This window comes from Camellia sinensis, chromosome 9 (genome assembly GCF_055761805.1).
Source record: "Camellia sinensis isolate YWXY chromosome 9, ASM5576180v1, whole genome shotgun sequence".
Taxonomy (NCBI): Eukaryota; Viridiplantae; Streptophyta; class Magnoliopsida; order Ericales; family Theaceae; genus Camellia; species Camellia sinensis.
In genome coordinates this window covers 155,265,542-155,337,630 of record NC_138969.1, presented here as the reverse complement: position 1 = coordinate 155,337,630, position 72,089 = coordinate 155,265,542, and the positions used below count along the sequence as shown (strand labels likewise).

The 72,089-nt window shown below is 38.7% G+C and overlaps 2 protein-coding genes and 1 long non-coding RNA gene across 4 annotated transcripts; 1 reads left to right on the top strand and 2 right to left on the bottom strand.

Moving 5' to 3' along the window:
* Positions 1-19,264: 19,264 nt before the first annotated feature.
* On the bottom strand, positions 19,265-31,658 carry LOC145798813 (uncharacterized). 2 transcript variants are annotated; one of them, XR_014340459.1, is made up of 3 exons: positions 31,245-31,658; positions 20,364-26,123; positions 19,265-19,584 (listed from the first exon to the last, which is right to left on the bottom strand). It is a non-coding gene; the product is annotated as an uncharacterized LOC145798813 (long non-coding RNA). The 2 variants fall into 2 exon arrangements; XR_014340460.1 differs by having other exon boundaries at positions 24,733-26,123; positions 31,245-31,642.
* Positions 31,659-38,179: 6,521 nt separating this feature from the next.
* Positions 38,180-44,369, top strand: LOC114273789 (eukaryotic translation initiation factor 3 subunit D). Its single transcript, XM_028215600.2, has 2 exons — positions 38,180-40,198; positions 44,107-44,369. The coding sequence occupies exon 1, from the start codon at positions 38,471-38,473 to the stop codon at positions 40,184-40,186; it is 1,716 nt and encodes a 571-aa protein (XP_028071401.2). The 5' UTR covers positions 38,180-38,470; the 3' UTR covers positions 40,187-40,198; positions 44,107-44,369.
* Positions 44,370-64,904: 20,535 nt separating this feature from the next.
* LOC145799842 (uncharacterized) lies at positions 64,905-65,731 on the bottom strand. The gene is made up of 4 exons (XM_082889471.1): positions 65,671-65,731; positions 65,544-65,573; positions 65,204-65,454; positions 64,905-65,123 (listed from the first exon to the last, which is right to left on the bottom strand). Exons 1-4 carry the CDS (start codon positions 65,729-65,731, stop codon positions 64,905-64,907), a joined length of 561 nt encoding a protein of 186 aa, XP_082745597.1.
* Between the last annotated feature and the right edge of the window lie 6,358 nt (positions 65,732-72,089).

Below are 72,089 nucleotides of genomic sequence, written 5' to 3'. Positions count from 1 at the left end.
AGCTATGCTAAACATGCACAATATGGACATGCAATGCAAAGACAGAAGCTAGACAGTCCCAAAAGATGCACTTTCACAGTTATAAACATGGCCAAACAGCAAGCATAGGTGAAGGAAACATAGCATGCAAGAATAGGGGCCAAAAGAGGGGTAATGAAGCAAGTGATATAAGCAAAACTCAAACTGAAAAATTTCCTTCTACAACACTGAAGATGGACCAAAAATATGAACATTTACAGTATATGGCAGCCTCAAAATCAGTATACAAACATGCTAAAAATATGATGCAAAATGAGGCTCAAAAGGTGCTAAAACATGAAGTATACAAAATAATGACCAAACAGAAAAAAAGTGTGAATGAAACACAAAGTATAGGCCAAAAAAAGACCACTTTCAGTTCGGACCAAGGTCCAAAAACAGAAGCAAAGGAGGCTACCAATTTATACAAAAATGGGGCCAAATAAGGGATTGAACTACAAGTGCCACATGGAGACACCAAACAATGTTGAGCCCTTCTCCAATGTTGAAGAGGGGCTCAAAATAAGCCTCATATCAGTTTACAACATGCTCGAAAATAAATTGCTCATGGGTCAAAAATAGCATGCAAAACTATGACATACAAGATGATCAATGAAGCAAGTGTATTATGGAGGGCTCAAACAGGGTTGAGCCCTTAACGAGAAGTGAAGATGAGCTCAAAATATGGCCCTTTTCAGTTAGGGCCGAAGCTTGAAACCAAAAAGAAATGAGGCTTAGAAATAGATCAAGGAAAAGGGTCAAAAGGATCAAAGTGTAACTTACCCTTGAAGATTCAAGCTTTTGTTGCTTCTTGGATGGATTTGCAGCTTCTTTAACCTTCAAGAACCCTTCCTTGTTGCTGGAAATGAGATGGTGGTGGTAGAGCTTGGTGGTGTAGAAGGAATGATGGTTAGGGAGTTAGGGTTTTTTGAAGAATTGAGGAGGAAGAAGATGGAGTTGGCTATGGAAGCTTGAAGAGTAAATTTTCTAACCCTTAGAAGTGAGGCCACCAGCTGGTTATAAGGTCAAGAAAAGGGGTGTAAAAGGGGGGTGAATTGGAGAGCATAACTCTCTCCCAAAATATCCCCCGGATACAGAAAATATCTGGGGGATATTGCCCCACAGCTGGAAAGGGTACAGTGAGAAGAACACGGCCGGCCTCTCACTTTGGCTGGAGGTGGCCGGCCGGCCACACCCCCTAGCCGGCCGGCTAGGGGTCAAAAGGGTCAACAAGCTTTTCTGGCCGGCCAGATATTGGGGAGGTAGCCCTATGTGTGTACAACACAACCATGTAATTGAAATTTCAAGAAAGTGGGCCCAAGGGGTTCAACAATGGCTCGGAAAGAGGGGGTCAAAAGGGTCAAGTTGACTTACTGGCCGGCCATGAACTTTTAGGGGCCTCTCATGTGTGTACATCACAGATATGTGGTTCAAAGTTCAAGAAAAAAGGTCCAAGGGGTTCAACATTAGCCCGGAAGAAAGGGGTCAAAAGGGTCAGGTGACCTTAATGGCCGGCCACCAACTTTTAGTGGCCTCCCAGATGTGTAGATCACAGATATGTGGTTGAAAGTTGGCAACACTACCCCTAAGGTATTCAACATTAGCCCGGAAGTTGCAAAAACGGGCGTCGGGAGGCCCCGGAGGAGAGATAACTGGTTGTTGCAACAATTGCTGGCCTCCCACCCTTCAGTGACCTTCCCTGTGATAAAACAGAGGTACCTGCCAAAAATGAGCGAAAACCGTTGCAAAACGAATGTTCCGGAGCCAAAACACGCAGTTCGGGGTCCCGGAAATGGGCCGTTAAGCACCGAAAATGGTATTCGACCTCGAAGTGGGTTTCTCAGACCCCAGTGTCCCTCAAAACGGATGAAATAAGATGTATGCCAAAAATCAGAGCAATAGGAGATGGTTAAGCGGTCCCGAACCGAGGCACACGGCCTGACGGCTCCGAAAACCGGGAACCGGACTCCGAAATGGGCAAAATGGCCTACGGCCACCAAATGTAGCCTACGGACATTGAGAAATGGTCTACGAGACCTCTCCCTCCCTTCAGGAAAGGAAACAGAGAAAACCGAGTCTGGTTCGCAAACCGAGACAAGGCACAGAAAAGGGTTCGGAAGTCCGGAGGCAGGGCTTACGGCCGCGACTCTGAAACTTCTGAACGAGCACATTATGCAACATCACCAAGCGCTCAATCGGTGACGTCTGAGTCTTAAGGTCGGTCAAAAATGGGGTGTCTACAACTATAAGCTGAGAGTCACAAAAGACTATCACATCATCGGCTTCTACTGTTACTGCTAGTTTTAGTCCTGCAATCAGTGCTTCATACTCTGCTTCATTGTTTGAGGCTTTGAACCCCAAACGAATGAATTATTCTAGTATCTGTCCATCTGGAGATACCAGTACTACTCCTGCCCCCGCTCTTTGTCGGTTTGAACTCCCATCAACAAATAGTCGAAAGGAGTCGCTGATGTAAATGCTGCAGGGCCTAAGTTTTTCTTCTTTCCTTTGTTCCGTTGCCCTCGGCTGGGCTCCTCCTTGCTCACTTGGACATCGTTCACCTTGGCTCAACGGAGCACGATGTACGATGGATTCTGGCGTGAACTTGGCCATGAAGTCGGCCAAAACTTGGCCTTTGATTGCTGTTCTGGGTCTGAACTCCAGGTCATACTAGCCCAAGGCCACTACCCATCTGGCTATTCTGCCTGTCAGGTCTCCTTGCTGCAACAGGAACTTCAAAGGGTTTTCAGTTAGCACCACAATTTTATGGGCTTGAAAGTAATCGTTCAGTTTCTTTGAAGCCATTACTAAAGCCAATGCCAATTTCTCTAGGGGTAAATACCTGGTTTCTGCATCAGCCAGGGTTTTGCTTACATAGTAAACAGTCCTTTGTTCCCCCTTTTCTTCTCGGATTACCACTGCACTTACCGTATGTTCCGAAACTGCTAAGTACAGGAACAGCTCCTCTTCAAGTTCTGGATTTGAGAGAACTAGAGCCGTGGTTAAATACTTCTTTAAGTCGGCTAAGGCGACTTCGCACTCCTCGGTCCATAAGAAGTCTTTGGCTTTCTTCACTAAGTTGAAGAAAGGTTTGTACTTGTCTGAGCTTCTGCTTATGAACCTGTTCAGGGCTGCAGCCCTTCCGGTCAGCATTTGCACCTGTTTTGCCGACATCGGGCTCTTCAACTCTAGGATGGCCTTGATCTGATCTAGGATGGCCTCAATGCCCCTCCTGGTCACCAGGTACCCCAGGAACTTACCAGATCCAACTCCAAATGCACACTTCGATGCATTGAGTCGGAGCCGATATGTTTTAAGTATGTCAAAGACTGCTTTTAGGTCGGCCAGATGACCTGCAGGTTCCTTGGTCTTCACGACCATGTCATCGATGTAGACTTCCACTGTTCGGCCAATCAGGTGTCTGAACATCTTGGTTACCAAGCTTTGGTAAGTTGCTCCTGCGTTTTTCAACCCAAAATGCATCACTCTGTAGCAATATAGCCCTTTTGGGGTGATAAACGCAGTATTCTCTTCATCTGGGGGGTACATGGCTATCTGATGGTACCCCATGTAGGCATCTAGGAAGTTCATCCTTGCATGCCTTGAAGTGGCATCCACCAGTTGGTCGATCTTGGGTAAAGGAAAACTGTCTTTGGGACAGGCCTTGTTTAGGCTGGTAAAGTCCACGCAGACCTTCTATTTACCATTCTTTTTCTTTACCACCACTGTATTTGATAGCCATGTCGGGTAATTTACCTCTCGAATGGCTCTGGCTTCCAGAAGTCTGTCTACTTCCTCTTCTACTGCTTCAACATGCATCAATGTCGGTCTTCTTGCTTATTAGATTACAGGTTTGGCCGACCTGTCTACGTTCAGTTTGTGGCAAATGACCTCGGGGTCAATGCCAGGCATTTCGTAAGGCGTCCAGGCAAACACCTCAATGTTTGCTCTCAAGAAAGCCTTTAACTCTTTTTCCTCTTCTTCGGCTAAGCCCGAGCCGAGAAAGAAAAAGCGTTCTTCATCCCCCTGCTGGACAAGGATTTTCTTCAGTGCTTCTTCACTCTTCTCGGCTGGCTCCTTGCCGACGTCCTCTAAGACCTCCACGTCCTCGTCTTCGATCTCTGCCCTCTCTGGTTCTCGAATGCTGTATGTGGATTTCATTGTTGCCATGGTGCAGTTCTTTGCCTGCAGCTGATCTCCTCTGACCTCCTCTATCCCATGCTCTGTTGGGAGCTGCAATAGTTGATACAATGTTGAGGAAACAACCCTCATTGCATGCAACCATGGCCTTCCCAGGATAGCATTGTAAGGGAAGGGTGTGTCGATTATGGTGAACTCTATCTTTATCTTCCTGGTGCCAGCCTGCACCTCCAAGCTTGCTGCTCCCAGTGGCCATGTCGGCATTCCATTGAACCCGATCATTGGGCCATTGGATTGCTCCATATCGTCTGGGTGAAGGCCAAGCTCCTTGTAACACCTGACATACATGATGTCACAAGAGCTGCCTTGGTCAATCAGGATGTGCTTCACTTGGCACTCCCCAACCTGGAAGGATACTACCAAGGCATCGTTATGTGGATGCTGTACAATCTCAAGGTTGGCTTCAGTAAAGGGCACTATTGGTCCCTAGCACTCCTCGGCTCGATGTCGTTTCTCCCCGACCTGGTACACGTGCTGCAAGTGCTTTACCTTCTGGGTCTCCCCCCGTATTTCGTTTTTGTTGACCTTCGAGTGAATTACATTAATTACTCGAGGTACTCTTGCCTGCGGTTATTGTGCTGGGGGGTGGAGCTGCTAGTGCTTGAGGCAATCTTGCCTTCTCTTCCCTTGTCCTGGCCTCATCTATAAGGTCCCTCAAGTGGCCTTGCCTTACCAGGTCTTCTAGGTGTGACTTCAGGGCTCTGTAACCCTGAGTCAGGTGCCCATCCTCATTATGGTAAGCACAATGCTTACCAAGGCTTCTTCCCATAAATTCTTTTAGCACCCTAGCTAGTGCTCTGAAATAGGGCTAGGATCAGATTTTATCCTGGACTTTGTGAATTGGGATTCGGAACACAGTTGTGACTGCCTGTGCAGCCCTCAGTCCTATCGCTTGTTTGTTGGATCCGTTGTTATCTTGGCCTCGCTTCGGTGAGCCGTTTCCTTTCTCTTGCTTTGTCTCCTTAGTTCCTGACGTGTCTTCCTCTGCTTTGGCATACTTCTCAATTCTGGCCATGAGCTCTTCCATGCTTTTTGGCAATGTCTGTGCATTGCCAAAGACTTTCGTAGTGGACAGTCATCTTTTAGGCCGTTCTTGAAAGATACGACCGCCACCTCTTGATTGCACTCGGGTATTTAGTTGAACACTTCATAGTACCTTTTAGCGTAGGCCCTAAGGCCTTCATCCTTACTGATTCTCAGAGCCATCAAGGCGTCTACCCTTAATGGCTGTAGTTTGTTTGTCACGAACCTGGCCACGAACATCTCAGCCAGGCCTTCCTAGGTCTTCACACTTCCCTTTGGCAGTTTGTGAAACCAATTTGGTGCAATCTCCCCGAAGGATGAGGGGAACACCTTGCAGAGCAACGGCTCGTTCCCAGTGTATAGTGCCATCGAGTTCAGGTATAATTCGACGTGAAAGTTGTGGTCCGACTTTCCGTTGTATATTTGGAACCTCAGCATACTGAATCTTTTTGGGGCCTCAAATTTGTCCAACTTTACCGAGAATGGTGTTCTCGGCTTAACAGGGGAAGTTACCGTGGCATCTTGTTGCTTCCTCTTGAGGTAATCTCTCAAGTCCTCTTTTGTCCGCCCAGGAGCTCGGCTATCTCCTGATTTCAATTCTTTTTGGTGCACTACTTTCAGCTTCATTGTAAGCCCTCTTCGACCTTTCTCCATTAGTTGTGTCGAAGTACAGCGCCTGCCTTTGAACATGCCGATGTTCTTTGAGGTCTGCCTCCTTGGTACGATGTGTCCTTCGAGATTCTTCCCTCCTCGACTCTCCTCGCCCGACCTCCCTTGAAGGCCGGTGAGAGTGTCTTTCGCTCCTGGTGTGCTGGGGAGCTATAGGGATTGTTTTCTGCCCTCTCTTCTGGGCATTGGCCGCTGGAATCGGCGTGTTCTGCAGTGGGAACGGTGGCTGCATGACGTTGTTTTGCATCATAAAATTGACGACCGATTACGGGTCAACCAATTTGTTTGCCATCTATTTTACCTCTTCGTTCCTTCGTAGGCATCTATCTTTCCATACCTAGAGGGCGTTCTCATTGTAACACCTGCTTCGGTCCGACTTCTTTGGTACGTCGCCTTCCTGGCCGACGTCTTCCTTACCGTGATTTTGGTCCTGAGTCTCCTCGTTGCAACCATCTTCCTCCATATTAGGGTCAACGTGTTTACCGTTTCCAATAGGGATTTCGTCCCCAACCTTTTCCTTCTGTCTGTCGTTGGCCATATATTCTCCTTTTTTTCCCACAGACGGCGCCAAATTGTATGAGTGAATTTCTGACCACACTGCCAACTCAGTATTCAGCTGGAGAGCACTAGCAGAATAGATGACGCCTGATTGACCTGCAACAGAAAGAAGAGATTCTGGCGGTGGTTCGTCCACCCGAAGGCACTCCGATGATCAAGTCAGTTATCTCTCAAAGATAGATCAAGTGCTTAACTTACTGTTCAGAATATAAAATGCGTACCTTAGACCCATGGGGGTGTCTTTCTTTTATAATCAACACAAACTCAGTCCCAGTAGAAGCCTAGCTTCAATGGACTTCAGCTCAGTGCATAGCTTGGACTCTTTAATAGATAAAGATAAACTCCCTAAGAGCTTTATCCTTATCCAGGCTAAAGTCCTTCCTCATTCTAGGACTCTTGTCCCTTATCCGCTTATCCCGGATTCCGATATCTTCGGAGATAACCTCGACCTAGCCGAGATCACCTCGGCATCACAACCAGGACACGTGGTACCTCGGCTGACACGTCGGCGTCACCTTGGCCACATGTTTGGTACTCAGAAAATATATCCCCACACTCATCAATTGAAGGTTTTGGGTAAGAAATTAAAGCTCAAATCTTGTAGATAACTTATCTAGAATTTGAAATTAAAAGGTAATTAGATTCAATTCCATGCAATGGAAAATAAATTAGCAAGAAAATGAGTTAGGTCCATGATTATGGAAATTAATTTGGAAAATTAATTATTTTGGATTTATTGATGTAGTCTTGAATAAATTAAGGCTCATTGTTGCATGCATGGACAAGCTCTACAAGATCAATACATCAATTAAACATGCATTGTAGAATCTTCATATCACAGTTGAAATTAAGAAAGTTATGAATCAATCTCATGGATTTTGTAAGAAATTGAATTAGATTCAAAATTATTGGAGTCAATTTGGAAATAACCATTTTGGGTTTGAATTTATTTATCTTATATGAAATTGAGTTTCAATTGCACATGCATCATGAATTTGTAAGGATTTTGGAAGTTTAATTCATGTTTTAAAAATTTGTGGGTTTGATATGGAGAAAATGAGTTAAAACTAAATTTGGGCAATTGGAGCATGATTTTGAATGAATGATTCTTAATTTAGAGTGTTTACTAAATTATATAATGGTTCTCCATATTTTTGTACCAAAAATACAAGTTTTGAGGCCTTGAATATCAAATTTGAACTTCAATTACAATTCTAGAAATTTCAGAATTTATGTTGTCCGCTCGAGCGAGGGAAGTCTTGCTCGAGCGTGAAAATCGAGCTCCCAGAAGTGTTTTAAAATTTTACAGTCCGTTCGAGCGACCAAAGTGGCGCTCGAGCGAGGACCCTATTTTTAGCAATTTTTGACTAACTCTTTTAAATGCATAATTGCATCCTTATGACATTTTACGTATTCTTAGGCATCAATTGGACTCACATAATCATGGAATAAACTAGAAACACGCAGAGAGAGTTAAATTAAAATGAAATGAATATTGAACGGTGCTTCTATTGTGTTTTTGTTATGTAATTTATATAGGTGGGCATCTAAGGCCTTATATCGACTTAATCCACTGTAAGTAACAATGTTGTAAAGCTATGTTCAATTATTATTATTTTCTGAATGATTAATTGTACTGCTTTCTGAAATGATACTGTTTACTGAATGAATGTTTGTCCTATTTTATGAACTGTACTCGTGGCATCCATAGCAACTTACTGTTACTGTTACTGCTACTGCACTGTTACTGTTACTGTTACTGCTATTGTTACAGAGATCTCTATTAGTTCCAATGTTTGGAACCAATACTGTTTACTGTTTCGATGGCCATCAATTGACTGTTCGATCTATTAAAACCTACCGTACCGTTTTGCTATTGGATGTACCACGTATGACTACTATGATCTCTAAATGACTGATATGACATGAAATATGAGACACTGATTGAATAACTGATCTACAGATGCAATCGACTGTTTTAACTACTGAAAGAACATTCTTTCATAACCCTTTTACACAGTTGTTATTCACTGGGCTTTAGCTCACAGTTTATTGTATCTATGTAGGTGGTCAGGCACCGGAGCAAAGTTAGGGGCGTCAGCTTAATTTCGTTTTGTCAAGCTAACCTACTGTGCCTCACCACGAGGTTCCAGACCGTTATTGTCAAGGCTTTGTTTTGGGTGGTCTAAATCCACTTCTTTTGAATGAATGCCATATGGAGTCAAGTGAATATTTCATAAGCTATTTTGGCTTTGGGATTTAACTCCCCAACATGTCTTTCATTTTGTACTTAGACATGTTTTGGACTTCAATTTTTTACTTATATAGTGAATATGGACTTGGACTTATGTCTGTATTGGTATATATATATATAAGTTGTTTGTGCATTTAAGTCCTCACAGCTCTTTGGACATCATGTTTTAATATTTACAGGCTTCCACCGGCCCCTCCTATTGTATAATTGTTATTACTGTTAAGCAGACCTTTGGTAATCACGGATTACTGGCCGGTTACAATGCTAAACCCTTAGGGGCGGGTTTAGGTCGTGACAGCCATGGGCCGAGAAATAAAAAGATATACCACGACTTGAAACAAAATTTTTGGTGGTCGGGAATGAAAAAAAACACTCATGATTTTGTGGCTAGATGCTTACATTGTCAATAAGTTAAAGCTAAACACTAATAACCTGTTGGATTGCTACAACCGATTCTAATACCAGAATGGAAATGAGAGCACATTACTATGGACATCATTGTGAAATTGCCTCGCTTTTCTTGAGGTATGGATTCTATATGGGTTATCGTTAATCGTTTGACTAAATCTGCTCATTTCTTACCTGTGAAAGCTCTTTATAATGCGAATAAGTTGGTTAACATTTATGTAAATGAGATTGTGAGATTACACGGTGTGCCAGTATCTATTATTTCTGACAGAGATCCTAAGTTCACCTCAAGATTTTGGCAAAGTCTACAACAAGCTTTGGGAACTGAGTTAAGACTGAGCAGTGCATATCACCCACAAACAGGCGGCCAATCAGAAAGAGTGATATAGACCTTAGAAGATATGCTCAGAATGTGTCTTAGATTTCCAAGGCAATTAGGAGACCTACTTACCGTTGGCCGAATTTACGTATAACAACAGCTACCATTCGAGTATCAGCATGGCTCCTTATGAAGCTTTGTATGGTAGGAAATGTTGTTCTCCGATTTGTTGGGCCGAAGTAGGTGATAGACTATTGCTGGGACCAAAACTTATGCAAGAAATGATGGAAAATGTAAAATTAATTCAACAAAGATTGAAGACTACACAAAACCGCCAAAAGAGTTATGCAAATGTCCGAAGAAAAGATCAAGAATATGAAATTGGAGATCATGTCTTTATGAAAGTAACTCCAATGAAAGAGAAAACTTGGTTTGGTGTGAAAGGGAAGCTGACACCGAGATGTGTTGGGCTGTATCAAATCATTGAAAAGATCAATCCAGGGACGTATCGGGTAGTCTTACCGCCAATCATTTTACCATATGCACAATGTTTTTCATGTCTCAATGCTTTGGGACTATCTACAAGATCCACTCCATATGATTGAACCGACTCATGTGCTTCTGAAAGATGACTATACATACGAAGAGACATTCAGATTGTAAATCGCAGAATTAAGAGATTAAGGAACAAAGAAATACCATTGGTAAAAATTGATTGGCAGAACCACGGAGGAACCTATGCAACTTAGGAGACGGAAGAACATATGATGAAAAGATACCCTGACTTGTTCCCATTAGACCCGATATTCTTTCAGAATTAAGGTAATTCGAGTTTGAAGGACAAAACTCTTTAAGGGGGGAAGACTGTAACAACCTCGACCTATGATTAACTGTTAAACCATGATTAAGGATGCCTAATAAGTAATTAAGAGGAAATTCTACATTAATTGCATGTGTGTCACATTATTTTTGTTTCTATTTGTTTATCGTAGAAATATCTGTTCGTGTTTTCGTTTTGTTTTACGAATTGGCGGCCTTATCGGCATCTGATCATGAAATTGACTTGATTTTTGTGTTACATGAGATTTTTAGGAATTTATTGTGGGTTTAATTGAAATTCGATTTAGAACAAATTAATTAGAATTAATAACACCCATTTGCCTAGTTTAAGCTAAGCCTATTAAGCCTTCAAAATTGAGCCCATATAAGGTATATGAGACTTCAAGACTACACTTTACAATCTCATTTTCTTCTTCCTTGAGCTTCCAACGTGAGAAAGAGATAGAGTGAGTTAGAGTGAGAAAGAGTTGAATTCAAGAAGGAATTGCTTAGGAATTTAAGGGCAATTGGAGAATTGAGCTAGAATTCACTAAGAATTCAAGGAATTCACTAAGAATTCAAGGAATTAAGAACTTTAGGTAAGATTTTCATTCCTTAAGCTTATGTTTGACTCACCTATACAAGAATTCAAGAAAAATTAGAGATGTAGAACAATGATTAAGCTAAGAATGAAGAAAAATGAGCCATTCATGCATGCATGCACTTTCATCACATTTTTGGGTTGAATTTCAAGTAATTCTCACATGTATGTACCAAGTCTATCAAACTGCCTTATTTTATCATGATTTGGAAGCTATGAAGTCAAGAACATCTATGCATGTCGTTGTTTTCAACATTTCAAGTTTGAGTTTGAGCAATTCACATGCTTTTGGGCCTTGATTTCAAGAAATTGCTTTCATTTCAAGAAGTTTTATAAGTTATATATATATTTTCTTACCTTTAGGCTCAAAAAGATGTGTTTTGAACGGTTTAAGTTGGGTTTTGAAGCTTAGAGGTGAATATGGAAATTCCCAAATTCGACCTCACCGCTCAAGCGATAGATCCTGCGCTTGAGCGACCACCTTTGTTTTTGTACCTCCGCTCGAGTGACCAAAAGTTGACTCGAGCGTAAATTGCATGCCACCAGAAGTTTACATGTTTTGCAGACCGCTCGAGCGACTGTTTTACGGAAAAATCAAGCAACCAATACTTTTGTAAAGTTTGCAGACTGCTCGAGCGACCACTCACATTTTTGGACCTCCGCTTAAGCGGAGGAAGTTGCGCTCGAGCGAGACCCTTGTTTTTAGCAAATTTGACTAAGTGTTGAACAACATGTTTTTGCATTCTCATTGCATCCTAGGCATTCCTAGGCCAAGATTAAGACATAATAAAAAGGATAAAGGCTAGAAACACACTATGAACGAAATGGAATAAGTTATGCACGATCCAAGTGTATGTTTCAGTATATGTATCTGTTATGTTTGTGTAGGTCACGCGCCATGAGCTGTTGATCCATTGGTTTGCTATCAAGCTATTTGTGAAGCTATCTATGAGTAATAACTTAGTAAAGCTATGTTCAATATGAAATACTTTCGGAACGTTATGATATGATATGAACTGTTTTTGAGTGATAGAAAAGAATGTGTGGTGATTATATGAATGATGATCCACTTCTTTAAAATGTTTATGGGGTATCCATAGCTAAGGCCCTCGCTCAGGAGAAATAATACTATGGCTTATGGTTATGAGGCCCTCGCCCGGAGGAAACAATACCATGGTCCATGTATGAGATATGTTACCCGGTACCGAAGGTTCCAATATGGAACTTAATATGCATGACCAATGAAATATGTTTAATGCTAACAGATACACCATGCACGATATGAATATGCTTATGGCTCTATTTTTTATACGAATATGCTTATGCTTTTGTTCAATAAGAGATTTGAAAGTTATATCTGTGACGGACATCATTTATTAAACCCTTTTACTCTGTTATTATTCACTGGACTCCAGCTCACTGTATTATATGTATGTAGGTAACTAGGCACATGACCAGGCTCATAGTTGAGGACTTGGAGTCTTAGTCGTGTCAGCCAGTTGTTGTGCCTCCCGAGGAGGTTCCCTTTTGTAGCTCACATGTGTTTGGGACTTTGTTTTCTTTTAAAGTTAAACAAGTTTTATGTTTATATGTATATCTGTAATGAATGTGGCATGGACCATTGTATGTATGGCACGGACTACTGTATGACTGGCGTCACGCCTATGTATATAAAGTTTTTGGAATTCTTGTCTCATGTATATCTACACAACTCAGTAGGTTATATATTTTCTATATTTGTTTCCGTAGCCCCTTACATTTTATGATATTCAAGTTAGAGGCCTTTGGTAATCCGAGGATTACTGGTTGGTTGCGGCGCTAAACCTATAGAGGCGGGTTTGGGTCGTGACAGAGTGGTATCAGAGCATGTGTCATACCGCACACACAAGTCCATATGAGCTATAGGATGTTCTCGAAAAGAATTAAGGACATTTCATCTACATGTGAGAGTGTGTGTGTAAATTTCTATAAATGAGACAATTGAATCTGAGCATGAACACAAGAAATTAAAACGAATGAACTGGGATTGAATGTTCCGAACGCTGTGAAAAGAACTATTTACCTATGTTTATATTTGTTTTGTTTACCTATAGCAATGGAAAATGCAATAAGTGATAATGCAGTGGGATCTTCGGAGGCTCGATTGAGCCGAATGGAACAGATGCTCGCAGCCCTAACTGAAACAATGGTATAGCTACAAAGACAACAATCTCTGCCTCCACTGCCCCCTCTGGTCCAAGCTAAACTGGATAACAATGACATCATAAACCTAACTCAGAAGTTCATGAAGATAAAACCGCCAACTTTCTTCAGTGGTATTGAACCATTGAAAACGGAGACATAGTTACTCGAGATGGAAAAATTATTTGAAGTATTTCCTTACTCTGAGACTTAGAAGGTTCTCTTGGCCACCTATACCTTGAAAGATGAAACCCGAAGATGATGGTTACTAATCTGAAATAGCAATGGGACCATGACATGGGCACAATTCAATGAAATTTTCTATAATAAATACTTTCCTCAATGCTTTTGGGATGGAAAGGTTTTTGAATTCCAAGAACTTAGGCAAACGAAGATGTCTGTCGCCAACAACAAGGCGAAGTTCACGGAGTTGGCTAGATTTGCTCCTCATATGGTTGACACAGATTACAAGAAGGCTCAGAAATTTGAAGGGGGATTAGACCTGGATGTGTTTGACTGAGTAGGTGTACTGAAATTACCTACATATGTAGAAGTACTTGATAGAGCATTGATGGAGGAGGCCATTTTAGCGGCAAAGAAACAAGCTACAACTCCAACAACTGAATGGAGAGGTAAAAGATCTGGGTTCAATTTCAAGAAAGGTCGGTTATTTTTAAAGAAGCAAAACACGAAATCCTTCAGTAGCTCTAGTCAGAGTAATGGATCTATTCCAAACTGTCCTGATTGTGGAAGAAAGCATAGAGGAGTGTGTTACCGTGCATATGGTGCCTGTTACCGGTGTGGCAAAGTTGGCCATATGATAAAAGATTGTCCACTTTGGTTTGAGAATGCCTATCGCCCCGCAGCAAGTTCAGCCGGGGTTTGCGTCGGTGGCAAGGTCAGATGCAAGAACTAATACTAGGGGTAACACTGGAAATGAAACGTTTAGGCAATGAAGAGTGTTCACACTAGTGCCCGGAGATATATAGAACACCGAGTCTGTGGTGTCAGGTATAATTTCCATTTGTTCCAAAATGCATATGTCTTGATAGATTCTGGTTCTACACACTCATTTGTGTCGCATGCCTTTTCTCGAAAATTAACTAGACCCTCAGAATCCATGAATTATTTATTTTTTGTATCCATGTCATCGGGGGGTTCTTTGGTATGTGCATATGCGAATCCAGCATGTGATATTGTGATTGGTGATATGACGTTGTAGGTTGAGTTATTGCCTTTGGGAATTGATCATTTTGATTGCATATTGGGTATGGACTGGTTAATGAAGTATTGTGCGACTATTGATTGTGTGAATAAATCTATTGTATTCCGTCCACCTGGTTTACCTGAGTCTGTATGTACTGGGAATGGGGTAGTTCCTCCCCATACTTGATTTCTACAATGAAAGTTGTTAAATTGCTTAGGAAGAGATGTAGCGGGTATATGTGTTGTGTTTTGACTGTGACTTCTGATTGTCCTACTGTAGAGAACATCTCTGTAGTAAATGAATTTCCTAATGTATTTCCAAATGAATTTTTCAGAGATTTAATTGATAGGGAAATTGAGTTTACTATTGATGTTGTACCCAGAACACAATCGATTTCCAAAACTCCATATAGAATGTCGACTTCTGAATTGAAAGAGTTGAAAACTCGACTTCAGGAACTGTTAGACAAGAAGTTTATTTGTCCGAGCACGTCACCATGGGGTGCTCCAGTTTTGTTTGTCAAAAAGAAAGATGGATCTTTGAGGCTGTGTATAGACTATCGGGAATTGAACAAAGTGACTATCAAGAACAAAAACCCACTATCCCGAATAGATGATCTCTTTGACCAACTTCAGGGAGCACAAGTGTTCTCGAAGATAGACCTTAGATCTGAATATCACCAATTAAAAGTTAAGGTAGAAGACATAGAGAAAACCACATTCAAAACGAGATATGGGCACTACGAGTTTTTGGTAATGCCATTTGGGGTAACAAATACACCTGCAACGTTTATGGATCTAATGAATCGGGTTTTCAAACAATTTCTTGATGAATTTATCGTTGTATTTATTGATGATATGCTGACTTACTCCAAAAGTAGGGAAGAACATGAAAGTCATCTGAGAACTACCTTACAGATTCTGAGAGAGAAGAAGTTGTATGCAAAACTTTCTAAATGTGAGTTTTGGCTTGACAGTGTAGCATTTCTGGGACATGTAATCAACAAAGACGGCATATCAGTGGACCCACAGAAAGTTGAGGCCATTGTAGATTGGCCAAGGCCTACCAATGTGTTAGAAATCAGAAGCTTTCTGGGGCTTGCAAGTTACTACCACCAATTTGTGAAAGACTTTTCAAAACTCGCCATGCCATTAACACAGTTGACACAGAAAAACATGCCATTTGATTGGAGATTAGTGGAAGTTAGCCTTCTAGGAATTGAAGACTAGATTGGTAACTGTACCTATCCTGACATTGCTTAACAGAATCGTTGGGTTTTACATTTACAGTGATGCTTCTTATAAAGGCTTAAGATGTGAGTTAATGCAAAATGGGAAGGTAATTGTGTATGCTTCTCGGCAACTCCGGCTGCATGAAAAGAACTATCCAACACATGACCTTGAATTAGCAGCTGTGGTGTTTGCACTGAAAATTTGACGGCACTATCTGTATGGTGTGACTTGTGAGGTATATACGGATCATAAAAGCCTAAAGTATTTCTTCACCCAAAAAGAATTGTACATGAAACAAAGGAGATGGCTTGAATTGATCAAGGATTATGATTTACAGATCTTGTACCATCCGGGAAAAGCCAATACTGTTGCAGATGCCTTGAGCCGAAAAACTACTGGAAATTTGTCATGTTTGCTCACTAGCCAGAAAGAATTGTTATGTGAGCTAGAGAGGAATGAAATTGATTTAGTTCTGCATGAACAAGGTGGAATTCTATGAGCTATTTCTGCCCAGCCTACAATAATTGAAGAGGTGAAAGAAAACAACTAGAAAATGAGTTTTTTACGGAAGATTGCCAATGAAATGGATTCAAGATCGAGGCCCGGGTTTGTATTTGAGAACAATGTGTTGAAGTTCCAGAATAGACTTTGTGTACCAGATTGTTCAGATTTGAGGAAACGTGTTATAATTGAAGCTCACAATTCTAAATTTGCTATGTATCTAGGGAATACAAAGATATACCATGACTTGAAACAAGATTTTTGGTGGCCGAGAATTAAAAAACTCATTTCTTACCTGTGAAATCTCTTTATAATGCGAATAAGTTGGCGAACATTTATGTAAATGAGATTGTGAGATTACACGGTGTGCCAGTATCTATTGTTTCTAATAGAGATTCTAAGTTCACCTCAAGATTCTGGCAAAGTCTACAACAAGCTTTGGGAACTAAGTTAAGACTGAGCAGTGCATATCACCCACAGACAGACGGCCAATCAGAAAGAGCGATACAGACCTTAGAAGATATGCTCAGAATGTGTGTCTCAGATTTCCAAGGCAATTGGGAGACCTACTTACCGTTGGCCGAATTTACGTATAACAACAGCTACCATTTGAGTATCAGCATGGCTCCTTATGAAGCTTTGTATGGTATGAAATGTCATTCTCCGATTTGTTAGGCCAAGGTAGGCGATAGACCATTACTGGGACCAAAACTTATGTAAGAAACGATGAAAAATGTGAAATTAATTTAACAAAGATTGAAGACTACACAAAACCGCCAAAAGAGTTATGTAGATGTCCGAAGAAGAGATCAAGAATATGAAATTAGAGATCATGTCTTTATTAAAGTAACTCCAATGAAAGGGAAAACTCGGTTTAGTGTGAAAGGGAAGCTGACACCGAGATGTGTTGGGCCGTATCAAATCATTGAAAAGATCAATCCAGTGACGTATCAAGTAGCCTTACCGCCAGTCATGGAACATATGCACAATGTTTTTCATGTCTCAATGCTTTAGGACTATCTACAAGATCCACTCCATGTGATTGAACCGACTCATGTGTTTCTGAAAGATGACTATACGTACGAAGAGAGGCCAATTCAGATTGTAAATCGCAGAATTAAGAGATTGAGGAACAAAGAAATACCATTGGCAAAAGTTGATTGGCAGAACCACGGAGGGACCTATGCAACTTGGGAGACGGAAGAACATGTGATGAAAAGCTACCCTGACTTGTTCCCGTTCGACCCAATATTCTTTCAGAATTAAGGTAATTCGAGTTTGGAGGACCAAACTCTTTAAGAGGGGAAAACTGTAACAACCCCGGCCTATGATTAACTGTTAAACCATGATTAAGGATGCCTAATAAGTAATTAAGAGGAAATTCTACATTATTGCATGTGTGTCGCATTATTTGTGTTTCTATTTGTTTATCGTAGAAATATCTATTCGTGTTTCCGTTTTTTTTTACGAATTGATGGCCTTATCGGCATCTGATCATGAAATTGACTTGATTTTTGTGTTACATGGAATTTTTAGGAATTTATGGTGGGTTTAATTGAAATTTGATTTGGAATGAATTAATTAGAATTAATAACACTCATTTGCTTAGTTTAAGCCAAGCCTATTAAGCCTTCATAATTAAGCCCATATAAGGCATATGAGACTTTAAGACTACACTTTACATTCTCATTTTCTTCTTCCGTGAGCTTCCAACGTGAGAGAGAGAGTGAGTGAGTGAGTTAGAGTGAGAGAGAGTTGAATTCAAGAAGGTAATGAAGGAATTGCTTAGGAATTAGGAATTAAAGGGCAATTGGAGAATTGAGCTAGAATTCACTAAGAATTCAAGGAATTGAGAACTTTAGGTAAGATTTTCATTCCTTAAGCTTATGTTTGACTCACCTATACAAGAATTCAAAAAAAATTAGAGATGTAGAATAATGATTGGGCTAAGAATGAAGAAAATTGAGTCATTCATGCATGCATGCACTTTCATCACATTTTTGGGTTGAATTTCAAGTAATTCTCACATGCATGTACCAAGTCTATCTTAGTTTTGAGAATTCATCTTGTTTTCTATCAAACTGCCTCATTCGATCATGATTTGGAAGCTTTGAGGTCAAGAACTTCTATGCATGTCGTGTTTTCAACATTTCAAGTTTGAGTTTGAACAATTCACATGTTTTTGGGCCTTGATTTCATGAAATTGCTTTCATTTCAAGAAGTTTTATAAGTTATATATATATATATATATATATATATATATATATGTTTTCTTAACTTTAGGCTAAAAAAGATGCGTTTTGAAAGGTCTAAGTTGGGTTTTGAAGCTTAGAGGTGAATCTGGAAATTCCAAAATTCAACCTCACCGCTCGAGCGACAGATCCTACACTCGAGCGACCACCTTTGTTTTTGTACCTCCGCTCGAGCGACCAAAAGTTGGCTCAAGCGTAAATTGCATGCTCCCAAAAGTTTACATGTTTTGTGCGTCGATCAGAAAAATCAAATGACCAATACTTTTGTAAAGTTTGCAAACCGCTCGAGCGACTGATGTTGCGCTCAAGCGACCACTCACAATTTTGGACCTCCGCTCAAGCAAAGGAAGTTGCGCTCGAGCAAGGCCCCTGTTTTTAGCAAATTTGACTAAGTGTTGAACATGTTTTTGCATCCTTAGTGCATCCTAGGCATTCTTAGGCCAAGATTAAGATATAATAATGAGGATAAAGGCTAGAAACACACTATGAATGAATTGAAATAAGGTATGTATGATCCAAATGTGTGTTTCAGTATATGTATCTGTTATGTTTGTGTAGGTTGCACGCCGTGAGCTGTTGATCCATTGGTTTGCTATCAAGCTATCTGTGAAGCTATCTGTGAAACTATCTATGAGTAATAAATTAGTAAAGCTATGTTCGATATGAAATACTTTCGGAACATTATGATATGACATGAACTGCGTTTGAACATTTTGGGCCGTCAACACTTCGAATTCTAAATTTCTTAAGAAACTAGTTTGTCTAGACCAAAATTCGGCTCTAACTCCCATATCGGGAACCCGATTTGAGTCCTGTCTTCTCTCAAAAGTCCCCAATGCCTAGGCGGTCGTGTGTGCCAAGTTTCATGCAAACCCGACGTCGTTTAGTATTTTGGGCCATCAACATGTCACGACCCGAACCCGCCCCTATGGGTTAAGGCCATAACCGGCCAGTAATCACGAGATTACCTATGGCCTCAAACTAAATAAGACAAAACTCATCAGAGTAAAGGGGCCAAATCGGAAGCGAATTTAAAACTTTGTCTATAGAGCCGTGCTTATATTCACATCATAACATTCCATACATACATATGTTAATAACTCACAACAGAAAGTATAGTAACATGAAGTTCTATACAGACAGGATCATTCAAATCTAAGTCAGCCAAAACAAAGCTATATACAAACGTACACCAAAGTCCTCGCCAACATGACAAAATAACATAGAATGGCAGAAGGGCGAAGACGTGTCTCATGCGTGAGATGCAAGGGCTGACTCTTCAAAACCTTAGTTGTTCCATACAGACTTCACTGGGGCTGGGTTTGGACTTCTCTTGGCTCACCTACAAATACATGAATGAGCGTGAGCGAAGGCCCAGTGAATAATATCAAATAAAGAATATACATTGGAACAATATACATAACACGGCCTCGGGTCCAATTTATATTTCTACTAATATATACATACATAGACATATATAAGTTAAGTAACTGCGGTTCCAAACACATCATACGGCCTTGGGCCCAATTCACTAGTGTCAAACTATTATTCGTGTCAAACTGTTATTCGTGTCAAACTGGCCTTTGGCCTTTTCAAACTTCTATATAAAACTGGCCTTTAGGCCTTTCAAACTTTCATTTCAAACTGGTCTTTAGGCCTTTCAAACTTTCATATCAAACTGGCCTCTAGCCCATTCATGCATGTCAAACTAGCCTCTGGCCCATTTATGCATGTCAATCTGGCCTCTGGCCCATTCATACATGTCAAACTTTCATTTGTGTCAAAACGGCCTTTCGCCCAACCATTTATGTCAATCAGCCTTCGGCCCAATCGTTCATGACAATCGGCCTTCGGCCCAATCATTTATGTCAATCGGCCTTCGGCCCAATCATTCATGACAATCGGCCTTCGGCCCAATCATTTATGTCAATCGGCCTTCGGCCCAATCATTTACGACAATCGGCCTTCGGCCCAATCATTTATGTCAATCGGCCTTCGGCCCAATCATTTATTCTTGTCAAAACGACCATTGTCCACCAAACGAATCAATGAACTTATAAAACTTACATAGAAGTAAGAAATTTGGACAACAACATATTTCAGATATCAGATATTACTCACAGTGATCGGCTGATTGATTTGCCCTGGAGATTGACCCTACACATCATATAACACATATGAGTCACAATCGATTCAATCCGTTCTTAATTCACATATTCCTCTTTAGGCTTAATTCTTATTCTTCTAACTCATTTACAATGCTCAATGTATGCCAAAGAGTACTTGGAAGTAAAAGAGAACAGAAAATGAAACACAGAATGTCTTTTCAAAATTTTAGAAAACAGGGTCCCCGTTTGAGCGTGGACTTCCCCGCTCGAGCGGACCCTTGAGGCCTGCAAAAGTACTGGTTATGTCGAATTTACGCTCGATCGTGTACTCTGGCGCTCGAGCGGAAGGCCTCTCTACATGGCTCCCCGCTCGAGCGTGAATTGTCCCGCTCGAGCGAACATCATGTCTATAGAAAATACTGGGAGCACGAAATTCACACTCGAGCGTCAGTTTCCCCGCTCGAGCGGACATCAAATTTTCTGGGTTTTCCAGAACATGTTCTTAAGCTCCAATTCGACATTCAATGGTTCTAGATGCATGCTTTTGGCTCAAACTTTACATAATCATATACTAACATGGTACCAACACCAAATTACAACACAATGGAGCTCAATTTCACAAATTAATCACGTGCATGTCCCAATCTATACCAAATTCACTTTCAACATAACAATTTCATGTATTCAAGCTCATACTTCTTATGAATGGTACATGCATGTGAGATATAACTTCCATTTCAACTCAAATTGTACAAATGGTGGTCACAAGCATGGATTCTAGCCAAGATTCTACATGGATCATATTTTTCATGCTCAACTATACCAATTCATGGCAATTACACACATGCATGCATTCCATGACTTCAAATTCATCAAATACAACATAATTCTTGCTCTTGATCACCCTTCAACTTTGAATTCACAAAATCACAAGATTAAGCTTATGAATTTATAATCAATTACTCACCTAAAAGCTCAATCCTCTCAATAGAAGCAAGTTCTTGAGCCTAGCCCTTCAAAGCTTGAGCTCAATAGCAAAATCTTCAAAATTGAACCCTCTCTCTCTCTCTAAATCCGGTTCTCTCCCTCTCTAGAGAGGAATTTCGGATGGTGAGCTCAAAAAGGAATGAACTGAGGGTGTATCATGCCCTCTAAAAGCCCCCTCTCAATTACATTATTCTAATGTAAAATAATTGAGCACTAACCTATTAATTTAATCTAATTAATTTGATCCAAATCAATTTTCAATTAAATCTCACCGTGGGCTCTAAAAATTACGCCAATCACAATGGCGCAGTCAATTTCGAGTTCTGTGACCGATAAGGCCTTCAATTTAATTTCCAAAGCAGATAATCCAATAGATATTCCTACGGTGAACAGATAGAAATTCAAAACCATATATATTCACATAATTGGCACACAAAATCATATCAGACACATAATCAAATTCATAATAAGGACCAATTAGCATAATACGGAACAGGGTTATCACAATCTTCCCCCCTTTAGGAAGTTTAGTCCTCCAAACTTATTTTACCTTTAGTCGAACACAATTCGGAACACTTTTCATTCAATGATTCCAATCCTTTTTGGTAGCCATTTACTTAGTCCCAAAATCAAGCAACACTCAGTTCTCAATCAGTCAGAGACTTGCCTTTTTCTTCCATACAAGGCTTGTATGGTGCCATACCGAAACTAGAGTGCAAGTTGTTGTTGTAAGCAGAGTCTGCCAACAACGGATAGACTTTCCAAATTCCCTAAAAGATATGTTGAATATATTTGGAGCATTTCTCCCAAAAGTTCTTTCTAATTATACATCAATTAGCGGATGAGAGGTAGCGCTGACTCACAATCCAGTTGCCATCGCCTCTTGAAGGCTTGCCAGAATTCAAACACATTTTTGGATCCCTGTCCAAAACAATAGATACTAGGATCCCATGCAAACGAGCAATCTTGTCGATGTAAACAGTTGCTAGTCTATAAGCATCACGCGAAGATTTTACAGAGAGGATATGAACAAACTTAGTAATCCTATGTACAATAACCCAAACGGGACTTATACCCTGGGTGTCCAAGGCAGCCCCACAGTGAAATTCGTAGTCATATATCCCTATTTCCATTCCGAAATAGAGAGAGGTCGAAGTAGTTCCGCCAATATCTAATATTCGACTTTGACTTGTTAGCACCGAAAATATTTAGACACAATTTCACCAATTGCCCTCTTCAAGGTAGGTTACCAACATATTTATTTCGGATGCCAGCTAACTTTATCACAGAAGTTCGGTCTATTCCCTTGTCACAAAAGCTCAATTCATTCTTCAATAATTCCATAATTCACAATCCGATTCGGTATTTAGTTCAGTGACTCATCACAGTTATCCAAGGTTAACCAAAAGTCTCCAGGAATATGAAGTGGATCTAGATAATGATTCCCGAATCAACAAAAGTAGCATCGAAGCAATCAATTTCTAACACAATACACGTGTCCTCAATTCATTCAACAGTTTATGGTTTACAATTCAGTCCGCATTCAATCCCCTGTTCTATCGAGTCTTTCCATATTATCTGATGATCGTCAAAAGCATAAGGCAATGCATATACAAATCCCCATGGTGTCAAGGACAATATCAAAGGAGTCAATCACACATTAAGCACAATTTACACATCCCCAGAGCCCCAATTACAGAATATAATAGCACTGAGCAGTTATTTACACAGAGCGTACTGAATTTACACACTTTCGATTAATCAAGGTTTTTCCAAAACTCCTTTGATGCTAATAACATCCACATAATACCAAAGGATGATATTCCAGACAAAACAAAGGAATAATCGTCTCGGAATCAAAGCACACCCGTTCACGACCGTTGGTGGCCGACTCGAGATCGATTAAATAAACCCACCCGTACAAAACCATCGGTGGCAAAAGAGATGACTCAACAAAGGTGCTACATAAGCTTAACGTCCCCTAGCACGAAAGGACACCCCAAGAATGTCATCAAAACAAACACAATACCACTCACCATAACCTGGTTTCCCAAAATCCGATAACACTGAAGCAGACATATGAAACATATTCTGATTAGTCGAGGATAAATAGTCATTACTGTTTACAGTCAAATCAATCTATTGCCATTGGCTTCCATAGTGTCAAACAAACAAGAATGTGACAATACACAAGCATTGTTCCATAAAACTCCCAATTACAGGATTTGCTCAATCCAGTTCATTTTTAATACGTATGTCCTCGATAGTTGGAGGTTGGTTCTCAATAGTGTTCATGGTTAGATCAATCTGTTGATAGCCCACAAAAGGTCTTTCAATTAAGTCAAGTATTCCAAACGGATTCAAGTTTTGGGTCTATCAGTCTTTCTGCCACGAATAATCTGGCTATTTATTCATACGTAATCCATGATCCCCCTTAACAAGGTCAAATCAGATAGAGGGTCTTATCAAATCAATCCCGACAAAGGTCTTGCCAAATTAGATCAAACGAAGGTCCCATCAAATTATATCAAATGAGGGTTCTAACAAACGAAATCAAACAAAAGTTCTATCAGATCGAATCGGGTAAAAGTTTTCCCGAATAAGGTACGTTTGGTTCCGTAAGGCATACTTTGTTCATTTAGGTGCATAATCAATAGTTTCACAACTGTCATAAGTTCACCAGTTCCCAAAGGCATATCAAGTCATTCATCATCACTATTCATATCAAAGTATTTCAAGTCATGTACAATATGGCATTGTCCACATAAGTTCAAATGTAGTTGCATACGCATACAGTTGTTCATATCAGGAGGTATGTATCATAATTAGTATAGCAGTTCCAAAATAAATCTTATATACAAGAACATGGTGCATAGTAACATATTAAACAAAGTTTCTCGGTTACACATACTATAAGATTTGTCATGCAGAAGTTCTAAATCGGTTACAAAAGCACAGGCTTACGAGTCAAGCTTAATATAGTCACATAGTCCAGTCAATTTTTCACCAATCAAAATACATGATCTCACAATTAATAGGGTTTCATTATTTGGGGTGCCCAGCTCAGTCACGCAATCATGGAGTCATAATTTCAGTAGTTTAGTCATTGAAGACAGTAATATAACAAATCACCCTGAGCATAGGTTTGGATGTATATGTGCATATACAGAGTCAATCAATATCCCAATACGTATTTCACAATTTCCCAAATGGAGTACATATATATTCAATAAATACAGTCTCAATCTTGTGGGTCTGACCAATCCAAACACACAGGCAGCAAATATGAAAGGACATGCTGATCCGAATCAAACAATACCCCAAGCAAAGGTGTACACATGCACTAATTCAGAATCAATCACATATAGGCATTCGTTTTTAAACAGTATAGATACCTGGAATAACAGTTGCGGCATTCTGACTACTTTCTGAGACGAGTGCAATTACTGTATCTCGACTAACAATTCCTACCATTGGTACGAATCTAGTTGAGGCAGAAGATTTATTCACATTTTGTTCAGTTTGGTGGACAGTTCCTTACCATATGGTCCACTTTACCACACCTATAATGAGCCCCAGAGATCTGATAACAAACTCCTCGGTGTTTCTTACACTGGTGGTGGCAAGGTTCTTACCGTAGCGGCAACTGACGTTGTTGTCTTAAGATCTCTGCCATTTCTTGTACTATTCCTTCCAGACTATCAAGTCGGGCTATAAAAGAGTCTGCCAACTCGTATGCCCTTACTTTGTCCATGTTCTACACAAACTCTTATTAAGCCTGGCCAAACACTGGGATGCCCAATACAAAAGTAGACACAGATACACATGCGTACATTCGAACATAAACACATTTAATCACATACGTAACAGATGATTGCACACTTATCAGATATCGCATGCTGAACATTTACTAAGTAGTTATATACTCAAATCATGTTCATATTTCACATAGACACCCATTTGCAGAATCGAATGCACATAGGCAACTTTTCATGATTCATATGTTCATGTATGTGCATTATAACAAAACAAACACGTTGTACACATTAATGCAACAATTCATATCTCATACAATCACATGTTTTCAACATTTGATTAAACTTGCATTATGCTTTATACAAAAGATTCGTAGGTATGCATATACAAAGGAGCATACGTATTCAAATATTTTGCAATGCAAGCAATTCACAAACTTATAACACATAGTTGTTCACATTGAAACATTCAGATGCATTCTCGATACTATCAAGGTCATACTTATCACATGAATGCATCCTAGATCTTCTCTAGACGCTTATTACTCTTTTGGACAAGTGTGTGAGTTATTAACTCATGCCCTGATACCACTCTGTCATGACCCGAACTCGCCCCTATGGGTTAAGGCCATAACCGGCCAGTAATCACGAGATTACCTACGGCCTCAAACCAAATAAGACAAAACTCATCAGAGTAAAGGGGCCAAATCGGAAGCGAATTTAAAACTTTGTCCATAGAGCCGTGCTTATATGCACATCATAACATTCCATGTATACATATGTTAATAACTCACAACAGAAAGTATAGTAACATGAAGTTCTATACAGACAGGATCATTCAAATCTAAGTCAGTCAAAACAAAGCTATTTACAGACGTACACCAAAGTCCTCGCCAACATGACAAAATAACATAGAATGGCAGAAGGGCGAAGACGTGTCTCGTGCATGAGACGCAAGGGCTGACTCTTCAAAACCTTAGTTGTTCCATACAGACTTCACTGGGGCTGGGTTTGGACTTCTCTTGGCTCACCTACAAACACATGAATGAGCGTGAGCGAAAGCCCAGTGAATAATATTAAATAAAGAATATACATTGGAACAATATACATCAAACGGCCTTGGGGCCAATTTATATTTCTACTAATACATACATACATAGACATATGTAAGTTAAGTAACTGCGGTTCCAAACACATCATACGGCCTTGGGCCCAATTCACTAGTGTCAAACTGTTATTCGTGTCAAACTGTTATTCGTGTCAAACTGGCCTTTGGCCTTTTCAAACTTCCATATCAAATTGGCCTTTAGGCCTTTCAAACTTTCATTTCAAATTGGCCTTTAGGCCTTTCAAACTTTCATTTCAAACTTTCATTTGTGTCAAAACGGCCTTTGGCCCAACCATTTATGTCAATCGGCCTTCGGCCCAATCATTCATGACAATCGGCTTTCGGCCCAATCATTTATTCTTGTCAATCGGCCTTCGGCCCAATCATTTATTCTTGTCAAAACAATCATTGTCCACCAAACGAATCAATGAACTTATAAAACTTACATAGAAGTAAGCAATTTGGACAACAACATATTTCATATATCATATATTACTCACAGTGATCGGCTGATTGATTTGCCCTGGAGCTTGACCCTACACATCACATAACACATATGGGTCATAACCGATTCAATCCATTCTTAATTCACATATTCCTCTTTAGGCTTAATTCTTATTCTTCTAACTCATTTACAATGCTCAATGTATGCCTAAGAGTACTTGGAAGTGAAAGAGAACAGAAAATGAAACGCAGAATGTCTTTTCAAAATTTCATAAAATAGGGTCCCCGCTCGAGCATGGACTTCCCCGCTCGAGCGGACCCTTGAGGCCTGCAAAAGTACTGGTTATGTCGAATTTACGCTCGATCGTGCACTCTGGCGCTCGAGCGGAAGGCCTCTCTACATGGCTTCCCGCTCGAGCGTGAACTATCCCGCCGTAGTTCAAATACAGACATCAAGCGTCGGTTTCCCCGCTCAAGCGGACATCAAATTTTCTGGGTTTTTCAGAACATGTTCTTGAGCTCCAATTCGACATTCAATGGTTCTAGATGCATGCTTTTGGCTCAAACTTTACATAATCATATACTAACATGGTACCAACACCAAATTACAACACAATGAAGCTCAATTTCACAAATTAATCACATGCATGTCCCAATCTATACCAAATTCACTTTCAACATAACAATTTCATGTATTCAAGCTCATACTTCTTGTGAATGGTACATGCATGTGAGATATAACTTCCATTTCAACTCAAATTGTACAAATGGTGGTCACAAGCATGGATTCTAGCCAAGATTCTACATGGATCATATTTTTCATGCTCAACTATACCAATTCATGGCAATTATATACATACATGCATTCCATGACTTCAAATTCATCAAATACAACATAATTCTTGTTCTTGATCACCCTTCAACTTTGAATTCACAAAATCACAAGATTAAGCTCATGAATTTATAATCAATTACTCACCTAGAAGCTCAATCCTATCAATAGAAGCAAGTTCTTGAGCCTAGCCCTTCAAAGCTTGAGCTCCTTAGCAAAATCTTCAAAATTGAACCCTCTCTCTCTCTCTAAATCCGGTTCTCTCCCTCTCTAGAGAAGAATTTCAAATGGTGAGCTCAAAAAGGAATGAACTGAGGGTGTATCATGGCCTCTAAAAGCCCTCTCTCAATTACATTATTCTAATGTAAAATAATTAAGCACTAACCCATCAATTTAATCTAATTAATTTGATCCAAATCAATTTTCAATTAAATTTCACTGTAGACTCTAAAAATTACGCCAACCACAATGGCACAGTCAATTTCGGGTTCTGTGGCCGATAAGGCCTTCAATTTAATTTCCAAAGCAGATATTCCTACGGTGAACAGATAGAAATTCAAAACCACATATATTTACATAATTGGCACACAAAATCATATCAGACACATAATCAAATTCATAATAAGGACCAATTAGCATAATACGGAACAGGGTTATCACACAACACCTCAAATTCTAAGTTTCTTAAGGAACTAGTTTTTTTCAATCTAAGACAAAAAGAAGGAAACAAAGAAATTACTATGAAAAAATATACTAAGCATGAGGAAGGAGCTCTAACCATAGCAAAAATACCCAAATTCTATTAAATACCTTTAGAATGAACTGTTTCCCAACCTTTTCTTGCACTTACAAATTACCTAATGGTAGTGATGGAGGATATTTCAATGCCATCATGAGTTTTCCATCTAATTACCCAAATAGCCCACCAACGGTGAAGTTTATTTCAAAGATTTGGCATCCCAATGGTAAGTCACTGTTTACTATTGCTTGTTTTTCATTACTGACGTTAGAATACTGTTTGAAACTGATTGTGATTGTTGTACAATACAGTTTTTACTGATACACGGGTTTGCATATCGATTCTCCATCCTCCTGGTGGGACCCGAATGGCTATGAGCTTGTAAGTGAACGTTGGTCGCCTGTACATTCTATATGCCAGAATATGTTATATTGTGTTCCCTCTTTCTGGATCTAAAAGAACCTATATTTAAAAAAAGAAGTTTGGTGTGTGTCAGACACATGTTGGGTCGGTGCCTAACATGGACGCATAGTAGTGCTTCTTATTATGATGTTTTAGTATTGTCAGTGTGCTCACACTGCACAAACACGTGTGTATATATATAAAGAGAGTGACGAAGAGAAGGACAGAGGTTTTCTTTGCCCTTCATATTTTATGACTGTATTAGAAGTTTAACTACTTTTGAAATGATGTAATAGGTTGAAAGTATAGTTTTAAGTATCATTTCAATACTTTCCAGTCCAAATGATGAATCTCCAGCAAACATAGAAGGAACGGTAAGTGTCTTTTGGTTGTATTCATATTTTCCTTTTTGACTAACTAATGCAAATTAAAGAACAAACATATAAAATTCCTATTTTGAAAATGATAAAAAAAAAAATTAAAATTAAAAACTAACATACAGAAATTTGACAAAAATGACACAATAAAGAGTGTAAAAAATTCTTGCACCATATAGCCTATTAATGTTTTCCACACCTCATATCCAATGAATGAATCCTTATAATGTAGGAGGAAAATGCTTTTCCATCAAATATCCTCCTTCCACAATTAACCAAAGGTTAGACACCTTGTATATATCTATTACTAATCATCAACCAAAATCAAAGGAAAACCTTGATTTTAATCTAAAATCACATATGAAATACACACAAAACATCACCATCATCGTCATCATCATTATTATTATGCATGAAACTTCTTATTATTATCATGAGACTTAATATCACAAAAGTTCTAAATCCAAACCTTGTCCATGTAAACCAAGAAATTCTCGGTGAAACATTGACTCCTTGAAATTATCTAAATTTGAGTTTATTTCTCAACACAAAACATTATTATTAGTGCTTATCATAAAGCAAATATATCAATAATAGCATACTTATTCAAGTGGAAGTTTCTATGTTAGAATAGACAATATAATGCTTTCAAAACAGAGCCATCAAACATAAGTAGAAGACCCAACGCTCACCAAAGACCAAATAAGTAACAGATCAAAACATAATAGCTTTGTGAAAAAATTTATGAGCAATCAAAGAGATGGAATAAAGAAAAAAATGTGTGAGAGAAATTTCATACCTTTGATAAAATCAAAAACTAAAAAATTGATGATGTGCAGCAAAAGAATCAACACAACACTACATGAAAATGGCAAAAAATTAAAAGAACTAATTCTTAAATTTAATAATTACAGGGAGAAATGAAGAGCAACTATAGAACAAATTCAATCGAAAAACTTAACCATGAAGTCAAAAATTGTCTACCATGGTTATACCAAAAACCTGAAAATTGATGATCAAGAACAATGAATTTTAACAACAAAAAATCTGCTTCAGTAACACCAAATGAATCCCCAATTGTTCTACACCTTCATCTTAGTAACCATTGTGCAATCCTCATGTAAACAAACAAACTTATCGTATTCTATCATCATTTTATCTATACCTCCCAACTCACATTACCATGGGAAGAGTGCATTATTATTTGACATCATATTGTTAACAAATTCAATATTACAATTTACAACCACTAATTATTTTCCAATGGCATATAAATGTTTATCATTTTCTTATTGTGGGTGACTGTAAATGGAGAACCCAATTGAAAACTACAAATTGTTAACAAATTTAGAATGAATCCACTAATAAACCCAAAACGAGACAAATTCACCTTTGCCCAAAAGACCCGTTACACATTTTCAATCTAAAATTGTTAGTCCCTTTCTGAGACCATAAAAATAAAAAAAAAATAAAAAAATAAAAAATAATTGTAATAAGTTTTAAAAAATAAACAACACTGCAGTATTTAAAGATAAATTTCAAATCAAGCACCCTATTCGAAATAACATGCCATTAATGATTCTTCAAGCTTTCCCCCTTCTAATTAAGCCTAAAGTCCATTATTTCATACAATTCAACATTTTAAGTTATCTAAAATCATGTAAAAAATTTATGAAACCATATTCTGAATTTTTGAAATCATGTTGAATTTTTTGATATAACTCCCACATATAAATCTAGGGCTTTGATTTCTCTTTGTACAACCCAAATCGAGGCTTAATGTGGAAAGAGATAAACAAACAAACAAATACTTTAAGTTACCTTTTATTGAATCAAAATAATAATTATAATAATAAATAAATAAATAAAAATAAAAATTGAAATCATATTTTGATTTAAAAAATTTAGGGCTTTTCTGAAATCATATTATGATATTTTTGGGTACAACTCCCAGTCCCAGATATAAATCTAGGGTTTTGATTGCTCTTTGTACAACCCAAATCAAGGATTAATGTGAAAAATACAGACAAACAAACAACAAATGGGGGGGGGGGGGGGGGGGGGGGTCACAACAGAGACGTGACAGTCAAATCTGAGCTTTCTCCAATGAGCAATCTTCAAACTTCCTCCTCTCGTGACAATCTCTCAAATCCATATGACATAATTTTTAATGAATTTATAAAATTAAACAAAAATTTCAATTAACCCGGCAAAGCAGAGATGTGAAGACGAAGAAGAAAAAGAGCTAACCGGGTTTAGAGATTGAGACTGACTGAGAGAGTTGAAGAGAGACAAGCCGCACCGTCGTCGCTCGCTCGCCGTCATCGCACGCTGCTCGCCGTCGTTGCACGCTGCTTGCTGCCGTCACTCGATGCCGTCAATTCGATGCTCGCCGTCGTCTGCCGTAGTTCACAGTCGAGAGAGAGAGAGTCGTAAGAAGAGGTTTTGGGTTTTTGGTTCAAAAGATTAGGGATTTTTTAGATTGGGCATTTTTGGTTCAAAAGATTAAGATTTTTGCTTACAATCACCGTCGTCTGCCATTGTTCATAGGGTTTTTGGTTCAAAAGATTAGAGATTTTTGAGATTAGAGATTTTTTGTTAAAGGTGGAAAAAACGAGCGCAAAGGGAAAAAGCTAAGCACTCAAATTTTGGTTTTTTTTTTTTTTTTTTTTTTTTTTTTTTTTTTTTTTTTTGTGACAACGAGCGCGAAGGAAAAAAAAAAAAAAAAAACAAACTAAGCACTCAAATTTTGGGTTTTTTTTTTTTGGCGACGTCAAGTTTCACCGTCACAAATAAAAATTTAAACAATAAAATGATGTCGTTTAACTAATTTTTTTATTTGCGACAGGGGATTGCCGTCGCCAAAAACCTTTTGTTGCCACAGGAGGAGATTGCTATTGCAAAACAACTCGTTTTTTTTCCAAAAACCTCCGTGTCCATTTTGTTGCGCAATGAGAGCTAGGGAGAGAAATAAATAGAAAACGAGAGAGAACCAAGAGATAATCAGCGAGAGAGAGAAAGACAAAGAGAGAGAGCAAAAAAACAAGAATGAAAAAGATATAAAGAGAGACATAGAAAGAGAGAGAGAGAAGAGAAAGATAAGAGAGATAGAGAAAAGAGATGAATGAGACAGATAGATAAGAGAAATGAGTAAAAAAGAGAGAGAAGAGAAATTGTCGCGACCCAAACCCTTCCCTAAGAGTTTAGCATCGTAATCGGCCAGTAATCCCTGATTACCAAAGGCCTGCTTAACAGTAATAGCAATTATACGATAGAAGGGGCCAGCAGAAGCTTGTAAATATTAAAATATGATATCTAAAGAGCCGTGAGGACTTAAATGCACAAACAACTTATATATATACATGTACCAATACAGACATAAGTCCAAGTCCATATTCAATATATATGTAAAAACTGAAGTCCAAAACACGTCTAAGTACAAAATAAAAGATATGTTGGGCAATTAAATCCCAAGGCCAAAACAAATTAGGAAACATTCACTTGAGGTGGATTTAGACCACCCAAAACAAAGCCTTGACAATAACGGTTTGGGACCTTATGGTGAGGCACAGTAGGTTGGCTTGACAAAATGAATTTAGACTGACGCCGCGAACTTTGCTTCGGTGCCTGACCACCTATATATATACAATAAACTGTGAGCTAGAGCCCAGTGAATAACAACTGCGTAAAGGGGTTATGAATGATGTCCTTACAATCTTTAAAACAATCGATTAGCATTAGAACATTTTCAATCAATATCATTTGTTAATCAATCATTCAATTCGATCAAGTCAATCCATCATATTCATTAAGTCATACGTGGTACATCTAATAGCAACAATACACTAGGTCTTAAAAGACCGAACAATCAATTGATGGCCATCATACAATAACAATAGTTCCAAGATTTGGAACTAACAGAGATCTCTGTAACAATAACAATAACTATATCAATAACAATAGCAATATGCTATAGATGCCACGAATACAGTTCAAAATAGGATCATCATTCAATCGATAAAAAGTATCATTTCAGAGAGCAATATGATTTATCAATCAGAAAATAAATACGATTGAACATATCTTTACAACAGTGTTACTCACAGATGGCTCCACTAGCAGATCAGATAATGCAGACAATTCAGATAGATCAGGCGAACGATAGCGCGTGACCTACGAAAACCCGTAACATATACACATCGAAACACAATATCAATTCCTTGATCAAGCTTGACTTTTCTTGTCTTTTTCTGTCTAAGTAGTTCGAGATTCTACTACATGTATTCTTCCTTTATTCAAAAGTATCGGATTCTTATTTCACATATCCTTTCATTACTAAATCATTCTTTTCTGAATAAACCAATTCTTACTTGGCTTCTTAGTCAAGTACTACTAAGTTAATGACTTATTCTTTTAATCAACTAATTAATGTTGATTGTTAGCTTATTAACCTTTATTGAGCCGTAAATCATGTCTAGAATGTTTTGGAAAGAGATAAGAATAAAAATGTGAACTAAATGTAATTTTCCAAAATATGCTGAAAATAGGGTCTTCGCTCGAGCGCCACTTTGGTCGCTCGAGTGGACTGTAAAATTTTGAAAAACTACTGAGAGCTCGATTTTCACGCTCGAGTGAGACTTTCCTCGCACGAGCGGACAGTGTGAATTATGGAATTTCCAGAATTGTGATTGAAGTTCAGATTTGATATTCGAGCCTCAAAACTTGTATCTTTGGTACACAAATATGGAAAAACATTGTATAACATGAAAATACCTCTAATTCGAAATCATTTATTTTAAATCATTTAATTTATTTTCTTTATATCAAACCCACGAATTTTAACATACGAATTAAACTTTCAAAATTCTTGAAAACTTCATGATGTATATAAAATAAAACCCAATTTCATTATTTAGAGCAAAAATCAAACTTAACTATGAATTACACAAATCAATTTCTTAGAAATTCAACCTAACTCAATTTTGAATCAAAAGCTTAATTTATGATCATAGATGTTCCAAAATGTGTTTAAATTGAATAAAACTTTTAAATTCAATTACATGCATGGATTAAACAAATTCCTAGTTTCCATTATAAAATCGAAACTTCCTTTAATTCCAAAATCAACTCTCAAATTTCATGAACTCATGATTTTTATAACTTTTTCTTTAAAAGTCATTTATATACTTCATTGCATGTATCCAAGCTTCAAACATTTCTTGTTACATGTAATTTATAGAACTCGATTTAAGAATGATTCTCAAAATTGAACCCAATTCAAATCTATAAACCTTTTAAACATGAATTAAAATCTCAAAACCTTAAAATTCTATAATGCATGTTTAATTAAAGTATTAATCTTGTAGAGTTTTCCCATGCATGTAACATTGAGGCATAATTTCATGCAAAATCACAACATCAAACCCAAAATAATTAATTTTCATAACCATGAACCTAACTTAATATCTTCATCTTTGTTTTCTATTTTCTTCCAAATTATATGAAATTGAACTCAAACTCATCATTAATTTCAAGTATAATACATGAATTCTACAAAAAATCAAAGTTAAAATCTTTACCTTTAATCTTCAATTTGATCATTTCTTGATGAACTTCCATTTTTCCTTTCTTGAATTTCCTTCAAAATTTCCAAGAAGTTCACAAGAATTGAACTCTCTCTCTCTCTCTCTCTCTCTCGGCACCATCTCTCTCTTAGCCGTACGGCTCTCCAAGACAAGCAAACAAGAGAAAAGCTTCCAATATATTACATACATTTGAGATCATTCTCCTCAAGTTCCGGAAATCTCTCTAGCTTTCATTCTTTTATTTATTTATATATTTATTTATTTATTACATTTATATTTATTAATTGATTAGGATTGGTTAGGCACACCAATTACACATTAACAAAATTTAATTACCACTTAGTCTTAATTAATCTTGATTACTACATAACTTATTTAATTATAACTAATCACAAATCCCACTTAATTTAATTAGTCTAATTTGACTTCCTTTAGAGCCCAATTAATTATATTTAAATTTATTAATCTATATCAGATTTTTAATGAAACACCCAAAAAGGCTCCAAATATTAAATTAAACTTATTGCCATTATCAATTTTGATTTCCCAAATCATTTAGACCTTCAATTTCTGATCAAACTAAAATTTTCCGTCAATAATTTACATGTTCAAATTGGACATCCCATAAATAAATTTAATTGGTAACGATCACAATTCTCAATCCTCATAATTTAATTAACTTAATTATCTCCAATTTGGACCTAATTAATCGAATCTCAATTTTACTAAATTGAATCGGATATTTAATTAAACTCCCAAATTAAATTAGGACAATGACTAATTAAAATTCTATATCTCCTTAATTAACCAAATAGAAAATATTATACGTGGCGGGGTCGTCACAGAAATGAGCGAGAGACACAGAGAGAAAGAGAGAGACCCATTTCATTTTTTGACCTTTTCCTCTTTTAACAACAATGGGCTAATTAAGAAACAGATGAGTGTGATTGAGAGAAATGAGCGATGGAGAGAGAAGAGAAATGAGTGAGAGAGAGAGAGAAAGAGGAAAAAAAGAGAAAAATAAGAGATGAGGGAGAGATAGACAAAGAGAGAGAGAGAGAGAAATAGAGCAAAAAGATATGAACAAGAGAGATATAGAGAAAGACATAGAAAGAGAGAGAGAAGAAAGATGAGTAAGAGAGATAAGAGAGCCAGAGAGAAGAGTGATGAGTGAGAGAGAGAGAGATGAGCGAGAGACACGGAGAGAGATGCCCATTTCATTTTTTGACTTTTTCTTCTTTTTAAAACTGGGCTAAGAGAAAGAGATGAGTGATTAAGAGAAATAAGAGATGTGAGATAAGCGATTGAAAGAGAAGAGAGATGAGAGAGAGAGAGAAAGAGAGAGAGATAAATCAAGAAGAAGTGAGGGAGAGAGTGAGCAACGAGAACACAATGGGAGAGACAGATAGACAAACAAAGAATAGTGATGAATGATGTGTGTGTGTGTGTGTGTGTATGAAAGAGAGAGAGAGAGCGAGAAAGAAAGAGAGATAGACGAGAGAGACAGAGATAAAGAAAGACAGAGAGACAGGAAGATGAAAAAATTGGGTGAAAAGAGAAATGTTATATCAAAATAATATCGTTTTTTCTATTTTTTTAAATTTTTTGTTTGCGACGGCACCTATTATCGTCGCAAAAAACTCTCTTATTTACAACTGTAGTTCATGTCGTCGCAAAAAATAGCTTTATTTGTAACAGCATGGGTTGTTGTCACAAAAAACACACATTTTTTGCGACTGCAGTTGTTGCCATTCCAAAAACTTGTTTTTTTGTGACAGGAAGTGGTGCTGTCACAAAAACTCACTTTTTGCGACGGCAAGTGGTACAGTCGCAAATGCTTCTGTGTCATATGCTTCCGTGTTATATGCCCCATTTTCTTGTAGTTTTTATCCCCTACTTGTTAAAAATAGTCATATGCCTCCTATGTAGTTTGCGACTAAAATTCAATCTTTCACAACCTTAACCATTGATGTGAAATGACTATAATAATCTCAAACCATATATTTTTTATTATTTTCTTTCTCTCTCATTTCTCATACACATAAATTATAATGTCTAGCATTTAGTCAATAAAATCACAATTAACTATAAATTATTAATCATTTATTGTGATTCTTACATTTTTATTCTAATTTTAATTTAATTATATTTTAGTTAGCAATTAATCCTAAATATATGACTATTTATTGTAATTACTAACTTTTTAATCTAATTTTAATTTAATTATATTTTAGATCACAATTAATTCTAAATTCTAAATTATTTATTATAATTTGTAACATGTTAATCTAATTTTAATTTGATTACATTTTAGATCAATTCTTAATTATTATTAATTTTATATTTTATTTAATTATATTTTAAATCAATTTTTAATTATATTTTATATTTTAGATCAATTCTTAATTATGTTTTAATTTATTTTAATTAACATATTAATTTAATTTTACATTTGGAGAAAATGAGAGTAAAATTGTCTTTTTGTTGTATTAATTTCATTATAATATTTCATAAAACAAAACTCACTCTAAAAAATAGTTTGCACGATAGACCTTTTGTTAGTTTGGATAAAAAAAATTAATAGTAACACTTTAATCCAAAATCATATAAGAACTTTATATTTGAATGGTGGGAGAGTAAAGTACTCTACCCCTAAACACAAGGGGATTAAATGAATTGAATCCTATGTTTTATTGCCTTCTAATAATATGTTCCTTTGAAAAAATAAAACATAAAAAAATATATAAGATAAGTAATTAAAAATCCTAGCTCATTCTTGTTTCATCAGGTGAATTATGGCATATGTTTAAGATTATTAATCCATAGCACTCATATTTTATTATTTGATTACAATTCTTACTATTCAGATTAAATTTTGATGGACATTTTATCTAGAATTTTTTAATCCTATGACTAATAATGAAAAATGAACATATAATTAGAGCCATATATTTCCACGTCCATTGTAAAACAAATATTGACAAGAGAAAATTCTTTATCTCACTAATCTGGCTAGATAACTAATCTTACACTAATTTCATGAATTATTAATCTATTTACTATTAATGTTGCTAATCAAACAAGGCTTTATAGTATTGTTAATCCCATAACAATAAGTTTAATCATATATATCACCTCATACACCCCTTGAGATTTACTTAAAATATAGATTGTCTATTATGATTCTGGATATTACGTTCTTTAAGTTTATAATCGCATAACAAATGACCCATTTTATTAATAAATCATAAAATCAATTAACAGTTTTTAATGATGTCATAAATATATTTCAATTAATAATTCAAATAATTTTATTGTTGTATAGAAGAGTAGTTAATAATTTTTTTTTTTGTTAATTCTGTTAAAAAAATTTGATAAGGAGATATTTATAATTTTCAAAGTACAGGAGACAATCTGTATTTTAAGCAAATCTCAAAGAGTATATTTGTAATTTACCGCTAATAAAATTATAAACTTAGGATTGTTTTGAGTATGACTTATAAGATAGTTTTTTTGCTTATTACAAAAATATGTGTAAAAAAATAAAAAATAATGTGATACAAATAAGTCAATAAATCAATAAACAATATAGGATTGCCTATTTCACCTATTTACCCTACCGGCCCAAATAATTATACAATTGTTTAATGAAGGGAGGTTGATACAAGGGGCATTATGAGAATCAGATAGCCGAATTTCCCAAAGCCACAAAATGAAAAATTATCACTTAAGTCCGGCCCAGCGTCTCAGACCGTAATTATCAAAAAGTTCGGGGCTAAAATTGTAATATCACACGACCCATAATAAGCTAGCTAGGGTTTTACCAGTCTTCGTCTAACCATCGTCGTCTTCTTCCTCTCGTCTGTTGCAGTCGCTCTCTATCTCTCATCAATGGTGGGCTTTGAAGTCGGAGCAGTCCCCTTCAACCCGGACGGTTGGGGACCACCCGAATCCACCTCCCCTCTCCTCCCCAACCACCTAAGCAACGTCCCCTTCGCACCCTTCTCTCGCTCCGACAAGGTCGGCCGGATCGCCGACTGGACCCGCAACTACAACCCTACCCGCAACTCCACCAACCCCCGCAACTCCACCCACCCCTCTGACTCCGTCTTCGATTTCACCGGCGACGATTCCTTCGGCGGCGCCGCCGCTGCCGACGATGACGCCACCTTCCGCCTCGTCGACGGCAAGCCACCTCCTCGCCCTCGCTTCGGCCCCAAATGGCGGTTCCAGCAGCAGCGCAACCACCTCCCCCAGCGCCGCGACGAGGAGGTGGAGGCCAAGAAGCGCGAGGCCGAGAAGGAACGTGCCCGCCGCGACCGCCTCTATCACCTCAACCGCTCCGGCGGCCACGGCCAGCGGCGCGAGGCGGCCGTGTTCAAATCGTCGGTCGACATTCAGCCGGAATGGAATATGCTCGATCAAATCCCTTTTTCGACTTTCACAAAGCTATCTTTCTCTGTTCCGGAACCTGAAGATCTTCTTTTGTGTGGAGCTCTTGAATTTTACGATCGATCTTACGATCGCGTTACCCCGAAGAACGCTCGACCGCTCGAGCGGTTCAAGAATCGGAATTTCTTCAAAGTCACCACCACCGACGACCCGATCATTCGCCGCCTCGCGAATGAAGACAAAGCTACGGTTTTCGCTACCGATTCGATTTTGTCTACCCTAATGTGTGCTCCGAGATCGGTTTATTCTTGGGATATTGTGATTCAGCGAGTTGGGAACAAGTTGTTTTTGGATAAACGAGATGGGTCTCAGCTTGATTTGCTTGCGGTTCACGAGACATCTCAAGAACCCTTGCCTGAAGCTAAGGATGATATCAATTCTGCTTATTCATTGAGTGTTGAGGCTGCTTATATCAATCAGAATTTCTCACAACAGGTTTTGATTAGGGATGGTGATAAGGTTGGATTCGAAGAGCCAAACCCATTTGCGAATGAGGGGGAAGAGGTTGCGTCCGTAGGGTATAGGTATCGCCGGTGGAAGCTCGATAACGATATGTATCTTGTGGCTCGGTGTGAGGTTCAGAGTGTTGTTGAGGTGAACAATCAGAGGTCTTTCCTTACTCTGAATGCGCTTAATGAATTCGATTCTAAGTATTCGGGTGTGGATTGGAGGCAAAAATTGGAGACTCAAAGAGGTGCTGTTTTGGCTACTGAGCTGAAGAACAATGCCAATAAATTGGCTAAGTGGACTGCCCAAGCTCTGTTGGCCAGTGCAGATATGATGAAGTTGGGTTATGTTTCACGGGTTCATCCTCGCGATCATTTTAACCATGTTATATTGGCTGTGGTTGGATATAAGCCGAGGGATTTTGCGGCGCAGATCAATTTGAACACTTCAAATATGTGGGGTATTGTTAAGTCTATTGTGGATTTGTGCATGAAATTGAATGAGGGAAAGTATGTGTTTGTCAAGGATCCTTCGAAGCCCCAAGTGAGGATTTATGAGGTTCCTGCTGATGCATTTGAGAATGATTATGTGGAGGAACCACTGCCGGAGGAAGAACAGGTACAGCCGCCTGCGGAGGATGAGGAAGGCGGGGAGGTAATTGCGGCTACAAATGATGGGGAAGACAAAGAGGTTACTGTTGAGGCTTAGAAGGAATTTAAGGTACTTATTGACGCGACTACTTAACTTGGCTAATTTTTGTTTCCTAGAATGTCCCCATTTTTAATTGTGAAATCTTTGTTGTTGTTCAATTAAATTATATGTAATGGATAAGAATGTTACTTCCTACTCCCATGTGAAAATTTTACCAGGGGTAGGATGCAAACTATTACCATTAGGATAAGACATTGGACAAAGCTGTGGAGCCTTGGAAGCTTGGAGTGTAATGGGATAGCTTCATTGAGACTAGGGTTGATTTGGACAATGTTAGGAGGTTGTTTTTTTAGTAGTTGTTAGTTTTGGGTTGAGCAACACTAGTCTTTGATTTATGATAGTAAAGGTAGAAGGTAATCCCAGAGAAAACTTAAGTTCTAATGGTTTTGGGTTAACCTATGGAAAATTCGTTGTGTAAGTTAATGAATTATGTTGACAAATTAGGTTGGCAGTGGTTGCAGGCACAAGGGGTTGGCTAAACCACTGCAAATCTTGTGTTCCTGTGTTCTTTATATATTTTGGATGTTTTATCATGAATACATTATTTACTGCCCTATCTTTATTTGATAACTTGATTAACGATGTGCACCCCCGATGATTAGTCGGGTTTTGATCCAGGCACACGGTGCCAATCAAAAAAATAAAATAAAATAAAATAAAATAAGTTGATTAACATTGTGAGAAACTATTGATTAAATCATCGACTAATGTTAAGATATCATATGAAGTTAATCAACTAGATAATCTGAATAATGCACAAGCATGATTGATCAATGGTCAGGTTGGTCAATCATACATAATGCTGGGTGACCATACACAGTAGGAGAAGGTGATCATCCTGCACTTGAGTCAAAACCAAGCTATAATAGTACTCTCATGCATAATGGAAAATTTGAAAGTTTAGGGGTTCAAGGATTAAAAATTTCAAGTGACGGATTAATATGTGTAATCCATACTTCTTATTTTATTTTATTTTATTTCATTTTGAACTTTAGCATAGCTATTTTTATTTTATTTTTTTTACGCTGTATTTGGATCATCAATTTGGTTAGGGATTTAGAAAGGAAAATGGTGGAAAAAAAATTAGTATATAATTATTGTCACCTTTTACTTTTCCCTTTTTAAATCCCTACAAATCTATGATCCAAACATAACCTTAAACTTGTACCATCTCGTTTGAAAACATGCTATTTTAGTAATTTTTTGACTTTTTACCAAAAGATATACAGAAAAGTATAGAGAGTGATGTAACAATTTATGGTGACTTTTTGACTTTTTGACTAAAATACTTAGTTCCCAAAATGTGTCATGTGTGTTGATTTTCAAGAAATCCTCAACTCCCAATTGATAGCTTCTCAAAGAAAAATAAATAAATAAATAAATTGAGGATGTGATGAGTTAACATTCCACTTATTAAACAACTTGTTGACAGTGGCAGACCGAAGGAATGGCAGAGGGGAGCTATGGCCCCTCCGGAGCTTAAAATTTTGACTCTTTAAGTGCCCCCCAAGTCTTCAAACACCAGCCCAAAAACTGCTTATGTAATAAGGTTTACTTATATCAGTGTTTTAAAAGGCTCTAGGCGCACCAAGGTGATAAGGTCTCCTATAGCCTAAGTGAGAGGCACGAGGCGAAGCGCACGCCTCACCAAAGTGATGCTCAAGTAGTAGAAAAAAAGTAAAATTGTAAAATAGGTAAAATTTTCAACATAACAAATATATATATATATAATTTAAAAAATCATAACTATTTTTGATAATCTCTAAACATAACATTCAATCTTCTAAAAACTAGAAATATAATATCTAACAAAAGATATAAAACATAACATTCAATCTTTTATCACTTTCTGCTCTTTTTTGACCACATTTGGTCATTTTATATTGAAGAATTTTGAATCCATGTGGGTATGCCCCACAAAAAAAGCACTTAATCAACAATTGGAATAGAAAAATAAGTAAAGCCCATGAAACCTGCGCCTTGCGCCTCAAAAAAAAGCCCGCGCCTAAGCTGCGCCTTGCGTATTGCGCCTCGCCTCGATCTGTTCGAAGTGCAAGGCTGCGCCTCATTGCGCCTCGAGCTTAGGTGCGCGTCTAAGCACGCCTTTTAAAACACTGACTTATATTAAAGTTTAATAATGTTAAAATGATTATATTTGCTTACCATATTTTCTTTACACTCTCATGTGTCATAACTACATTGGTTTGTGGTACCCATCACTCATATGTGGTATCAATACAGTGATGTCACATGAGCTTATAAACAAAACACGATAAATAAACTTGATCATTCTAACATTATTGATTGAAGTTTAAAAAAATGGCTGACTATACCCATGGCCTCTGCAATACCTCTATGTAGGAGTTATCTAATAGCTATTATTAATAGATGGAAAACCTTAAGGAAAAACTAGTAGAACAAGAAAATGATTCTTTCATAGCTATAATCATTAGTATGAAGGATTTTAAGTAACTATTTTTACATTTCATTTTAAATCCATCATAATCCATTGTGGTAGAACTTTCAAATTCATATCTTAAAATCCATCTAAACTACAATATCTTACTTTGAGTTAATCTCTTTGTAGTACTCAAATCGTTTCTTTTTAAATCCATAAATCTAAACATCCTAACTTTATTTGTGATTACTATTGCATGCATATATTTCTTAAAATGTGTCACATTTACGTAAAAAAATATAAATATTAACCTTGCAACTCTTGCTTTACATGGGGTGGGCTTGGGTTGAAGATATCATGTTAAGAGATCATGCCAACCAAACCTGTTCGGGTGCACATGACTTTGGGCCCTGCTATTCATAATTTTTGGGTCAGCCATTCCTTGTTGAGCAATGACCTCAAGAAAATAGACATATGATGCCTTGGTTTCTTTCGAACTTCCCCTAAAAGGTGTAGGGGGAAATCAATCTTAGAAGTTTAGTTTCTTTCGTCTGCCATGTCTTTCATGATTTAGAATGCATGCACAAAGAACATTAGTTGTAGACATAAAAGCACAGTTGAGGTGAGTGTATTTATGCATCGTATGGTTGTGGCAAATGGTAGCCCCAATATTTAGTGGTCTCCAAAAACATTGAGCTGCTACTTGGTATATTTCCTCCTCCTCTCCGTCATTAACAGCAAGTTACTTTTCTTACTCAAAATTTATATGCCAGCACTGTCTTCATCTTACCCTTTTTATTACTTTTTCATAACATTACCTATGCATATCCTTTTCTCTGTATTAGAGAATGGGGATCAGCATATTTGAACCCTTTGTGAAATGAAATATGTCTCCTTCCCTATAGATCGATCTTTGGAAGTCTTCCTATTGATCCTGTCTGAGTAGTGTTTATAATGACAAAATGAAGTCGACTTCCAAAAGAAGAAGTTTCCAGCTCACTGGTTTGAACATGCAGATAAAAAACTCTGTGAAATCAGTAATAAAATAATATACATATAGTGATTAAAATATATAGAAAGGAACAGCATAACTGTTTCTGAAACTTCAAATATTGTCATTAATTGATAGAGAGAACAAGAAAGATTCCAGTAAAATGGTGTACGTGATATTTAGCAAATTACCTGTAAATGGACTGAATTCCAGCACAGTTCAACTTATTGGCCAACCAAAGCAAGAATCCAGAGATGTCTCATCTCACTTGGGGCCTGGAGGTCCAATCTCGGTGGGGGTTCTATTCGATGTGTTTCATCTGGGATTGTTGGGATGTAGACATTTGAAGCGTTGAATGAGCTTTTGCTTTCCTAGTTTAAACTTACATTGCCTGGCTACTTTCTTCCACTTCTCCTCCCATTTCATTTGACTGCATAGTGGTGCTTCTTTATGCGTATTTTTATTCAATATGCTCCTTTTTTTTTTTTTTTCTCCTGTAATCTGATCAATTAATCTTGAAATTTTCAGGATAATTAAACATATGATTGGTAGCATAGAAGGGGATGCCAGAAGAAATGTTTAGTTCCTTGTTCTGGAAGCTCTTCATTCCTGGTTCTTCTATATCTGGATCCTCTGTATTGCAGGAAAATTTTGCTTATGTAGTTTTTTTATTGCGCATAAGTGTTTTTTTTTTTTTTTTTTTTTCTCATTTTAGCTTTAACATAAATCAATTTTGGATATCCATTAACAAATCACTAGTTTAACATTCGTTCCTTTTGGTTTTGGATTCATCTGATTGGTGATGATGATGATGGCTTTTTCTTTGTTTTCTGTGTGGTTGGACTGGGAACAATGTGTTCCTCTGAAGTATGCATTTTTTAATTTTCCCTTTAACCATTTACTAAACTCTGGTAGAACCAATCCCGTGAAGATCCACACAGATTCTGCAACATGTGAGAGCCTAAGCCCATTTGGATTGTAATGCCGAACTACTCGATTGCTATAAAGGACCCTACACAAAAGGAATTCCCAGAATTAATTCAACAACTGGGAATTTTTTTTTTTCTTACTAGGCCCCATTTGGGGTCTTTTGGTTTATAATAAAAAAATTACTATACGTTGTCATATCATTTTTTTTTTAAAAAAATTAGATTTTTTTTTCTTTATAAACATTTAAAAGTTAACTAAAATAGTTAATTGACAAGTTTATATTTCACCGTGGAATTGTTTCATCTATGGTAGATTAATCTTGTGAGAATCCATGTGTAAATATTGCATATTGTGTTGTTGAGGGTTGTGGAATGAACGAGACAATTGACCAAGGGTGTAAATTGGGCTGGGGTGGGGTCGGGTTGGTCTATGAGTTGGAAAATTAAACTTGAGTTCGGGTGTTCGGGTCTTGGGTGAACCAGCAGGTTGGGTCTCGAGTTGTGCCAGCGGGCCTGGGCATGGGCCAGGCCTGAATATTTTTTTTTATACTTTTTTAATTATTTTCCATTAAAAAGACATTGGGCCTTAAGTGGGTCGGGTTTCTAGTCAGGTTTTGAGTAAGCTTTGAGCGGGTTGATGAGCCGGGCCCAGAAGTCAAACCAAGCTTCAAAATGACGGTTCAGGTCCAGGCTTAGGTCTCAAATTGGGCTCGGGCTCGGGCTCGGGCCTAATCAGGCTGAGCCCATCTCAAACCGTGTCTCAAATTGGGCTCGGGCTCGGGCCTAATCAGGCTGAGCCCATCTCGAACCGTGGGCAGGTTTCGGGCTATCCACGGGTCACATGTCATTTTTACATTCCTAAACAAATTGTAGTTGAGGGTGAAAACAAATTTGTTCTTACATTTTTTTTGTGAGTGTTACTATTAGTACTTACCGCTTTACTTTGTACCTTCAGGGCATGTTTGATTGGGTGGATTAGAGCATGGGATTAGGATTATTAATCCGTGGGCCCAATTATCTCATGTTTGTTTTAACATTTTGGTTTAGAATTATTAATCCAATGGATAATTAATCCAACAAATTTATAGGATTATTAGTAATGGGGTAGGGGTGGGATTATTAATCCAATGGATATTAATCCAATTGGATAGTGAATCCTACACTAATTTAATAGGATTATTAATACTTCACTATTAGTCTTTTGAATCAAACATGACCTCAATTCTTTGAATCGCTATCTAAGCAAAATGAGCCCCCATCTGTTTGATCCTCTACTTTAATACCAACTATATCCCTAATTTCAAATCCAAACCTAAACCCTAGCCCTTCCCAACCACCACCTCCGGCACCACTACCTTGTCTCCGGTAGTCCACATTCTTCTTATTCTTCTTTTTGAGAGACCCATGAGAGAGAGAGAGAGAGAGAGAGAGGGGGAGTTGTTTTTTTATTTTTTATTTTTTATTTCCAAATCTGGTTTGCCCCCCTCTCTCTCTCTCATCTTACTATTTACAACAAACCCAGCGCACCACAAATCACCTCCATTTTTTCCCAAATCAAAATCTTCGTCTTTGGCATCTTCCCAGTTGAAGCCACCAGAGCTTCTGAGATTCGCGTACCTGCTATTGGGGACGAGCGGCGATAGGCGGCGGCTCAAGCGGCGGCTTCAGGCAACAACAACCTGAGGAACTACTATCTGCTCCACCTTGATCTGAGATCTTCGGACGCCGAGCGGCTTGTTGGCTAGGGATGTAAAGTCGGAGCCGTGGGTTGTAGAGTTTGGAAATGTGATGGTGGTGGGTAAGACTAATCTGGTGATTGATCTGATGTATCTATGTATATAATCTTTTGCCAGAGATAGAAGGAGAGGTCGTCGGCAGTGGTGGTCGCCGGTGGAGATGGTGGTGAAAAGGTTGGTGGGTTAGGGTTTTGGGAAATTAGGGTTAGGGTTAGGGAAATTAGGTAGAGAATGTTAGGGATGAAGGTAAAAACATAACTTCATGTTTGGTCAAAATTGAAATTAAAAAACTAAGAAATGAGGGTCCAAAGAAAAAAAAGTAGGCGCCAATAGTAGCATTTTTTTTTTTTTTAATTTGAATAAAACACACTTTGGGTTTGTTTGAGATGTGGGTTGACTTTTTGGGTTTTGACTATTTTAGTCTCGGACTAAAAAATCTCGTTTGGAATGAGTTTTTTGATTTTTTTAAATTTTTGTGAGAAAAAATAAAATGATTGTAATTTGAATGTGATATTTTGTCTTATGACTTTTTAGCCTATTTTATCTTTTTGTGACTATTTTAATTCAAATATGATATGCCAAACAAACACTTTATGATTGATGAAAAATGTGGCTCTTTCATACAAAAAAAAGTGTATTGAAACCATATATCTACCATCAGGGTTGGTGGCCTAGTGGAGGATGCGGCACATTCCCTAACCGAGAATCAGGGTCGATTCTTGGGAGGGGCGTTTGACATCACTCCCTGTGAACACGCTCATACTCCCCTCGAATCCTGTCCTCTGCTGCGGCATGTGGATGCCCTCTATTGGTGCCCTGGTGGTGGGTCCCTCACTTGGTGGGGGTTAATTCCTAAGTGACTGGTGGTGGGTCCCTCACTTAGTGGGGATTAATTCCTAATTAGCAACCGGTTACTCCGGGATTAGGGCCCAACGGAGCCGTGATGACACCACACAACATTTTTTTTCATGTTCCCCAAAAAAAAAAAAAAAAAAAAAAAAAACATATATCTTACTACTGTTCACCAATTAAGGAATGCGTTTTGCTCCCAGATTTCAAAAGTGTGGATGAGTTTAAACTCATTGAGGGTGGTTTAATTTCAAATGTTGTTGAGTGTTTGTGGAATGAATGAGCCAATTAATTTCAAAGGAAACAGAGTTATGGGTTGTGGGTTGGGAGTTGCGGAATGAATGAGGCCGTTGACTTCAAGCCTGCTTGCAGATATTGCCGTTGAGGGTTCTGAAATTTTGTAATGTTGTTGAGGGTCTTGGCTCTTCAGGGTTCCAATGGTATTAATGATTGGAAAATGTTAAAAATAATTCTTAGTGCTGTTGTTAGTTTTAAAAAGTGTTTTAAAATATATAAAAAATGTATTGAGTTTATAAATATTTTGATATTTATAATTTTTAAAGACAGACCATGCAGCTAGATTTTTTTGATTTAGAATTTTATTCTAGATATAAGATCTTGTCCTTAAAAACAAGTACAATTTTTTTATTTGTATAAAAATCAATCATAGAATAGGATTATAGGACACAATCTTTTCATATATGTGTGGAATTTCAGACCAAAATATATATATATATATATATATATCTTATTTAATGTGAAAGAATTGTGTTGGGTTTGTTTGGTAACGTTTACGTTTTTAGTTTATATTTACAAAAATTTTATAAACTGGTTTTGTTTATTTTTAGAAAAACATAAACTATAAACGTGTTTAGTAATTGACAAAATGTTTAAGAAAATTTAAAAATATAAAAAAAATAGTGAGAAATGACAAGTGGTGGCAAGTGCCGGCGGAAGACGGTGATGGAAAGTGGTGACGGTGGGTGGTGGTGGTGGTGGTGAGTGGGTGACGGTGGCGGGTGATGGGTGGTAGCAAGTGGGTGCTAGTGGTGGTGGTGGTGGTGGCAGGTGGTGGGTGGTGGTGGCAGGTGGGTGGCGGATGGCGGGTGGTGGTGGTGGTGAGTGAGTGGGTGACAGTGGCGAGTGGTGGGTAGTAGGGAGTAGGTGGTGGTGGTAGGTGAGTGGCGGGTGGCAGGTACTGGTGGGTGGTGGTGGCGGGTGGGTGGTGGTGACGGATGGGTAACGGTGGGTAGATGGGTGACGGTGGCGGGTGGTAGCGAGTGGGTGACGGTGGCGGGTGGTAGTGAGTGGGTGGTGGTGGTGGTGGCGGCAGGTGAGTGGCGGGTGGTGGTGGGTGGGTGGGTGGTGGATGGTGGTGGCTGGTGGTGTCGGGTGGGTGGCAGGTGGCTGGTGGTGGATGGTGGTGGCAGGTGGGTGGTGAGTGATAGTGGCAGGTAGGTAGCAGGTGGTAGTGGCGGGTGGTGGTGGGTGGTGGTGTCGGGTGGATGGCAGGTGGCGGGTGGTTGGTGGTGGCGGGTAGTGGATGGTGGTGACAGGTGGGTGGTGAGTGGTGGTGGCGGGTGGTGGATGGTAGTGGCGGGTGGATGACAGGCGGGTGATGGGTAGTGGTGGTGGTGGTGGTGGTGGTGGTGGCGGTGGCGAGGGGCGGGTGGTGGGTGGTGGCAAGTGGTGGTGGGTGGTGGTAGCAGGTGGTGGTGGGGGCTGGGTGGTAGGTGCTGGTGGCAGAAGACGATGGTGGAAAATGGTAGCGGGTGGTGGCTAGTGTTGGTTGGTAAAAAAAAAAAAAAATGAAAACTCAAAACGAAAACACATTTTTTTAGTTTACATTTTTTGGCCAAATTTATAAACTGAGACCACTGATTTATAAATCAAAAATTTACCAAATAAGTTTTTATTTGAGTTTTTAAAATTTTTGTAAATATAAACAGAAAACTGAAAACGTAAGTTGAGAGGGGAGTTTTGGACCGGACTATACGGCCGAGCTACGGTAACGCAGGTTGGTCAAATCTCACGGCGCCGAGCCGTGTTCTCGGTTGGCGCTGCCCCCGGCTTGTCATGTTCCGAGAGAACCGACCGATCAGGCATGGATTGGGGTCTGGCCGAGCAATGACCTGGAGGGCATTCGGCTGGACGCGAGATGACGTGAAGCAACCGAGCTAAGGGCAGCCCGGGCCAGACTGAAGACAGGCGAGGGCCGGCGCGCCCTACCGGTCAGCCGAGGTGGCTGGACTGCATATAATTTAGGATGAAGGAAGAGCGGGGAAGGGCCGGCACGCTTCATGACCGGTCAGCCAGGATGGACCGGTCACGCGCAGCTCGGTTATGAGAATCCGACTTTCGCTTGTTCCCAAGGGATAGGTCGGCAAGATACAGCTCAGTTGTATGGCTTGTGATGGCAATTCTTCTTAAGAGATAGACCGGTCGTGATACTCCGGTTAAGCATGCCATCTAGGCCAATGGCGTGAGGGAGAGGAAATCTGCTCCAGGCACGAGTCAATACCCTTTGGTGGTTCTGCATGTACTGGTTGGAGGACTACGCCTTTACACGCGTAAGGTGGTGAAAGGCGAACACTGCCACTTGTCTAGGGGAGGACAGCAGAGGTAGTGCGCGCACAATCTTGAGGCTGCATGGCCAGCCTAGAAATAGGAAGGGAAGATGAACGTTAGAGGTAAGCAACTTGCGCTATCTGAAACTCTCTCTCTCTCTCTCGAATAGCCTCCCTCTTCCTCAAGTGATCTGACTTGATCGTCAGAGGGTCTATCCGGCACACCACCGCCGGGCAGCTCTCCGTTCTTTGTGTTGTCAGGTCAGACGCCGTCACGTGACGCTTGAACTCCAAGGAGTACGGAAAGTAAAGGATATTTCGCCCCCGTACATAAGTGTTACCAAACGGCACTGTTATTTTTATGTGATTTTAAATTTTCAACACTCATTATATTATGACAGAAGAAAAAAAACTTCAAAAAAACGAACTATTCACAAATGAGACAGAAAGGGTGGGGGCTCACTTGTGTGAGACTCGCATATATGCCTATCGTTTATATCTGATTTGCGAATGATTATGTGAAATCATTTTGTATTTATAGCATGTGAAGTATTAGAGACTTATGATTGTTGATCCACAAATTCATCTACAATAATATGATAAGTGAATTAGGCCATATATTGTTTGGGATGACCTAAATAAGTGTACTTTTTATCTTTTTACGAAAAGATGTGCAGAAAAGTAGAGAGGTGATGTGATGAAAAAAAGATAAAAAGATGGATTATTTTGTGTATGCCAAATTTGACCTAAATAAAAATAGACAATCCTAAAGGATTAGTTTAATGGGTGCAACCTGAGCCCGATGGTACATTCCCTTTAGGTTTCAGGTTCAATTCAATGGTACATTCCTTCTAGGTCTCAAGTTCAATCATTAGGAATCCATTTCTTAGGATCATACATACAGACTCTGTCTGAGTTTTACTCGATTCACAAAGAGGAAACGTTTTGAATGAATTCTGAAATTAGTTTAAGTGCATGTAAACTAACACAAATACTCGATCTAACCCAAATACTCAATCATGAAAAAAAATAAAATAAAATAAAATAAAATAGAACCGCTCAGAAAAAAAAAAAAAAAAAAAAAAAAAAAAAAAAAAAAAAAATAATATATAGACACATCATATTCAAATTGTGAATTATAGAACAGCTCGTAGCAAAAGGCATTGGGCCCACAGTTTTTAAGAATGGGCAGTTGGCACCGCCATTTTGGCTGGCTTTCGACAAGAGACCCCGACATAAACATTGGAACACAGTTCAAATAAAAAAGAAAGAAAAAACCACTAGCACCTGTGAGTCGTATAGCCAACAGCTTTATTTACCACTTACCACTAAAACCATGAGTGACAAACCTTTGGTTGATTTGATACCACAAAAATTGCAATGAGAGCTTTTAATCCCACTTTCTTTCTCTAGCCCCTATAAATATACAATTGTCATGTACATACTCAATCCAAAAAATACCATTTCATTCAAAGCTCTCATATTTCATGGCTTCTATTGTTCTTCTCTTGTCTGAACTCCTCAAGCATCAAAGTCCAGACCCAACCTGCCTATTATCACCACCTCCTCCTCCTTCCGCCGCCACGGCTCCGCCGTACTCTCCCGCCGAATGGGTGGTTTCCAAGAAGTCGCCAAGAAATGCTGTCCACAACTGCAACAAGGACGAGGAAGAGGCTGCTGTTGGTGAAGATCTTCCAGAGTCTGCGTTTTGTGGAGACCTTGTTTGGCCTTAAAAAAAAAAGAAGAAGAAATTAATCTTTCACGATTTCATTTTGTAGTTGATCATAAAACGTAATTTTAGTGGCTTTTTTTTCCCCTGTCAAGCAGAGTTGAATACAGAGCATTGGTTCTGAACTAATCTGTTGGAATTATGGGTAATTAGAGAAAAATTGTTTCGATATCATCCCTAAGAGCATCTCCAATAATCCTCCTAATTTTTCGTCAAATTTTAGTTAAAAAGTGTATTTTTTATTTTAGGAATTTACTTTTGGAACTACTATGGAGCAAATCTTTTAAAGAGGCATTGTTTGGAAAGGGTTAAAGTGGATATTTTAGTTAAGAGAAATAAAATATCACATTCAATTTATATTTATTACACTATTTTTTCATAAAAAAAATTAAAAAAATCAAAAATTTAAAAAGTTTTTCTCACATCAAGTTTTTTAGTTCAGGTTAAAATAGTTAAAAAGTTAAAAAATCAACTCACTCACTCTCTAAATGGAGGCAGAGTGTGCACTAATATGTACTTAATAACTAAAAAAATAATATAAATTTAATTTTTTAAATAATAATTAAAAAAATATAATTAAATATAATATGAAATATAATTAAAATAATTAATAAATTATAATTAAAATAATATTATAGTTAAAAAAAATTAATCATAATTAAAAAGTAAAATGACATAATTAAAAATATATAAAATACACTTCTTTGAAGAGAGTGTATATTAGAATTTTTCTTCACTTTTTCAATTAAGAAGTCCACTTAAACCATTTCCAATTTATCCCATATGGAAATGTACGGTTAAAATTGAATTCATATAGTGTGACATTTATTTGTAAAACAAATTTAAATTATAAAATGATAATTTTAAATATTTTTTAAGTAGTTAACTTTAAATTTATAATATTACTGTTTCAATTATTATTTCTAACAATACTTTCTATTTTTATTTATATATTTTAAATATTTTAAAAGTACTATTTTTTTATATTTTTTATTCCAAACTTTCTTTCTCCTTCATCATTGGAAAAAGAAGATGCGGGATGAGAGGGAATGAATAATTTTTTGAAAAATGTCTCATAGTTCAAAATTTGTGGCTTAAAAGTGGCTCAAATGGCCAAAACGACGTCGTTTTGGCCATTTTTATGTTGTTCTGTACTCAAAACGACGTCGTTTTGGCCATTTGAACCACTTTTGAGCCACAAAATTTGAGCTACGTAGCATTATCGTAATTTTTTTAATTATAAAGGGTGATTAAAGTCTTCGTAAGAACTTTTTTGACAATTGATTTACGAAAAGATGGGTTAGAAAATAGAGAGTGATATCAAAATTTATAATGATTTTTTTTTTTTTTTTTTTTTTTTGACTATTTTAACATATTGACAAAAAAGACTTAAATGTTAGGAGAAAAAAGTATACTCTTAAATAAGGAGTTGAGCAAAGAGATTGTTGCAGGGAATTATTTTATGTTTGACTCTTTAAGTATTGTTTAGTTTATTAGAATGAAATGAAATAGAATGATTATTTTATCAGAATGTATGATAATAATAAAAAAAATGATAAATTACAAGAAAAATGATCCGTAGCTCGAACTCACTCTGTCCTGAATGGCTCGACAGCTCAAAACAACGTCGTTTTGGGCTTTTTTTTTTTTTTTTTTTCTCCTCCTTTTATGTCTGAAGCTGAAGCAGAGAGAGCAGAGAGATGAGAGAGGAAGAGAAAGAGAGAGAGAGAGAGAGAGAGAGCGAGAGAGAGAAGAGGATCGATCACCGTCGATCGACGTCGTCGTCGCTGCCGACTGTCGCTGGCGCCTCCAATCTCCGATTCTTCTCCTATTTTTTCTTTTGTTTTTCTTCTCCGATCTGAAGATGATGATGTTAATCTGGAGATAATGATGATGTTGATCTGGAGATGATGAGTATATATATATATATTTAGTTGTTCTGGATCTGAATCTGTTTTCTATATATATATATATTTTTAGTTGTTCTGGATCTAAATCTGTTTTCTGTATATATATATATATATTTAGTTGTTCTGGATCTGAAAAATAAATAAATAAATAAATAAATTGTTGATGATGATGATGATGATGGTGATGTGGTTTTCTGTATATATATATATATATATATATATATTTTAGTTGTTCTGGATCTGAATCTGTTTTCTGTATATGTATATATATATTTTTAGTTGTTCTGGATGTGGAAAAAAAAAATAGTTGATGATGATGATGATGATGGTGATGATGTTGATGTTGATGAAACCCAGAAACCCAGCTCATTCTTCTTCTTCTTATTTTTCTTCTTCTTCAGCTTCAGAAAATGACAGGAAAAAAAAAAAAAAAAAAACACCAAAACGATGTCGTTTTGGTGTTGAGCCATTCGAGCCATGCCAATTTCGAGCTACTAATCGGAGTTGAACTTACAAACACTCTTTAAGGTTTATTTAAATTACAAATTATCTCCTGTGATTCTATAAATTACATTATGCCCCTTAAGGTTTCTAATTGCATAACAAATAAGTCATTTTGTTAATAAATTATTAAGTTAATTAATAGTTTTTAATAATGTTAAAATTTTATTTCAATTAATAATTCAGATAATTTTATTATTGTATAGGTGAATAGTTAGAAATTTCATTTTTTAAATTAATTCCGTTAAATAAAAAATTCTGACAGGAAAATATTTGTAATTTTCCAAACCGCAAAGGACGATTTGTAATTTAAGTAAATTTCAAAAATGTATTTATAATTTATCTTAAAAAAATATATTATAAATAAAACATCATGCACCAATGTAATGAAACAATAATTTCCTAAGAGAGTTTAAGAAATGTGCATTTCATTCCATGGCATTTTAATGAACCAAAAAAAAAGAGAAGCCGCCCCTTAAGGAAAAGTTACTTCAGTGAGAAAAAATACAAAAATAAGGAAAAGTAATATTTAAAAAATATTATTTAACATGGTTCAAACTCAAGTAGATACACTTATTTGATAAAGCTAATTGGAAAGGGAAAACTTATGATGTGTACCCTATTATAAATTGGTGTAAATATATCATAAAATTTTATAATATTAAACACAAAATATATAATTTCGTCACAAATTAGCATAACTAAATATCTAAAATTATGTGGCTGATGTTATAAAAGTTTGTGATTTGATTATGATATTTTTTGTTACCCTAATTTATGACAAGATACGCATTTTGTAAAATATGTTACGTAATTTTATGATAAAGTTACACTAATTTATTGTAGGGTGCATTTGGTGTGCACCCCTTGTGATTTTTTTTTAGATGAAAAAAAAGAGCCTTAATACATTGCACATTCGATAATAAGTCGTCCAATACATGGGAGTACAAAATAGATTCTAAAAGGAATAAAGAGAACCTTTACGTAAAGAGGATATGAGTCTCCACATAGGAGTGAAAAACAAACCTCCACGTAAGGAGAAGAAAACTTTCATAAGAGGAGAAAACCTCTATATAGAAAAATATTATTGCAAAAAAAAATAATAATAAATAATCACCACCAAACAAACAATACAAATTTCTTTCACGATCCGTTCAATGTCGCAACCAGTAACTATGGTACCTTAATCCCCGTCTCTACGTTACAAAATAAAACATTCTGAATATGAGGTGGTCGCTTAACTTATTACAACGTGTTTAACAACGTCGGATCTCGATCATAAATCAGATCTGAGTCTAGATCTGAAAGCTTCCTTGGTTTTAAGGTGATGATAAAAATAAGAGGAGCGGTAGTGGATAATATGGTGATTGAAACTACGAGAAAAGAAATGAAGCACTACAGGAAAAAGTGTTTTTTGCGACGGCAAAACGCCGTCGCAAATGGTCCATGCGCCGTCGCTAATACCTTTTGCGACGGTAAGTTGGCATTTTGCGACGGCAAAGGGGGGTCGCGACAAAGGGGGTTGCAAAAGGGATTTAGCGACGGTAAGTGCTGTCGCCATTGTTTTTTGCGACGGGAGGCTGCCTTTTTTGCGACGGCAATGTTCTGTCGCCAATAATGGAAGAAAATCTGACTTTTTGCGACGGCACAGTATTTCCGTCGCTAAAAAAGGTTTTTGAGACGGCAAGAATGCCGTCGCTAAAAGTGTCGTAGCTGATACTATTGCCGACGGCAGCCTGAGCCGTCGCTAAAGGTTTTATTTTAAATTAAATTTCGTAGCTTTTGCGACAGTATGGCTGCCGTTGCAAAAGCCTTCAAAAATGTTTTTGCGACGGGTTATTATGCCGTCTCAAAAAAAAAAAAAAAAAAAAACTGTTGGGAAATTATTAAAAAAATTAAAATAACCTGTATTAAATGAAAAATAACTATAAAAAAATCCAAAAATTACATAATAATATAAATACATACATAAACAAAAGTTGACAAATAATAAAAATTCATAATGTTGTTCCATTCATAACAATACAGAAATAAAAATTCATAAAAACAAAAATTATGCCACTACATAATGTCGCATACTACATACATAATGTTATTCACAAATTTAAATAACATAAATCAAAATCAAAACCAAAAGTTTTCGTCTTGATGTTATTCACAAGTTTGCGACGGGTTACAAAAACAAAAGTTGGTAATAATATTTGTACACCCGCATTCCACAAGAAGCAAACTGCTACTCAGGAAATATCTGAAAAAAACAAGATGAAAATAATTAATAACCATATAATGGAGTTAATATTTTAATTACAGAAAAATATAAAAAAAAAATTGACTACTATATAATTAGAAAGATAGTTTAGTAAATAATTTTGACTAGACCGAAATCCGGCTCTAACTCCCAAACCGGGAACCCGATTCGAGCCCCGTCTTCTCCCGCAAGTCTCTCGTGCCTAGGCAGTCGCGTGTGCCAACTTTCGTGCTAAAGCGACGCCGTTTGGTGATTTTGGAGCATTAACGCCTCGAATTCAAGTTTCTTAAGGAACTAGTTTGCCTAAAGTGAAATCCGGCTCAAACTCCAAAACCGGGAACCCGATTAGAGCCCCGTCTTCTCCACAAGTCTCTCATGCCTAGGCGGTCGCGTGTGCCAAGTTTTGTGCTAAACCGACGCCATTTGGTGATTTTGGAGCATTAACGCTTCGAATTCAAGTTTCTTAAGGAACTAGTTTGCCTAAAGTGAAATCCGGCTCTAACTCCCAAATTGGGAACCCGATTCGAGCCCCGTCTTCTCCCACAAGTCTCTCGTGCCTAGGCGGTCGCGTGTGCCAAGTTTCATGCTAAACCGACGCTGTTTGGTGATTTTGGGGGCGTTAACACCTCGAATTCAAGTTTCTTAACGAAGTAGTTTACCTAAAGTGAAATTCGTCTCTAACTCCCAAACCGGGAACCCGATTCGAGCCCCGTCTTCTCCCACAAGTCTCTCGTGCCTAGCCAGTCGCGGGTGCCAAGTTTTGTGCAAAACTGACGCCGTTTGGTGATTTTGGAGCATTAACGCCTCGAATTCAAGTTTCTTAAGGAACTAGTTTGCCTAAAGTGAAATCCGGCTCAAACTCCCAAACCGGGAACCCGATTCGAGCCCCGTCTTCTCCCACAAGCCTCTCGTGCCTAGGCGGTCGCGTGTGCCAAGTTTCGTGCTAAACCGACGCCGTTTGGTGATTTTGGAGCATTAACGCCTCGAATTCAAGTTTCTTAAGGAACTAGTTTGCCTAAAGTGAAATCCGGCTCTAACTCCCAAACCGGGAACCCGATTCGAGCTCCGTCTTCTCCTACAAGTCTCTCATGCCTAGGCGGTCGCGTGTGCCAAGTTTCGTGCTAAACCGACGCCGTTTGGTGATCTCGAATTCAAGTTTCTTAAGGAACTAATTTGCCTAAAGTGAAATCCGGCTCTAACTCCCAAACCGGGAACCCGATTCGAGCCCCGTCTTCTCCCACAAGTCTCTCGTGCCTAGGCGGTCGCGTGTGCCAAGTTTCGTGCTAAACCGACGCCGTTTGGTGATTTTGGAGCATTAACGCCTCGAATTCAAGTTTCTTAAGAAACTAGTTTGCCTAAAGTGAAATCCGGCTCTAACTCCCAAACCGGGAACCCGATTCGAGCCCCGTCTTCTCCCACAAGTCTCTCGTGCCTAGGCGGTCGCGTGTACCAAGTTTCGTGCTCAACTGACGCCGTTTGGTGATTTTGGAGCATTAACGCCTCGAATTCAAGTTTCTTAAGGAACTAGTTTACCTAAAGTGAAATCCGGCTCTAACTCCCAAACCGGGAACCCGATTCGAGCCCCGTCTTCTCCTACAAGTCTCTCGTGCCTAGGCGGTCGCGTCTGCCAAGTTTCGTGCTAAACCGGCGCCGTTTGGTCATTTTGGAGCATTAACGCCTCGAATTCAAGTTTCTTAAGGAACTAATTTGCCTAAAGTGAAATCCGGCTCTAACTCCCAAACCGGGAACCCGATTCGCGCCCCGTCTTCTCCCACAAGTCTCTCGTGCCTAGCCGGTCGCGTGTGCCAAGTTTCGTGCTAAACCGACGCCGTTTGGTGATTTTGGAGCATTAACGCCTCGAATTGAAGTTTCTTAAGGAACTAGTTTGCCTAAAGTGAAATCCGGCTCTAACTCCCAAACCGGGAACCCGATTCGAGCCCCGTCTTCTCCCACAAGTCTCTCGTGCCTAGGCGGTCGCGTCTGCCAAGTTTCGTGCCAAAGCGACGCCGTTTGGTGATTTTGGATCATTAACGCCTCGTATTCAAGTTTCTTAAGGAACTAGTTTGCCTAAAGTGAAATCCGGCTCTAACTCCCAAATCGGGAACCCGATTCGAGCCCCGTCTTCTCCCACAAGTCTCTCGTGCCTAGGCGGTCGCGTGTGCCAAGTTTCGTGCTAAACCGACGCCGTTTCGTGATTTTGGAGCATAAACGCCTCGAATTCAAGTTTCTTAAGGAACTAGTTTGCCTAAAGTGAAATCCGGCTCTATCCCAAACCGGGAACCCGATTCGAGCCCCGTCTTCTCCCACAAGTCTCTCGTGCCTAGGCGGTCGTGTGTGCCAAGTTTCGTGCTCAACCGACGCCGTTTGGTGATTTTGGAGCATTAACGCCTCGAATTCAAGTTTCTTAAGGAACTAGTTTGCCTAAAGTGAAATCCGGCTCTAACTCCCAAACCGGGAACCCGATTCGAGCCCCGTCTTCTCCCACAAGTCTATCGTGCCTAGGCGGTCGCGTGTGCCAAGTTTCGTGCTAAACCGACGCCGTTTGGTGATTTTGGAGCATTAACGCCTCGAATTCAAGTTTCTTAAGGAACTAGTTTGCCTAAAGTGAAATCCGGCTCTAACTCCCAAACCGGGAACCCGATTCGAGGCCCGTCTTCTCCCACAAGTCTCTCGTGCCTAGGCGGTCACGTCTGCCAAGTTTCGTTTTAAACCGACGCCGTTTGGTGATTTTGGAGCATTAACGCCTCGAATTCAAGTTTCTTAAGGAACTAGTTTGCCTAAAGTGAAATCCGGCTCTAACTCCCAAACCGGGAACCCGATTCGAGCCCCGTCTTCTCCCACAAGTCTCTCGTGCCTAGGCGGTCGCGTGTGCCAAGTTTCGTGCTAAACTGAGGCCGTTTGGTGATTTTGGAGCATTAACGCCTCGAATTCAAGTTTATTAAGGAACTAGTTTGCCTAAAGTGAAATCCGGCTCTAACTCCCAAACCGGGAACCCGATTCGAGCTCCGTCTTCTCCCACAAGTCTCTCGTGCCTAGGCGGTCACGTCTGCCAAGTTTCGTGCTAAACCGACGCCGTTTGGTGATTTTGGAGCATTAACGCCTCGAATTCAAGTTTCTTAAGGAACTAGTTTGCCTAAAGTGAAATCCGGCACTAACTCCGAAACCGGGAACCCGATTCGAGCCCCGTCTTCTCCCACAAGTCTCTCGTGCCTAGGCGGTCGCGTGTGCCAAGTTTCGTGCTCAACCGACGCCGTTTGTTGATTTTGGAGCATTAATGCCTCGAATTCAAGTTTCTTAAGGAACTAGTTTGCCTAAAGTGAAATCCGGCTCTAACTCCCAAACCGGGAACCCGATTCGAGACCCGTCTTCTCCCACAAGTCTCTCATGCCTAGGCGGTCGCGTGTGCCAAGTTTCGTGCTCAACCGACGCCGTTTGGTGATTTTGGAGCATTAACGCCTCGAATTCAAGTTTCTTAAGGAACTAGTTTGCCTAAAGTGAAATCCGGCTCTAACTCCCAAACCGGGAACCCGATTCGAGCCCCGTCTTCTCCCACAAGTCTCTCGTTCCTAGGCGGTCGCGTGTGCCAAGTTTCGTGCTAAACCGACGCCGTTTGGTGATTTTGGAGCATTAACGCCTCGAATTCAAGTTTCTTAAGGAACTAATTTGGCTAATGTGAAATCCGGCTCTAACTCCCAAACCGGGAACCCGATTCGAGCCCCGTCTTCTCCCACAAGTCTCTCGTGCCTAGGCGGTCGCGTGTGCCAAGTTTCGTGCTAAACCGACGCCGTGTGGTGATTTTGGTGCATTAACGCCTCGAATTGAAGTTTCTTAAGGAACTAGTTTGCCTAAAGTGAAATACGGCTCTAACTCCCAAACCGGGAACCCGATTCGAGCTCCGTCTTCTTCCACAAGTCTCTCGTGCCTAGGCGGTCCCGTGTGCCAAGTTTCGCTAAACCGACGCCGTTTGATGATTTTGGAGCATTAACGCCTCGAATTCAAGTTTTTTAAGGAACTAGTTTGCCTAAAGTGAAATCCGGCTCTAACTCCCAAACCGGGAACCCGATTCGAGCCCCGTCTTCTCCCACAACTCTCTCGTGCCTAGGCGGTTGCGTGTGCCAAGTTTCGTGCTAAACTGAGGACGTTTGGTGATTCTGGAGCATTAACGCCTCGAATTCAAGTTTCTTAGGGAACTAATTTGCCTAAAGTGAAATCCGGCTCTAACTCCCAAACCTGGAACCCGATTCGAGCCCCGTCTTCTCCCACAAGTCTCTCGTGCCTAGGCGGTCGCGTGTGCCACGTTTCGTGCTAAACCGATGCCGTTTGGTGATTTTGGAGCATAAACGCCTTCAATTCAAGTTTCTTAAGGAACTAGTTTGCCTAAAGTGAAATCCGGCTCTAACTCCCAAACTGGGAAACTGATTCGAGCCCCGTCATCTCCCACAAGTCGCTCGCGCCTAGTCGGTCGCGTGTGCCAAGTTTCGTGCTAAACCGACGCCGTTTGGTGATTTTGGAGCATTAACGCCTCGAATTCAATTTTCTTAAGGAGCTAGTTTGTCTAAAGTGAAATCCGCCTCTAACTCCCAAATCGGAAACCCGATTCGAGCCCTGTCTTCTCCCACAAGTCTCCCGTGCCTAGGCGGTCGCGTTTGCCAAGTTTGGTGCTAAAACGACGCCGTTTGGTGATTTTGGAGCGTTAACGCCTCGAAATCAAGTTTCTTAAGGAACTAGTTTGCCTAAAGTGAAATCCGGCTCTAACTCCGAAACCGGGAACCCGATTCGAGCCCTGTCTTCTCCTACAAGTCTCTCGTGCCTAGGCGATCGCGTCTGCAAAGTTTCGTGCTAAACCGACGCCGTTTGGTGATTTTGGAGCATTAACGCCTCGAATTCAAGTTTCTTAAGGAACTAGCTTGCCTAAAGTGAAATCCGGCTCTAACTCCAAAACCGGGAACCCGATTCGTACCCCGTCTTCTCCCACAAGTCTCTCGTGCCTAGCCGGTCGCGTGTGCCAAGTTTCGTGCTAAACCGACGCCGTTTGGTGATTTTGGAGCATTAACGCCTCGAATTCAAGTTTCTTAAGGAACTAGTTTTCCTAAAGTGAAATCCGGCTGTAACTCCCAAACCGGGAACCCGATTCGAGCCCCATCTTCTCCCACAAGTCTCTCGTGCCTAGGCGGTCGCGTGTGCCAAGTTTCGTGCTAAACCGACGCCGTTTGGTGATTTTGGAGCATTAACGCCTCGAATTCAAGTTTCTTAAGGAACTAGTTTTCCTAAAGTGAAATCCGGCTCTAACTCCCAAACCGGGAACCTGATTCGAGCCCCGTTTTCTCCCGCAAGTCTCTCGTGCCTAGGCGGTCGCGTGTGCCAAGTTTGGTGCTCAACCGACGCCGTTTGGTGATTTTGGAGCATTAACGCCTCGAATTCAAGTTTCTTAAGGAACTAGTTTGCCTAAAGTGAAATCCGGCTCTAACTCCCAAACCAGGAACCCGATTCGAGCCCCGTCTTCTCCCACAAGTCTCTCGTGCCTAGGCGGTCGCGTGTGCCAAGTTTCGTGCTCAACCGACGCCGTTTGGTGATTTTGGAGCATTAACGCCTCGAATTCAAGTTTCTTAAGGAACTAGTTTGCCTAAAGTGAAATCCGGTTCTAACTACCAAACCGGGAACCCGATTCGAGCCCCATCTTCTCCCACAAGTCTCTCGTGCCTAATCGGTCGTGTCTGCCAAGTTTCGTGCCAAAGCGACGCCGTTTGGTGATTTTGGATCATTAACGCCTCGAATTCAAGTTTCTTAAGGAACTAGTTTGCCTAAAGTGAAATCCGGCTTTAACTCCCAAACCGGGAACCCGATTCGAGCCCCGTCTTCTCCCACAAGTCTCTCGTGCCTAGGCGGTCGCGTGTGCCAAGTTTCGTGCTAAACCGACGCCGTTTGGTGATTTTGGTGCATTAACGCCTCGAATTCAAGTTTCTTAAGGAACTAATTTGCCTAAAGTGAAATCCGGCTCTAACTCCCAAACTGGGAACCCGATTCGAGCCCCGTCTTCTCCCACAAGTCTCTCGTGCCTAGGCGGTCGCGTGTGCCAAGTTTCGTGCTAAACCGACGCCGTTTGGTGATTTTGGAGCATTAACGCCTCGAATTCAAGTTTCTTAAGGAACTAATTTGCCTAAAGTGAAATCCGGCTCTAACTCCGAAACCGGGAAACCGATTCGAGCCCCGTCTTCTCCCACAAGTCTCTCGTGCTTAGGCGGTCGCGTGTGCCAAGTTTCGTGCTAAACCGACGCCGTTTGGTGATTTTGGATCATTAACGCCTCGAATTCAAGTTTCTTAAGGAACTAGTTTGCCTAAAGTGAAATCCGGCTCTAACTCCCAAACCGGGAACCCGATTCGAGCCCCGTCTTCTTCCACAAGTCTCTCATGCCTAGGCGGTCGCGTGTGCCAAGTTTCGTGCTAAACCGACGCCGTTTGGTGATTTTGGAGCATTAACGCCTCGAATTCAAGTTTCTTAAGGAACTAGTTTGCCTAAAGTGAAATCCTTCTCTAACTCCCAAACCGGGAACCCGATTCGAGCCCCGTCTTCTCCCACAACTCTCTCGTGCCTAGGCGGTTGCGTGTGCCAAGTTTTGTGCTAAACTGAGGCCGTTTGGTGATTTTGGAGCATTAACGCCTCGAATTCAAGTTTCTTAAGGAACTAATTTGCCTAAAGTGAAATCCGGCTCTAACTCCCAAATCGGGAACTCGATTCGAGCCCCGTCTTCTCCCACAAGTCTCTCGTGCCTAGGCGGTCGCGTGTGCCACGTTTCGTGCTAAACCGACGCTGTTTGGTGATTTTGGAGCATAAACGCCTTCAATTCAAGTTTCTTATGGAACTAGTTTGCCTAAAGTGAAATCCGACTCTTACTCCCAAACTGGGAAACCGATTCGAGCCCCGTCTTCTCCCACAAGTCTCTCATGCCTAGTCGGTCGCGTGTGCCAAGTTTCGTGCTCAACCGACGCCGTTTGGTGGTTTTGAAGCATTAACACCTCGAATTCAAGTTTCTTAAGGAACTAGTTTGCCTAAAGTGAAATCCGGCTCTAACTCCCAAATCGGAAACCCGATTCGAGCCCCGTCTTCTCCCACAAGTCTCTCGTGCCTAGGCGGTCGCGTTTGCCAAGTTTCATGCTAAACCGACGCCGTTTGGTGATTTTGGAGCGTTAACGCCTCGAAATCAAGTTTCTTAAGGAACTAGTTTGCCTAAAGTGAAATCCGGCTCTAACTCCCAAACCGGGAACCCGATTCGGGCCCCGTCTTCTCCCACAAGTCTCTCGTGCCTAGGCGGTCGTGTGTGCCAAGTTTCGTGCTAAACCGACGCCGTTTGGTGATTTTGGAGCATTAACGCCTCGAATTCAAGTTTCTTAAGGAACTAGTTTGCCTAAAGTGAAATCCGGCTCTAACTCCCAAACCGGGAACCCGATTCGAGCCCCGTCTTCTCCCACAAGTCTCTCGTGCCTAGGCAGTCGCATGTGCCATGTTTCGTGCTCAACCAACGCCGTTTGGTGATTTTGGGGCATTAACACCTCGAATTCAAGTTTCTTAAGGAAGTAGTTTACCTAAAGTGAAATCCGGCTCTAACTCCCAAACCGGGAACCCGATTCGAGCCCCGTCTTCTCCCACAAGTCTCTCGTGCCTAGGCGATCGCGTGTGCCAAGTTTCGTGCTCAACCGACGCCGTTTGGTGATTTTGGGGCTTTAACACCTCGAATTCAAGTTTCTTAAAGAATTAGTTTGCCAAAAGTGAAATCCGGCTCTAACTGCCAAACCGGGAACCTGATTCGAGCCCCGTTTTCTCCCACAAGTCTCTCTTTAACTTAGAATGTCTAAATTATGCAAAGATACATTTTAGCTTAGAATCCAAAGATACATTTTATACCTGATCTTCTGGTGGTGGTGTATATGGATTCTCGTCTTCTGAAGATTCCCTAAATGTCCGGTGGCCACTCGATGCATCAGGAACCTATGATAGTCAATACATAATGTGGTAATCATATTCGAATTTTATACACAATCTTGTGTAAAAATTGAACTGTCAAACAATTTAATTTATATCGAACCTGTCTTTGGGGATCCACACTTGCCCCCTGTGACACTAAGGCCATCATCTCAGCTCTCATCTGCTGTAAATGTGTAGAGAACTCTGCTCGCAGCTCCTCCCTCAACTCATCCCTTAGCTCTGCACGAACCTTCTGCGTGATCTGATCAATAGTCGATGGCTGGGGTGTTGATTGTGATGGCCCAGCACCATCTTTATACACCGCTCTCCGAGGCACAATTCTCCCGTATGTGCGACAATATCCATGTCCGTCATGACCTATCAACTCATGGAAAATGGTATTCCTAGCCTCCAAAGTCCGACCATCCTCAGGTAGCATAGAGAGTTGACGATTAAACTCATCCTGTATTGAATAAGACATATAAGTATATGCCAAATTAAGATGGTTGACACACAAAAAATAAACTTTAAATACAATCAAAGGTGTTTGGAAACTACCAAGGTTTGAATAACCTCTGGGTCATCTACTCTACGTGTCATAAGCCAAACATTCATCTTATCAGTAGACTCCTCCTTACTGGTCATCTGCATTTTTTTAGAAATATGAAAATTAGAATGTAAATAATTTGTAAATATACAATGTTTATTTATATACAAAAATATAACAATAAAATGTAAACCTCATGCCGTATCTGAGAGAAAGTAGTACGCATTGTGGTATGAGCTATGCCGTGAGCTCGCCGATTTTGAGCGTTCCTACTTGCGATTTTCTATAACAGGTTTGACAAATGTGAGTATGTAAATATGATTTGTATGTTTACATATCATAAATATAACTTATTTGTATACCTCAGCATCGGAAGTACGCCAATACTCCACAAGTTCTTCCCACTGGCTTGGCACAATATGCATAGGAACATCATCCTTCAGATTAGGATCAGAACTTCTAGGCTTGAAATACTTAGCCTTAAGCTTGTTCTTGTGATCCTTCCATATGCTGTTGCAGTTTTTCATGCAGATTGGCTTGTACTCCTCTGGACATATATTCAAATTGTCCTATAAAACACAATTTCAAAGTTTAAATAATAATAACACAATTTTGGAATTCGAATTTGTGGACAAAAATATACTTTTACCTTCACATCCTTCCAGATAGCATCAATAATATCATCAGGCACATTGTTCCAGTCAAGAAAAGTAAGAGGAACAATGTTACCATTTCGCACAATAATGCCAAGTTGAGTAGTTAACTTAGCCACGTTATCCACTATTGGGCAGTAATTTCCATCAAATTGTATGTCTAGCTTTTTACCAGTACCCCACTCTTTAATGCCCTTGGCACATCCTCTACCACGCCTAGTCGAGGTTGATGAAGAACTAACATGACCTGTGAGATACAATAACAATAAACAATATGCAATGGTAATAAACAAATGCAAATTTAAATAATGTGAATACAAATCATATCATATAAACCTGAGGTGGGCTGTGAAGAAGTCGAAGGGTCTGCAAAATACAATGAGAATAAACAAGTTATATATAATGAGCATAAATATATGTATGTTTAAATAATTTTCATACAAATCAAAGCAAATTTATATACCTGCGGATGGCTCATAAGCTAATGATGATAGCTGTTGTGGTGGCACTGATGGTGGACGCATCGATGGTAGGCGTGGAGGCTGAGTACATGGTAGCTGCTGTGGTGCCACTAAAGGCCCCTCTGATAGTGGCCAATGTGATGCCTCCTCTGATGGTGGTGCTACTGATGTCCTGTTATGTAGCACATCAGACATCATGCGCCGGGGATGATCAAGCTTCCTCTTCCTTCCCATAATAATCTGCAAGCAATATAACATTAATTGACATTAGAAACATAGACAATGGTTTGTCGTCAACTGTAATATGACATTAATTGAACTAATACAATTACAAAGACAAAGTAAATTAAGAAATTGATGATTAACTACAACCTTGGCCTTAATTGAATTACTAATGTTTCCACCACTATCAGCATATTTGAACATCAACTGTTTCCCCTTCTGCGGCTTCCCTCACCCAACCAACTTTTTCATCACGAAGCATTATATTTTCTTCCAATTGTTGGCTCATGTATGGCTCGATTTGTGGATCAGTCGAACTCATATCAAATAAACCTCTTTGAGACATCTTCACCACGACTTGCCAGTCTAGTTGTAACGGGTCTGCAACATACCAAACTTGCTCTGCTTGGGACGCCAAGATGAAAGGTTCATTGGTAATTCGATCATCTCAGTACAACAAATGATTGAAGTTCACCAACGTGAAATTGAAGACATCTTCTTTCTTTCCGTGAATGTTGTCAATCCAATCACACTTAAACAACACATGTTTCTTCTCATTGGAATATCGAATCTCAACAATATCTGTCAATTGTCCATAATAGTACACAAACCCCACACGAGGATTCTTGTCTTTTCGACTAGCATAACTTATGGTATCTGCCTTCAAAGCTACACCACAATTTTGTGTGGCTCGATGATCATCCATGGCCTTTACTCGATACCGAAACCCATTCAGTATATACCCGTTGAACCTCCTTGCCAAGTTATGAGGACCATTTGCCAATAGAATAATCTCTTCAGAAAATATGACATCAGTAGTCCATCGCAAAGTTTGGACCTATTTTACACGAAAATGTAAAATTTAAAATGTAGTTCGACTTAAATAACTGGAATCTATAGAGTTAAATACATACATGTTCCTTGAACCAAATGTGAAAAGTTTCAAAATGTTCACGCCGAAGCTGATGATCGTCAACACGAGGCATTTTGAGCTTAAGTACTTCAAGGTGTTCGCAGTGTAGATTGAAATTTTAGCAATACAAAAAATTTTGTAGAAAATTCAATAAAACATAATAAAATATTGAGTGAGTGACTTAACCTACTTTATGAATGGTTGAACCGCGCTTGTATTGAATAAGATGTACCGATGAGCTTGTACCCAAGAAGTATTATCAAGATAAAAGCTTGTGTTTTCACCAATAGCATGACCCAAATTATCAGCACCACTATAGTTCCTCACGGGTTGACTAGATTTGGTTTCCACATCATTGAGATATTGTGCACAAAAATTCATGCATTCTTCCATAAGATATCCTTTAGCAATTGATCCTTCAGGATGAGCTCTATTACGCACGTATTGCTTCAAAGTAAGAAGATACCTCTCAATTGGATACATCCATCGAAACTGAATCGCTCCACCCAATAAGGCTTCATCAGCTAGATGTATAGGCAAGTGCTCCATTATATCAAAAAAACTCGGAGGAAATATTTTCTCTAGATGACAAAGTGTTATAGTGATACGATCTTGAATATATTGCAAATCCGTCGCACGATTCACTTTTGAACATAATTGTCTAAAGAAATTGCTCAATTCAATCAAGGGTTCAATTACATTCTTCGGTAACGATCTTCGAATAGCCAATGGAATAAGTTGTTGCATCAGAATATGACTATCGTGGCTCTTAAGACCCCCAATACTTCTATCATGTGAGCGCACACGACGTGATATATTGGATGAATAGCCGTCGGGAACTCTTACTTCCTTCAACACTTTCAAGAACAAATCTTTCTCATCATTGGTCATCGTGAATTGTGCTGCTGGTAAATAGGCTTTATTCGACCCTCTTAACTGCAAATGTAGGGGTTTTCTAATATTCATATCTTGTAAATCATGCCGAGCATTAATGCCATCCTTCGATTTTCCTGCAACCCCTAATATTGTCCACAACACATTGTCACAAACATTCTTCTCTATATGCATCACATCGAGGTTGTGTCTTATTAGATTGTGCTCCCAATATGGCAATTCATAAAAGATACTCTTTTTCTTCCAACTGTGGGTGCGATGTCCAGCTTTCTCCTTCTCTACCTGTCTCCTATGCCTCTCCTTAAGGTCATCCCTCTTGTATTGGGTTAAAATACCCTCAGATTCTAATTGTAGCAACATCTCAGTTCCAGACAACAATTTGGGTTTGAGTCGGACTTCCCGAGTACCATCAAATGATACTTTATCCTTCCGGAATTTATGGCCAGTAGGTAAAAATCTGCGATGACCCAAGTATAATTGTTTCCTACTATGCTTCAACCAACACGATGTAGTTTCCTTATTGCAACAAGGACATGCATATTCGCCTTTAGTGCTCCATCCTGACAAGTTTGCGTATGCAGGAAAATCACTAATTGTCCACAGTAAAGCTGCATGCATTTGAAACATTTGATTTGTTGATGCATCAAATGTTGACACACCCTCATTCCATAGTTCTTTCAACTCCTCAATCAACGGTTGCATGTACACATCAATCTTGTCACCAGGTCCTTTTGGGCCGTCAATAAGCACGGCTAAAATTAGAAATGGTTGCTTCATGCACATCCATGACGGCAAGTTGTATGGAACGAGCACAACAGGCCAAGTGCTATGAACTATGTTCATCGTTCTGAATGGGTTAAAACCATCAGATGCTAAGTCAAGCCTTACACTTCGGCAATCATTACTAAACTCAATATTCCGACGGTCAAAATCTTTCCATGCAAGGGAGTCAGGAGGATGCCTGAAGACACCATCATCAGTTTGTTCCTCTGCATGCCATCTCATTAACTTGGCCGTCTTGGATGACATAAACAACCTCTGCAACCTTGGCTTTAAAGGAAAATACCTCATCTGTTTTGCAGCTATTCGTTTGCCACATTCGTTAGGACCATTTGAACCACCATCACCATTTGATTTCCATCTACAACTGTTGCATATGACACATTTATCAAGATTGGCGTCCTCGTTTCGAAACAACATGCAACTGTTGGGACATGCATCCCACGTCTCATACGTGAAGCCCAAATCTGTTGTGACCTTTTGAGCTTTATAATATGAGTCCGGGAGTTTCACACCCAACAGGAACGCCTCATTCAATAACTCAAGCAGCATGTCAACAGACTTGTCTATCCACTGATTAAGCACCTTCAAATGTAAAAGTCGAACAATGAATGACAAAGATGTGAACTTCTGACAACCCGGATACAATTCACTTTGTGCATCTTGAAGAAGTTTGAAATACTTTGCAGTCTCTGCATTTGGACCGAGCTGGGGTTCAAATGCATGGCGATCAGGCCCCTGTGGTTCATCACCCTCAACACTTGTATCGGCATGTGGATTTCCCATAGCCCCTTGTATCATTCCAATCATATCATCCACAATGTCTGAATTAGCTAATGTTTCATTCTCTCGATTACCATGCAGAGATACGTAAGATTCCCCATGATTAATCCAATGTTTGTATTTTTTTAAAAAACCATTCAAAATCAGATGCTCCCGTACACCCTCTCGTACAAAATAGTATCGATTCTCACACTTCCTACACGGACAACTGATCATCGAACCTTCAACCCTATTGGTGTAGGCAAACACAAGGAATTCATCAATCCCATTAATGTATTTGCTCGACATCCTATTTGGAAAATCGATCCAACTCTTATCCATCATCTGTACACATCCACAAAAATATCTCATCAAAGTAACTCTAAATATAATACCTACGTATTCATGTACCATGATACCTATCCATCCAATTTCTCTGAAATAGGTAGGTAGTCTTATCCTAGTTAGTTATTTACCGATTTAATAGGAGAACATAAAAAATGATATAATTTCATACTTTCTGAGTCATAACTTAAAAAATAAATAAATCATAACCAAACACCACATGAGGCACAACCAAAGATCTTATAAGTCTTAACTAAAACAATATCATAATTAACGAAGATAATTCATCATAACTAAAGAAAAAAAAAATGACATAACTAATGATGCATATGATAAATGGATGTGTATGGTAGAATTCTCCAAATTATTAGTATTCCATAATACTATGCGGCATTATTTATGAACTTGATAGATGAGTTATACAAAAACACACTAATCAAGTATATTGTCTCAAAAATTATTTAATAAAAATGGATCATTATTCTGTATATTATAATTTTGAACATCACATACATAATCTTATGTAACAAAGTAGAATAAGAAAGCCCAGTCCAAGTTTCTTTTCTATCTATATATATGGAGGCCCAATTACTTTCCATACTACAAATTACTTCCACAAACACACCAGCAAAGATCAACCAGGTAACGTAAATACTTAAATGCCTCGCATGCTACATGTTGGGAACATTGTAAGATATGCTCTCCTTGAAAGAAAATGCAAAAACTACATATAATGAAATGATAGCAGAACTGCATTAGCTATGGTTATGAAGTTCACAGACTAGATAGATGTACAGTATAACCAAATTAAGCACAGAACCATTACCTGTCGATAGAGTGGTGACTGGAACTTAAAGTTTCAGCTCAGGAAGGTTTCCTTTTGATCAGCAAGGGGATAACAAAAGTTGCACCTTAGGATTTCTATTCCATAGAAAGATTTTGTCAATTATCAAAAAGTTGAAATTGCAATATTCAAAGGAAACAACCAGGTAGTTCAAAACCAATATAGACGGATCACAAAACGAAATAGGAGTACCATTTACATTCGAAAATGCAAGCAGTGTTATTATAGAATACAACAAATAAAAAGAATAGACTCTTCATAGCCCATTTTTGCAATTTACAATTTCGATTACACTTTGGCCTTTCAGCATGAAAATGCACACCCTTCTTCATATAGAAAGTCAAATATATGAAAATAAACATATAGGGAGAAAATATTACAACTACAGAACTACTTTCCATGTTGCCTTCCTAATTTTCATAAATGAAATCAAGTAGAGTCACTTCCTCCTGACCAAACTATTCTTGGACTAATTTGGTTGCATTTCGTGTTCAATTTTTTTTCCTAATTTTTTTTTTACATATATAAAAATAGGTTGTGAATTTTTAAAAGTTTATTATTTTTCAAAAAAATAAAATGATTGGAAATAATGAGTGTTTCCATAAATGTTATTATTATTTATTTAAATATACAAATTAAGTGTTATTATTTATTTTCAAAAAAATAAAATGATTGGAAAACAATGAAAACAGATTTTAGTTTTATAATGTATATATATAATAATGAAAATAGATTTCCATAAATGTTATTATTATTTATTTAAATATACAGATTTTATAATATCAATGTAATTAGAATTATAATGTATATATATATATATATATATTTATATATAATTTACATATTTATATATATATATATATATATCAATATGTATATATATATAAAGATGCTACAGATTTATATATATATATATATATATACAGATTTAATAATGTATACATATTAATTTACATATTTTTATATATATATATCAATATATATATATATAAAGATGATACAGATTTATATATATATACAGATTTAATAATGTATATATACAGATTTAATAATGTATATATATATAAAGATGAGATAGATTTATATATACATATTGATACAGATTTATATATATATATATACAGATTTAATAATGTATATATTATCAATATATATATAGATGATACAGATTTATATATATATATATAGATGATACAGATCTGTATATATCTATACAGAGAGAGAGAGAGAGAGAGAGCATACCTGTCGTCCTCGCCGCAGCACCGCCACAGCACCGCACCACCGTTCGCCGTTTGGCTTCACAGGGATTTGGGGGAAAGAAATTGGTTTCACAGATTTAGGGATTTGGATAGGTTTTACACTTTTTGATCGAGTGGCAAGATGAAGAGCGGGGGCAAAAAAAATTTCACTTTTTGCGACGGTAGGTTTTACACCGTCGCAAATGTCAAGTACTTTACTCATAAAACGACGCCGTTTAACTTAGACTTATTTGCGACGGATAATTGCCGTCGCAATATGTAAAATATTTGCGACAGCAACCGTACGCCGTCTCAAAACATTGCTTTTGGCGACGGTAAAAACATCCGTCGCTAATACTGATGCATTTACTTCCTATCCGCGCATTTTTTATTACCGACGGGGACAACGCCGTCGCTAAAGCC

Coding starts and splice junctions, on each gene's coding strand:
- LOC114273789 (XM_028215600.2), top strand. CDS start 38,471: ATGGTGGGCTTTGAAGTCGGAGCAGTCCCCTTCAACCCGGACGGTTGG.
- LOC145799842 (XM_082889471.1), bottom strand. CDS start 65,731: ATGCGTCCACCATCAGTGCCACCACAACAGCTATCATCATTAGCTTAT. Junction 65,574..65,670: donor AGCTTATGAGCCATCCGCAG/GTATATAAATTT, acceptor TGTATTTTGCAG/ACCCTTCGACTTCTTCACAG. Junction 65,124..65,203: donor CTATCTGGAAGGATGTGAAG/GTAAAAGTATAT, acceptor TGTGTTTTATAG/GACAATTTGAATATATGTCC.